Below are 72089 nucleotides of genomic sequence, written 5' to 3' on the forward strand. Positions count from 1 at the left end.
GCCTTAGGCAGAGTTTTCAGACATTATTCTTTCCAAGCCTGTGGTCTATCTATCTATCTATCTATCTATCTATCTATCTATCTATCTATCTATCTATCTATCTACACTGTAGAATTAATGCAGTTTGATGCCACTTTGATTGCCATGGCTCTATGGTATGGAATTATGGAAGTTGTAGTTTTGGTAGGTCTTTAGCTTGTGCCTGACTAACCCACAATTCCTTTGATTCCATAGCATTGAGCCATGGCAGTTAAAGGGGTGACAAAATGCATTAATTCTGAAGAAGAGGTGCAGCCTTGGACATCCTTGGCACTCCCTCCTGCCGGTTTCCTCTCCAAGTGCATCCCACGCCAAGCCCTGCTGAGCTTCCCCAAACAAGATCAGGTCTACCAAGTATTATAATGGTCACTATAAATCCAATAATGGCAGACTCCAAACCGTAGCCATTATATGAGTGGGAAGCAATGGCTCAGGAATGTACGGTGCTGCCTTGATACTGAGTCAGACTTTTGGTCCATTTAGCCCATTACTTCTCCCCAGTGTTGAAAACTGGGACAAACGTGGTCCCAGGGTGGGGTCAGAATGGGGACAATTATTAATACTAAGGAATGCATAGGTTAGCGGTAGCTATAGTCGTTTGCTTTTGCTAGCAGTTGGATCTACACTGTAGGATTAAACCAGTTTGGTGCCACTTTAATTGCCAAACTGGTTAATTCTTAGGAATTGTATTTTTACAAGGTCTTTAGCTTTCTTTGCCCAAGAGTGCTGGTGCCTCACCAAACAACAACTCCCATGACTATAACACTGAGCCCTAGAAGTGGTATCAAACTGCATCAATTCCACAGTATAGATGCACCTATGTTTCCTATCCCCTCTGCTTTGTTGCTATTGTGTGCCTTCAAATAATTTCCGCTTTATTGTGAACCCAAATGATAGGGTTTTCTTGGCAGAATTCGATCAGAGGAAGCTTGCCTTTAGCTTCTTTGAGGCTGAGAGAATGTGACTTGTTGCCTCATTGGCTTCTTCTGGATCTATACTGCCATATATGAGGGTTGAATGAAAAATAATGCCTCCACCTTCGTAGCTCCTCAAGAGATGGCACTCCCAGTCTGTGGCAGGTCCTGGCTTGTTCAGTAGACTCTCCTCTACAGTTAGTTCCATTTGGTGGGAAGCCTTAGCATTGAACGGTTGTGTTGTTAACATGTGAAATATGGAACCCTGCGCAGACAGTTGGTCAATGCGACTTAAACAACGTGCACTCACTTAATTCTTGACAGAAGAAGGTGTCACCCCAAATGAGACTCATCAGAGAATGCAAGCTGTTTATGGAGATTGTGTTGATGTGAGTACTGTGTGTCGTTGGGCGAGTAAGTTTAAAGATGTTGTGGTGGGAACATCTGACTTGCGTGACAAACAAAGAGTTGGACGTCCTGTGACATCAACCACTGAATTTCACAAGCAAAAGGTTGACAGATTGATTCAGGATGATCGTTGTATCACACAGAGAGAAATTTCAAGCATAATTGGCATTTCAAAAGAACGCGTGGGTCAATTATTGCTTTGCTTGGCTATCGGAAGATCTGTGCACGATGGGTCCTGTGAGACGCTGGTTGCGGAAACAGAGTGTTGACTTCTTCCGTGACGGCTTCAGAAAACTTGTTCATTGTTGGCTGAAATGTATCCAATTGTCTGGCGATGATGTGGAAAAGTGAATAGTGGTAGTTAAAGAGCACATGCTAAGGATTATTTCTGCGTTTGATTTATTAATCATTCAACCCTCGCAATGCAATTTGTAATTGCATTATAGGATTCTACGTGGCATTATATAGCACTGTACTGCCCCCTGATGGCATAAAACTGCTCATGCAAGTACAGTAGAATTAGTCCTCATGAAGCAAGTTTGGAGGGAAGGAAGGCAAGGCCAGGAAGTAGCCATTAACACATTCCTCCATTGTCTTGCATTATTGATCTGGGGATGGATTTATTTACAAACAGGTGGAGCTAAATGGGAGGTGCAGGAAATGCCTTTGTTTTTGCAAACAAACATACAAAGGAAATTGCAAGATGTGGCAAATGCTGCTTAACACATTCCTTACTTACATCCATCCTTTCCAGTAGATCCCATAGAAGAAAAGATTGTGCCCCATAATATATATTTTAGTTGCAGATGGGAATACAATACAACTGCTTTATCTTAACACTTTCCCATATTTTGCATGGATTTGCGAATCTCTTTGTAATAGCAAACCCTATTGAAAGGAAAGATTTCTGACCCAGTAATGCCACAGATTTGCACTGGAGGACCTAGAAAATGTGCTGTCGAAGGCTTTCATGGCCAGGATCACAGGGTTGTTGTTTGTTTTTCGGGCTGTATGGCCATGTTCCAGAAGCATTCTCTCCTGACATTCCGCCCTTCATGGTTTCCTCCTTTCTGTTGAAGTTGTCCACATTCCTGTGGATTTCAGTGGCTTCTCTGTGTTGTCTGACATGATAGTTGTTGGAGTGGTTGAGCATTTCAGTGTTCTCAAATAATATACCATGAAAATGAAAAAAATCTGGCTACCAGTATTAAAAAAAAAAACACCAACTCCAAAATCAGAACAGTAAATAAGAATCAGCACTCTGAAAACAGAAGAATTTTCATGAATCAATCAGGAGCAGCTAATGACTCTGAACAAATGATTCCCCTAGCCCAGGATGTGAGGCTGGGAAGGCCATTTAATGCTAACAAATTACAATTACAACATTCACATTGGTGTCCAACAGACAAGAGTTCTTTCCCCCCACCCAGGAAATTCCAGAGATATATAAACCTTCCTTGATTAGTTTCTCCACACACCTCACAACCTCTGAGGATGCCTGCCATAGATGTGGGCGAAACGTCAGGAGAGAATACTTCTGGAACATGGCCATACAGCCCGGAAAAGATACAACAACCCTTTATCTTAATACTTTCCCAGATTTTGCATGGATTTGCAAATCTGTTTGTAATAACAAACCCTACTGAAATGAGGGACCCCTGTCCCAGGAATGCCATAGATTTGCACTGGAGGACCTAGAAAATACCTTGAGATGGCATATTTGGTCAAACGTGGATAAACGAAACCATGGAACCCATAGATACAGGAGTTATGCTGTATTTCAAAATCGAAATTGGAGAAATGGGGGCCAAGAAAGAGTTCGGATCTCTCTTTCCCTTCCCGGCTTCTTTCCAAACCACAAGTGAAGACTCCAAATGAAATGAGGGCAAATAACCATTCATGCCTTTGCAGCCTGGGAAACCAGTTCGCTGCTTTTGTTTGATTGGATCCCGAGTCTGAATCCAATTGTCTTCATTTCAGTGGCCAGAGAAGCCGCTGTTGGTATTTTTGAGTGGCAATGGCTGGGCGAATATTGGTTAAGTATCCCTTTCTCCTTCTAAGCGCTTTGACAATCCCAAAGGCAGACTCCAAGGAACCATCTAATTTCTTAAAAAGAGGGCAAAGGCACACATGGCTTTCAGCCTGGGAAACCCAATGGCTTCTTTTGTCTCATTCATATCCAGAGAGGCCTCTAAGCATTCTTGAGCGGTGACACATTGCATTGGCAGCTGACCACAAGCGGAATGAATCACTTCCAGAAGTTGCCAACAGGATTTGGGAGAAGGCAACGAGCCCACAATAAAGCCGAGCCAAGCCCAAGCCGGCACTTTATTTGCCATTGCAGAAAGAGCTTGGGAAAACAGGTTTCTTTTCAAACCGCAGGGGCCAGAATCCTTAACCAGAATAACATTTGGAGAGCCTGGGCATTGTAGTCCAAGAAAAAGGAAACACAGAGTGCCATCCCACCTTTTGAGCTGCTTTTAAAATGTCCTGGCTTTTGCCTCTTCCTCCTATTTACCCACTTTTCCCCACTTTTTTTCTCTGCAAACTGAGAAATACAATCATCCCTCCACAGTTGCGATTTTGACTTCTGTAGATTTGATTATTCATGGGTTTGGTTAAACTGTTCTCTCTAAGGGGCCGGGCTGTGGTGCAGCTGGCTAGTAACCAGCTGATATAAATCACTACTGACCGAGAGGTCATGAGTTCGAAGCCCGGGTCGGGTTAAGCCTCCGACCATTAATAGCCCCGGCTTGCTGTTGACCTATGCAGCCCTGAAAGACAGTTGCACCTGTCAATTAGGGAAATTTAGGGACGCTTTATGCGGGAGGCTAATTTACAACACCATAAAACTGCCAGCAAAACACGAGGAAAGGAATGAGGAAGTACAGCCACTACTGAATGGTGAAGCAACAGCTCCCCCTGTGGCCAGTATCGTGAAGCTGGAAAAATGTTAAAAATGCCTCTGAGTCTGTCTAATGTATGTTGTTTGTCTGCTGGCATTGAATGTTTGCCATATATGTGTTCATTGTAATCCGCCCTGAGTCCCCTTCGGGGTGAGAAGAAAGGGCGGAATATAAATACTGTAAATAAATAAATAAATAAATAATAAGGATCTCTAGGAGTTTGCTTGGCCATACATGTCCGGGTTTTACAACATTTCTACCCTGCTTTTCTCACCCGAGGGGACTCAAGGCTGCTTACAAAACTGGCAAAATTAAATGCCGATAATACAAACCACAGTAATAAAATAAAACATAAACATTTAAACACCTAAATATAATCAAATAAAAACAGTATACAAAATTTAAAACATAATATTGCTTAAGTCCGTATTTTAAAATATGTGGATATGTGGTGTCATTTCCATTGTTTTTTGAAATTAAAGTGTCAGTTTGTGAACAGTAGGATACATTATTTTAAAAAAATCCAATATCAACATTTTTATAAAAAAATATTTGAATTCAGTTCACATTACAGTAGAGTCTCACTTATCCAAGCTAAACGGGCCGGCAGAAGCTTGGATAAGCGAATATCTTGGAAAATAAGGAGGGATTAAGGAAAAGCCTATTAAACATCAAATTAGGTGATGATTTTACAAATTAAGCACCAAAACATCATGTTTATACATCAATTTTGACAGAAAAAGTAGTTCAATACACAGTAATGTTATGCTGTAATTACTGTATTTACGAATTTAGCACCAAAATATCATGATATATTGAAAACATTGACTACAAAAATGGCTTGGATAATCCAGAAACTTGGATAAGCGAGGCTTGGATAAGTGAGACTCTACTGTATTTTAAAAAAATATCCAAGATCAACATTTTTATAAAAATATTTGAATTCTGTTCACATTATTTTTAAAAAAATCCAAGATCAACATTTTTATAAAAATATTTGACACACAATAAAACAAATTAAGCAGCGGGATAACAAAGTTTCAGACTCGACAGAGAAAAGTCCTACACACCAGAGCCTCCCCAATAAGTACGATAATCTGACTGAGGCATCAAAAGAAAATTTGTAAATCATTTTTGGGCCATTACTATTGCTCTCCAATAACTGTATGATCTGAGCACTGTACATTTTCATAACACATTATAGTATATTATTTATTATTTTCATGATAGACGTTATATACTCAAGAAAAGCCACAGCACCGTACAGCTGAATACCTTCACATTTTTACTGGTCCTTACATTATCATTTCAGGCCATGTGTCTCTGAATGGTCAATGCTAAAGACCATGTTTGGATTTCATAGATCCTAGAGTTGGAATAAACCCCAAAACCTATCCAACTCCATTCTGCATGCATTAAGGAAGACACAACCCAAGCCCCCCCAAACATATGGCCATCCAGTCTCACAACCTCTGAGGATGCCTGCCATAGATGGGGGTGAAACGTCAGGAGATAATGCTTCTGGAACATAGAAAACTCACAGCAACCCAGATCCATAGTTTCAAGATTTTTGATCATTGTAGTCACCCTTCCAGTGTGTCAATATCATTCTTGAATTGTGGCACCCAGAACTGGACACAATGCTATTTCAAATGAGGTCAGACCAAAGCACAATAGGATAGGACTATTACGTCCCCTGATCTAGACCCTAAACTCTTATTGATGCAGCCTAGAATCACATTGGCCTTTTTAGCTGCAGCATCACACTGTTGACTCATACCCAGTTTATAATCTACCAAGATCCTTAGCTTCCTGTCAAGCCAGGGATGTATCTACACTGATTTACATTACAAGCCTTTGGTGAGTTTTGGCCAGCTCTGGGTTGTGTTGGGCAACCAGTCAGATTTTATCTCTCTTTCAAGCTGCCTTCTGCAATAGTAGTTGGCTCCGTTGCAAACATCTGCTCACATAGTATCAATGCCCAAGGCAGGCTGGTGATGTAATTAAGGTAGGGTGCCAAGTAAACATCCCGAGAACAACAACACCCAGGCCATTCCAAATGATGGAATATAGGGAGTGGTAGCCCAATAGTAATGGACAGGTGTCAAAGCACCTTCCTGCTAGTTTGCCACAACATTCTCACTTTGAGTGCATCTTGTTGCAAATTGTGGATGATATAGATAGAAGCTCTTACTTGTGACCGTGAGCCCAGAGTCACCCTGCAGAATGATGCACCACTCAGCTTTGCAGAACAAATAACAAAGGAACTTTTACTAAATCCAAGAGATCGACAGAACAACGGTATTTACAATAGTCCCTCTGATTGCTTACAGAAATCAGCAGTCATAAGCAGTCTTTTCTTCGTCCATATATTTGCTTCAGTGAAGATCAGCAACAAACAAGGCCTCAGAAATAGTCAGGCCTTTCTGAGTACAGAGCCATCTTCTTTCCAGCCATTACTCAGTAGACTCACGCACACACACGCTCAGAGAAACCTGTTCAAACTGGTTCTCCAGCAGCAGGACAGCAACAGTTGCAAACTAATTCTCAAGGTCCTTGCAAACTCAGCCGATCGGCTTCATGCATTTGATTTCCCATTTAACACATCTGCATTATACAGTTACACCAGTTTGGTCCCACTTTTCACCCTGAAATGTAGTTTGGGAAAGTGCTAAGGGATCCCCAGCTAGAGAGCAACGCGGTTGTCATGAAGGGGAAAATTCAAACTTCAATACACAATAAATCTCATGGCATGGTGGGGCATGATAGCTATTAAAAGCCCTTTGAAATTCTAAATTGGGTTTGGAAACCCATGCGCCCCTTTGTAGGAGAAGAGAACGAAGTTTCCCAGTATCATCAATTTGGGAGATAAGTTTAGTCCCTGGATCAATGCCTGCAAGCAAAATTCTCGAGTAGAGTCCCAAAAGATAAAGATAGAATAGATGCTAAATTACTGTATATACTCGAGTATAAGCCTAGTTTTTCAGCCCTTTTTTTAAAACTGAAAAAGCCCCTCTTGGCTTATACTCCTGGGTCCTGGTTGGCTTATATTTGGGTCAGCTTATACTCGAGAATATATGGTACATTTATTATTTTTCTCTATTATTATTGGTATTATTACATTTATTATTTTTCTCTATTATTGTTGCTACTATTACATTTATTTTACTCTATTTTTTATTATTATTAAAACATTTATTATTTCACTCTGATATTATTATTACAGTAGAGTCTCACTTATCCAAGCTAAACGGGCCAGCAGAAGCTTGGATAAGCGAATATCTTGGATAATAAGGAGGGATTAAGGAAAAGCCTATTAAACATCAAATCAGGTTATGATTTTACAAATTAAGCACCAAAACATCATGTTTTACAACAAATTTGACAGAAAAAGCAGTTCAATACGCAGTAATGTTATGTTGTAATTACTGTATTTACGAATTTAGCATCAAAATATCACAATATATTGAAAACATTGACTACAAAAATGGCTTGGAAAATCCAGAGGCTTGGATAAGCGAGGCTTGGATTAGTGAGACTCTACTGTATTACATTTATTATTTTACTCCATTTATTATTACATGTATTATTTTCCTGTATTTATTATTATTTTTATTACATGTATTATTTTACTGTATTATTATTAAAAGGAGACATAAGCACATTTACATTGAAAAAGATGAGAATAATTATTTAATCAGAGTTGGACAGTCTTATCTTAAATGTGAGCTTGATGTAAATATTCAAAAACATTTAACCTAATGATGCCTCAATTAATGTAATTTTATTGGTATCTATTTTTATTTCTAAAATTTACCACTCTCGGCTTATACTTGAGTCAATGTTTTCCCAAGTTTTCTGGTGGTAAAATTAGGTGCCTTGGCTTATATTTGGGTTGGCTTATACTCGAATATATACGGTACATGGCTTTAGTTGTAGAGAATGAACAGCCAGAAAAATCAAATCCCCTTTAAGGTGGTATAAGCTCAAAATAATCATGCAGTCTGGAACACATCACAGAATCATTGAATTGGAAGGGGAGTCCAAAGGTCATCTAGTTCAAACTGCTGAAAGATGACCATCAGCTGTAGCTGATACAGTATATAGCAACACTCTGGAATTAATGAAATTTAACACACCTTGAACTTCCATGGCTCAATGCTATGGAACCCTGGAAATTGTAGTTTTACAAGGTCATTTTCTTTTGTGAAAGGGTGATGGTGGAAATGTGCTTTTTTCCCTGCACAGCGTTGGCTCAGGTGAAAGCAATTCCATGGGAAATCCATAAGCATGAATGCAAAATCCATAAGCACTGCAAAATATCAATGCTGCAATGCTCGTATGCTCCATCTAATGCCCATGCATGAATGTTCATATCTTTACAGTATCCGCGCTGATGTGCTTCACCTGCGACAATGCAGAATCCAACTGGGACTGCCTGAGCATGAAGTCGTGCGCGGACACCGACAAATACTGCATGACAAAATATTTCAGTGGAGGAGTCGGTGAGTGGCTTTGCAACTTGACTACTTTAATGTGAGGACTGCAGTATTCCAGATTAGTTTCCATGACTGGTGTTTTTGCAGGTGAAACGGAGACGAAGTAGCTCATTCTGTTCATTGTGAGGATATCACAATCCTGGCAAGAGTGAGGACAAAACGGGATACATCTACGCTGCAGAATTAATTCAACTTGACACTGCTTCATCTGCCACACGTCAATGCTATGGAATTGTTTAGTATTGAACCTCAGTGTTGTCAAATAAAATTATTGTATTGCTTTGATTCTAAAATGCACCCCTCCCAATATAAATATCTCTAAAAATTGGATGCATTTTAGAATCTTGTGTATTTTTGGAGCCCCGGTGGTGAAGTGGGTTAAAGCGCTGAGCTGCTGAAGTTGCAGACCGAAAGGTGTCAGGTTCAAATCCTGGGAGCGGAGTGAGCACCCGCTGTTGCTCCAGCTTCTGCCAACCTAGCAGTTCGAAAACATGCCAATGTGAGTAGATCAATAGATACCGCTCCGGCGGGAACGGCGCTCCATGCAGTCATGCCAGTCACATGATCTTGGAGGTGTCTATGGACAATGCCGGCTCTTTGGCTTAGAAATGGCGATGAGCACCAACCCCCAGAGTCAGACACGACTAGACTTAATGTCAGGGGAAACCTTTAACTTTACCTTTATGTATTTTGTCATCGGTGGTACTGAAATTAGTATGTATTTTACAATCAGTGGTGCCTTAGCATTGAAGAAATACAATAATTCTACACCATAGATGCATCCCTTCAGTAGGGTAAATGAGTAATACTATATAACCATATGAAGAGTTGTACTATACTCCTATTGACCTTTTTAGCTGCTGCATGACACCATTAGCTCATGTTCAGCTAGTAAGACTCCTAGATCCCTTTCCTATTGACTGATTCCAAGCCAGGCGTCGCCCATCTTATATCCGTGCCTTTCATTTTGATTGCAAAAGTGTAATAGAGGACATGTTGAAATTAATTTTGTTAGTTTTGGCTCGGCTCTGTCGCACCGCAGGATAGCTTCACCTTGCTGAACACACCAAGCTATACACAGGTTGAAGTCTTTTGTAGTTTATTACGAAATAGGAAATAAATAGTTATTGAAAGCAAAAGTAAAGATCCAAAAGATAGTTGCAAAACCAAGGCTATAAAGAATAATCCAAGAAAATCTTAGGCATGAAACAAGGTTCCAATAATACATGACATAGTCCCATGAAGCAAGAGCTACTTCTAACTCAAACGAGATGTTGCTTTTGACAAAGGTTTCTCTCTCAGCACACCCTTTAATATTCTCTGCACAGCATGAATGCATTTCTATGCCCTCTTACCTCTTTCTCTTTTTTTGTTTGCTAATCTGATACCCCTGCAAATCCGAAATTCCAAACGGTCAGCTCAATCTAGAAATGCTGTTTGGTCAAGGCCAGACAGCTCATTAACAGCAGCCTCTGTCTGCATGCTATCTAGCTGGGAGCTATCCTCCCTTTGCACCTGGCTAGCTTCAGTATCATCTCCGCCATTCCCTGCCGTGGGAATGCCTCCCTGCTCCTCATCTCTCACAATAGGGACAATCTGAACCTGAATCCCATAATTCCCATCCGAGTCATCTTGAACCTGAATCCCATAGTTCCCATCCGAGTCACCTTGAACTTGAATCCCACAATCCCCATCAGAGTCACTCTGAGAATTCAGCTGAGTCACAACAGGCTCTCTAATCTTTTAAGGTCATTTTGGATTCTGAGCCTGTCATCTGGACAGGGACAGCTGAACCAGTAAGCGAAGTACGCAAATGCGGAAGGCGCCAATCCCCTGGGGGCGCTATTGAGGCACCCAGTTCAGTGCCCAGAGAGAGAGAGAGAGAGAGGTGGGCAAACAAAAGTTCTAGGAAACAGCAACGTGCCCCGGGTTTCCCTAGGCCGGGTCTTTGCCGGAGGGAGGAAACTCAAAATACGGTTTGCTTACACTTGAAAATGGCCTATTTATTTATTTATTTATTTTATTTACAGTATTTATATTCCACCCTTCCCACCCCAAAGGGGACTCAGGGCGGATCACATTACACATAGAAGGAAAAAATTCAATGCCTTAACATAGAACAGAGACAGAGACAAACGCAGGCTCCGAGCTGGCCTCGAACTCATGACCTCTTGGTCAGAGTGATTTGTTGCAGCTGGCAGCTGGCTGCTCACCAGCCTGCACCACAGCCCAGCCTAGGGCCAGCCCTGCCTCTGGATTATTAGCCATCCCTCCCCATTTGGTGCCATTTGATAAGCGTGCCTTCTATTCCATCATCCAAGACCTTAATAACATGCCTTCTCTTTCTCTTTGCAGGTAACAGTCACAAGCAGTCCATCAGCAAGGGCTGCTCGGCCACTTGCCCCCAGGGTGGCATCGACTTGGGCGTCATGGCCTTCTCCATGAAATGCTGCGAGTCCTCCTTGTGCAACACGAGCGGTGCCATCAGCGTCAAAAGCAGCACTCTGATGCTGGCCGTGGGCACCTTGGCCAGTTTATTCTACATCTTCGGAGCCAGGCTGTGAGGCGAGAGGCGGGCACTGTTGTTATCAAGAGCCATCTCCACACAAAACTCTCCGTTCAGGGCAATCCTCTGCTTGTTTCCAAGGGCTCTGTGCCACCTTTGCTAGCAACCTTTGGTCACAGTGGTTCCTGTCCTCCTTGGAAACTTGCTCAGGGCCCAGCATTTTGAGCAGCGCAGTTTGGTGATGTTCTGAACAATGCAAATGGTTACGCTTTTTTCATGTACTTTGTGTTCCCAAACGTAATAAAACAATTCGACCAGTAAATGTTGTCTTGAGAGCTATCTTCTCATGTTCCAGTGATATCAGTTAACTCTGTTATATAAATCCCAGGACTCTTCCACACAGCTGTATAAAATCCATATTGAACTGGATTACATGGCAGTGTGGACTCAGATAACCCAGTTCAAAGCAGATATTGTGGATTATCTGGCAGCCTTGATATTCTGGGTTATATGGCTGTGTGGAAGGGCCCTTAATGATGTAGACCTCAGCTACAGTGCCACATAATGCAGCATTGAACTACAATATATGGTCAATATAGACGATCATAATGCAGTTCAAACTTCCTGTTCACTTTCCTTCCTGTTCACTTTCTTTCCTATCCCTGGGATTTTCTTAGCAACTTTTGTTCAGAATGGATTCGAACCTGGGACATTTCAGTCAGCAATTTCAGTAGCTCAGTGCTTTAACATGCTGCACCACCATCCCTTATATACAATGGTAAAATGGATATTTCCAAGTCATGGTTGGTGGAATCTGTGGGTGCAGAAACTGGATATGGAGGGCCTGCTATACTTGACTACCATATCTCCAAGATCTGTCATTTGCTCCTGAAAAGGCATGGTTTAGTTGACCAAAAGTTAAATAGCAATGAAACAAAAAATTATCATTCCTCCCCTCCGATATTCAGAGAATGGGTTTATACGCTGCTTAACATCACTTGTGGTTTCATACTCTCTTTCCATTTTTGCAAACAAAACATTAATGCTAAATTTGTTACGGTTGTCATTTGCCGCAAGCCAGTTTTGACTCTATGAAGGAGAGCTCTCCAAGATCCCTAGCTATCCAACTTCATGAGAACCACCACTCCTCTGAATGTTCCTCCAGCAACAGCAAGGGTGTCTCTCTGGGCAGCTAAACCAGGCCAGGCAATCCCAACTGGATGCCCCCCATGAGGGTCTTCTTTCCTCCAAGAACCAAGAATGGGCAACTTGGAAATCCCTAAATAGACTGAGAAGCGGAGTGGGCAGATCAATAGACAACCTGGCAAGATGGCACTACCTGGAGGAATCCTCCACCTTGTGTGACTGTGGAGCTGAACAAACAACTCCTCATATGTATGCTTGCCCACAATGTCCTGCCTCATGCACGGAGGAGGGGTTGTTTAAAGCTACAATGCGGTCGCTGTTGTCCGCTTTTGGTCTAAAACTATTTAGCTGCTTGTGATTCCCTTATTTTATCACTTTTAAACTTATTCATCATGCAATGCTTTTGACACGAAATAAATAAATACATAAACAATCCAGAACCTTGTTCAGGTCTTGCAAAGTTGTCTTAACCATGGCACATCCTTCCACTTCTTCTACTGATTTCCACTGGACCAAACTTTATCATATCACGACTCACATAATAATTCCAAAGTATGAAATATTCAATAAATTGTATCTATTTTTCATAAAATTCTGTGCTACTTGTATCATTTAACTGTGTACTGTATCTATATCTTATACAAAATGTATAAGCTGTTCATGAAATGTATATCAAGATGTAGCCCAGAGACAATCAACTCTCCAATATCTGGCAGAGAAAATCCCCTGAGAACAGGAAGGCTGGGCAAACCCCCCTGGCCATTTCCCAAGCCAGGTAGTCATCAGGTCCATTCACCAATCCTCAGCCATTATCTCCTGAAGGGAATCCCATCTGGAAGTAATAATGTCAGTGGAACCTGCAGCCAATCAGGGTGCGGATACAGACCTGCTCCCCTCTTCAGCCTATCAGGGGAGAGAACAGGAGTTTTGAATAGCTGTCAAACTGTATAAGACATCTTGTTTTTTCTGTATATTTATGCTTGTACATATTGAAGCAAATTGCACTTGCATCCTTTTTGGCCAAATCATAACTAACCTCTGTGGCTTGTCTTCAACCTGGTGAACTGTTCTTCTGTCCTGGTCTTTTAAATTTAGCATATGCTGACTGAGCATGGATCCTCTTATCTGCAGTTCTAGCTAAATTCACTACACTCGGACAAGGTAATTTTGTGCAAGAAATGAAAAACCTCCTTTGAATAAAACTTGCCAAGAAAACATTATGTGATAGGTTTGACCTATGTTGGGAAGAACTTAGGCAATCAAGAAATCATAAAGCAGATTCTAACATTTAGAAGATTCAGGTAAGCTCTTGGGAGACTACAAGTCCCAGAATCCCCAGCACAGCCATGTTGGCTATAAGAGCTGATATTAGTTGGCCAGGTTCAATAGATTTGGGATGCATTTACATTGTGGAATTAAAGCAGTTTGTCACCACCTGAACTGCCATGTATAAGTTCTTTAGTCATCTCTGTCAGAGTGCTGGTGACTCACCAAGCAACAGTGCCCTGGAATGTATAACATCGACCTATTACAGTTAAAGTGGTGTCAAACTGCATTAATCCACAGTGTAGGTGAACACTGTGGTTCTCAGACTTTCATCCTGGACCTATTGTTGAACTTCAACTCCAAAATCCCTGGCTGTTGGCCTGTTGGATGTATGATTCTGGGAGTTGAAGTCCTAAACATTGGTAGGACTAAAGGCTGAGAACCACTGTTTTGAACAGCTCCTTACTGGGAGAAAAGTGGAATGTAAATATTCAAAGTGTTGTTATTTGTCATCCATCCACTTTGGCTTAATGCAGCCCTATGAATGGGATCCAAAATGCCTCCATTGCCCTGCTCAGGCCTTGCAAAGTCAGGATGGTTTCCTTTCTTCAGTCGACCATAAGACCACATCCCATTTTCCAACAGCCTCCCACTTTCCTCTGCATTGCCATATATCTCAGTGAGTCACGTCATCTCACAATACGGCCACTTTTTAGTCATTTTAACCTTTAGGGAGAGGCATGATTTGAACTCAAGCCCATTCATGTGTTTTTTTGGCACTGCATAGGAGATATCCTCCAGCACCAACATTTCAAGGGAGGTGATTTCCCTCTAGTTCGCTTTCTTTCCTATCGTTAAGTTTTTCTTGGCAACTTTTGTTCATAATGGGTTTGCTCTTGACCCTTTCTGAGGCTGAGAGAGTGTGACTTTCCCAAGGTTGCCTAGCAGGTTTTAATGGAATATGCTTCTCCAGAGTCTCCTTCTTTGGAGGTTTGGAAACAGAGACTGGGTGGCTATCTGTTGGGAAAGCTTTGATGTTCCTATGTGACCGAGATTGATTTGGATGGCCCTTTGGGGTCCCTTGCTTTCCTCTGAAACACAGACTTCAGTATGAAAAACTTTCCAAATACCATTCACAAACATGCTTGTAAATAATAATGAGTTGAAACTCATTTTGGCCATTAGTGATGTTTCAGTTGCCAAAGGTCATCAAAGAAAAGTATAACGAAGACGATGGGAAGACAGAGCGGTTAATTACACTTAGTTCAACAATTATTTTCTTGGTGTCTTAGCTTTTAGGCTGTTCCTGGGGTTATTTTGGGGCAATGATTCAGAAAATTGCATTGGATAAAACACATCAGCTCTAGTTTCTTACCCTATCATGGTTTTCTATGGGCGAGCAGATAGTGACTGGTAGATGTCATATGTTCTGTATCTTGAAACCAAGAGCTGATTGGGGAAAGTTGGAGTCATTTTTGGAATCAGCAGGTCCAATACACCCAGAAACTAACATTTGAGGCACCAAAATGTGTTGGGCAGTGCATTAAATGGTGGAAACCTGACCTCTAGTGGCTATTGTTTCATTTGCATCCTATGCTAGAATGGAGTTAAAGATAAAAGTGAAGAAGGTCTTTCCTTGACATTAAATCCAGTTGTGTCGGACTCTGGGGGTTGGTGCTCATCTCCATTTCTGAGCTGAAGAGCCAGCGTTGTCCATAGACACCTCCAAGGTTATGTGGCCAGCATGACTGCATGGAGTGCCGTTACCTTCTCCCCCGAGCGATATCTATTGATCTACTCACATTTGCATTTTTTGAACTGCTAGGTCGGTAGAAGCGGGGGCTAACAGTGGGAGCTCACCCACTCCTCATATTCGAACTGCCAACCTTTTGGTCAGCAAGTTCAGCAGCTCAGCAGTTTAACTTGCTGTGCCACTGGGTTAAATTCCTGAGCAAGGCATAAAGACCTACAAAAGACCCAAATGGAGTTAGCAAGGCATAAAAACCTACAAAGGACACAAGCTCACTTTTTGAGTGGGTCAGTTTTACGTGATGATAGTTGTACCCGGCCACATGTTGCTGTGGCCTAGTCTGTTTAAATGGGAAAGAAAGGATAGAGAAAGAGGTGGTTTCAGATATATGTGATTTCACAATGCTTGTGAGTTGGCAAGATTTGTGGTTATTCCACTGTCTGAGCATATATAGAGGTTGTCTGTTTTGGTGACTCTGGAACATGCAACATATAGAATCTTGGAGTCCTTGTGGACAACAAGTTAAACATGAGCCTACAATGTGATGCAGCACCAAAAAAAGCCAATGGGATTCTGTCCTGCATCAATAGGGGTATAGCATCTAGATCCAGGGAAGTCCTGCTCCCCTCTATTCTGCCTTGGTCAGACCACACCTGGAATACTGCATCCAATTCTGGGCACCGTAATTGAAGGGAGATGTTGACAAGCTGGAAAGCGTCCAGAGGAGGGCAACTAAAATGATCAAGGGTCTGGAGAACAAACCCTATGAGGAGCGGCTTAAAGAACTTGGTATGTTTAGCCTACAGAAGAGAAGGCTGAGAGGAGACATGATAGCCATATACAAATACGTGATAGGGAGGAGGGAGCAAGCTTGTTTTCTGCTGCCCTGCAGACTAGGACGTGGAACAATGGCTTCAAACTACAGGAAAGGAGATTCCACCTGAACATCAGGAAGAACTTCCTCACAGTGAGAAGGGCTGTTTGACAGTGGAACTCTCTGCCCCAGACTGTGGTGGAGGCTCCTTCTTTGGAGGCTTTTAAGCAGAGGCTGGATGGCCATCTGTCGGGGGTGCTTTGAACACGATTTCCTGCTTCTTGGCAGGAGGTTGGACTGGATGGCCCACGAGGTCTCTTCCAACTCTACTATTCTATGATTCTATGATTTCTTAAACAGTTGTTGTAGCACAGCAGCTGTTGCTTGTTTGTCCAGCAGATGGAGCTGTTTGTGAACCTAAGCATGGTTTAACCTGTTTCAGGTGTGACAAGTGTGTAAATAGTAGGTATGTGAATACCCTAAAGCACTCGCCAGTTCAAAGGCTACGTTGTGTCCAAATTTCGAAGCAATCAGTGAAGTAGTTTGGGAGATTTGAGGCCCCACAAACAGCATCTTTCATCATTGAAGAGCCAAGGATGCTGGGATTTCAGTCCAATAACATGTCTTGGCATTGGCAGACTCCACCAGAGATGCTGGGTTTTGCACTCCAATATCTGCAGAATCCCTCAGCATTGAGGCCACTGAAGATGCTGGGATCTGCAGTCATAAATATCCTCAGCATCTGTCAGCATTGAAGAGCCCCTGAGGATGCTGGGATATGCAGTCCAACATCCTCAGCATTCCTCCACACTGAGGTGCCAAGGATGCTGGGATTTCAGTCCAATAACATCCTTTGGCATTAATAGACTCACCGGGAATGATGGAATCTGGATGCTAGGATCTGCAGTCATAAATATCCTCGGCATCTCTTAGCATTGAGGAGCCACTGAGGATGCTGGGATGTGCAGTCATAAATATCCTCAGCATTGAGGAGCCAGGTTATGCTGGGATTTGCAGTCCAATAACATCCCTTGGCATTGTGAAACTTCACCAGGAATGATGTGATTTGAAGTCCAATTTCCTCAGCATGTTTAAGCACTGAGGAGGCTGAAATCTGTAGTCATAAGTATTCTCATCATTGAGGAGCAAGGATGCTGGGATTTGCAGTTGAATAACATTCATTGGCATTGTCAGATTCCACCAGGGCATTGAGGAGCCACTGAGGATGCTGGGATCTGCAGTCCAACATCCTCAGCATCTCTTAGCATTGAGGAGCCACTGAGAATGCTGGGATCTGCAGTCCAGTAACATCCCTTAACAGACTCCACCAGGGATGTTGTGATTTGCTGTCCAAAATCCTCAGTATCTTTCAGAATTGAGGGGCCACTGAGCATGCTGGAATCTGCAGTCATAAATATTCTCAGCATCTCTCATGATTGGGGAGTGAGGATGCTGGGATTTGCAGTCCAATAACATCCCTTGGCATTGGCAGACTCCACCAGGGATGCAATGATTTACAGTTCAATATCCCCAGCATCTCTCAGCATTGAAGAACCACTAAAGATGGGGATCTGTAGTCTTAAGTATTTTCAGTATCTTTTAGCATTGAGGAGCCCCTGAGGATACTGAAATCTGCAGTAATAAGTATTTGCAGCATTTCTTAGCATTGAGGGACCCCTGAAGATGCTGGGATATGCAGTCCAATACCCCACCCCCCGCATTGACAGACTCCACCAGGATGTTGGGATCTGCAGTCATAAATATTCTCAGCATTTCTTAGCATTGAGGAGTGAGGATACTGGAGTTTGCAGTCCAATAACATCCCTTGGCATCATCAGACTCTACCAGGGATGCTGGGATCTACAGTCTTAAATATCCTTGGCTCCCCTTAGCATTGAGGAGCCACTGAGGATGCTGGGCTCTGCAGTCATAAATATCCTCAGCATCTCTCAGCATTGAGGAGCCACTGAGGATACTGGAATCTGCAGCCATAAATATTCTCAACATTCCTCAGCATTGAAGAGCCAGGTTATGCTGGGATTTGGAGTCCAAAAACATCCCTCAGCATTGATAGAATCCACCAGGGATGCTGGAATCTGCAGTCATATAGATCCTCAGCATATTTCAGCATTGAGGAGCCACTGCGGATTCTGTGATCTGTAGTCATTAATATTCTCAGCATCTCTCAGCATTGAGGAGCCACTGAGGATGCTTGGATCTGCAGTCCAACATCCTCAGCATTCCTCAGCACTGAGGAGCCAGGAATGCTGGGATCTGCAGTCCAGGAACATCCCTCTGCATTAACAGACTCCACCAGGGATGCTGTGATTTGCAGTCCAATATCCGCAGCATCTCTTAGCATTGAGGAGCCACTGAGGATGTTGGGATCTGCAGTCATAAATATCCTCGGCATCTCTTACCATTAAGGAGCAAGGATGCTGGGATATGCAGCCCAATAACATCCCTTGGCATCAGCAGATTCCACCAGGGATGTTGTGATTTGCAGTCCAATATCCTCAGCATTGAGGAGCCACTAAGAACGCTGGGATCTGCAGTCATAAATATTCTCAGCATCTCTCAGCATTTTTTTTTTATTGAAAGGTTTGCAAATAGTGTAACATACAGGACAGATTAAAAACGAGGATTACCAGTGAGGATAACAGTGTGGGGGGAAGAAAGAAAGAGAAAAGAAAAAAAAAGGAGTTCAAAAAGGGAAAGTAGTACACAAAAAGGCACAAAAGGATAGTCGGGGTTGGGGAAGGGAGGGAAGGGAAGGGGCTGTTACAGTACAAAACTTCCGTTCTTTCCTCTTATTTCGGCACTGTGTTTTTAGTTTTCAGTTAACTTTCTTTCATTGTCCCGGTTCGTTTCTACTTATACCTTTGTTGAAAATACATGTCCACTTTTTCCCAGTTTGTCTTCTTTATTGGTTTTCCTCTGATTTCTTTCAAATACCAAGTGAGTTTGTCCATATTCTTTATTTCGTCTATCTTCTCCATCCACTGCTCTAACTTTGGCATCTGTTCAGACTTCCATTGCTTTGCTAAAGTTATTCTGGCCGCTGTTGAGATATATGTAAAAAGTTTATCATCGTTTGTGCTCAAACCTATTGAGATATCCACAATGCCTAATAAATATAATTCAGGCTTCATAAGGAATTTTTTATCCAGTATTTTTTGAGACTCTTCATGAATTGTTCTCCAAAATTTTTGAACTTTTTCACAGGACCACCATTGGTGGTAGAAAGATCCTTCATGTATTTTACATTTCCAACATCTGTTCCCATAATTTTTGTACATCATTGCCAATTTTTTAGGAGTCATATACCACCTGTGAAAATATTTTAACCAATTCTCCTTTAGGTCCCAAACATATGTATATTTTAATTTCTTATTCCAAATTAGTTCCCATTCATCAAGTTTTATTGGACGACCAATATTCCTTGCCCGGTTAATCATACATTGCTTAACAGATTCAGTTTCAGTAGACCATTCCAGTAAAATATCATAGATCTTCGATATCTCCTTCCTTCTAATTTGTAATATTCTGTCCCATGTTTCTTCCTTTTCACAAAATCCCTTATGACTGTCCTTTTTAAATTGTTCTTTTAGTTGTGCATACTGAAACCAAGTTAAGTTCCTAAATTTAACTCTCAATTCTTCCATATTTTTCATTATGTACAGTAGAGTCTCACTTATCCAACACTCGCTTATCCAACGTTCTGGATTATCCAACGCATTTTTGTAATCAATGTTTTCAATATATCGTGATATTTTGGTGCTAAATTCATAAATACAGTCATTACTACATAGCATTACTGCATATTGAACTACTTTTTCTGCCAAATTTGTTGTCTAACATGATGTTTTGGTGCTTCATTTGTAAAATCATAACCTAATTTGATGTTTAATACGCTTTTCCTTAATGCCTCCTTATTATCCAACATATTCGCTTATCCAACATTTTGCCGGCCCGTTCATGTTGGATAAGTGAGACTCTACTGTATATGCCTTCAGATTTTTTTAATATGTCCTTGTATCTTGGCCAGATTTTCCAGCCTAATATGTATCTTTGACTCGCTTCCAATGGTGAAACCCACAAAGGTGTTTTGTTGTAGCAAAATTTTTTGTATCTTTCCCAAATTTTTATCAATGAGGCCCTAATGAAATGGTTGCCGAAGTTTTTTTCTACCAATCTCTTATCTTGCCATAAATAAGCGTGCCAGCCCCTACGAAGGTCAAATCCTTCCAGTGTTAAGATATTTTCGTCTGTCAAATTTATCCAATCTTTAACCCATTTTAGGGCGCACGCTTCATAATATAGTTTTAAGTTCGGCATACCAAACCCCCCTCTGTTGTTCGCATCTGTCAGCACTGTGTATCTCTAATCCTTGGTCTTTTGTTTTTCCATATAAATTTTGATATGTCTCTATTCCATTCATTAAAAATTTTTATGTTCCTGATAATTGGTAAATTTTGGAATAAGTAAAGTAGTTTTGGCAAAACATTCATTTTGATAATTGCTATTCGACCTAATAAAGAGATGTTCATAAACTTCCACCGGTCCAGGTCCTTTTGAATTGCCCTCCATTTTACTTGATAATTGTTCTTTAATAATTGAGAATTCTTCGCTGTTAACATAATGCCCAGGTATTTAAGTTTCGATGTTACATTTATGCCTGTAATCTCTTGAAGTTTTTCTTGGTTTTGCTTGGTGATGTTTTTAGTCAAGATTTTTGTTTTTAATTTATTTATTTTAAGTCCTGCAAGTTTTCCAAATTCTTCTATTTTGGTAATCCAATTATTTATTTGATGTTTTGGTTCTTCAATTATACAAATTATATCATCAGCAAAGGCACGAATTTTGTACTCCTGGCCTCTTATTTTTGTTCCTTTTAACCCATGATCTTTACGAATGTTGATAATTAGAGTATTCAATGCAAAGATGAAAATAAGTGGTGACAGGGGGCAACCCTGTCTTGTCCCCTTTTCTATCTTGAAAGGCCTTGTCTGTTGTCCATTGATCAGTAGGCTCGCCTCCTGTTTGTTGTAAATTGCTTCAATGGCGTTCGAAAATTGATATCCTATATCTACTTCTTTCAGCAATAATTTAAAAAAGGTCCAATTTAAATTATCAAACGCTTTTTCCGCGTCTATGGCAAACAAGGCTAGTTCTTTCTCATGATGGCATTCATAATATTCAATAATATCAACTATACATCTTAAATTTTCACTGATATTTCTACCCGGTAAAAAACCTTTTTGTTCTGGGCCAATCCAATTTTGTAAAAATTCTTTAAATCTATTCGCGAGTATTGTTGTAAATATTTTATAGTCTGAATTTAGTAGGGAAATTGGTCTAAAATTTCTCAAATCAGTTGAGGCTCCATTTTCTTTTGGGATAGCAACTATATCTGCTTGAGACCAAGAGTCCGGGATCTCTCCCTCTGCTAACACCTTGTTCATAATTTTATGTAGGTACGGTATAGACTCCTCCTGTAATGCCTTGTAAAAGCACACTGGGAAACCATCTGGTCCAGGTGCCTTGTTTGGTTTCATTGTTTTTAGCACTTTTTAAATTTCTTCTATTGTTATCTCTTTATTTAAACTTTCTCTCTGTTGTTCTGTTATTTTGGGCAGTTGCAATTCACCTAAGTATTGGGATATTTTATCTGGATTTATCTCCTCTTTTTTGTACAGCTCAGCAAAAAATTCTCTGAATGCCCCTAGGATTTCCTCGTCCGTTACATATAGTTTCCCATCTCTGATTATCTTAGATATGTGTTGTTGCTGTTTATTTTTTCTTAGTTTTCTTGCAAGCCAGGTTCCCGGTTTATTCGCGTTTTCAAAATTGTATTGTTTTATATATTTTAATTGTTTTGCCATATCCTCTAATTCCTTCGTTGTTTTCTTATTTTTCCAAAACTTTAGTTCTTTTGTTATTTCCATATTTGACGGATGCTTTTTCAATTGGTCTTCCAATCCCCCTATTTCTTTCATAATGTCTTCTAGTTCTTTATTCTTCTTTCTATTTTTCTCCGCTTTTTGTTGGATCAAATATCCTCTTAGTACGGCTTTAAAAGCATCCCACATTGTTTGTTCTTTTATATCTGGTGTATTGTTCAGTTCGAAAAACTCTTTCACTAATTTCTTATTCTTATTTATATCTGCCTCCAGTTTTAGTAAATTTTCATCCATTCTCCATTTGTAGCTATGTCTTCTTTTATTGATATTAATGATGAGGGGACAGTGGTCTGATTTATCTCGAGGTTGTATTTTTATCTCTTCTATTCTGGTGCATAATGAATTTGAAAGCCAAATCATGTCGATTCTTGCCCAAGTTTTATGTCTGTCCGAATAAAATGTATAGTCACGTTTGTTTTGGTTATGGTAGCGCCAGGCATCATGTAGGTCGAATTCCTCTTTCAATCTTATAAAGTTATTTGGGAGTAGTCTCGCTTTTTCGTAATTCCTGCTCTTAATTTTCTTACTAGTGTCTAAATCGGAATTCAGGATTCCATTAAAATCTCCTAAAAGAATCAAATGGTCGAATTTAACCTCTGAAATATGTTTCCTCAGTTCCCTTATAAATTTTGTTTTGGGGCCATTCGGGGCGTATATATTACAAACAAGAATAGTCTGATGGTCAATTTCAATTTTTACTGCTATATATCTGCCCTCTATATCTTTGAACTGGAGTGTAGATGGAATTTTTTCCTTGATATATAATACCACGCCCCTCTTTTTAGTTGAGTCGCATGATATGAATTCTCTTCCAATTTTCCTATTTACCAGGTGTATGCTATGTTTAGCTGCAATGTGGGTCTCTTGTAGAGCCGTAATGTCAAAATTCTTTTTCCCCAATTGGGACATTAAATTTCTTCTTTTCTCAGCATTGAGGAGCTACTGAAGATGCTGGTATCTGCAGTTTTAAATATCCTCAGCATCTCTCAGCATTGAGAAGCAAGGATGCTGGGATTTGCAGTCCGGTAACATCCCTCAGCGTTGGCAGACTCCAACAGGGATGCTGGGATTTGCAGTCCAATATCCTCAGCATTACTCAGCATTGAGGAGCCACTGAGGATGCTGGGATCTGTAGTCATAAATATTCTCAGCATCCCTCATGATTGAGGAGCCACTAAGAACGCTGGGATCTGCAGTCTTAAACATCCTCAGCATCTCTCGGCATTGAGGAGTGAGAATGCTAGGATTTGCAGTCCAATAGCATCCGTCAGCATTGGCAGACTCCACCAGGGATGCTAGAATCTGCAGTCATATAGATCCTCAGCATATTTCAGGATTGAGAAGCCACTGAGGATGCTGGGCTCTGCAGTCATAAATATTCTCAGCATCTCTCAGCCTTGAGGAGCCACTGAGGATGCTGAAATCTGCAGCCATAAGTATTCTCAGCATTTCTTAGCATTGAGGAGCCACTGAAGATGCTGAAATCTGTAGTCATAAGTATTAGTATTTTTTGAGGAGTGAGGATGCTGGGATTTGCAGTCCAATAGCATCCCTTGGCATCAGCAGATTCCACCAGGGATGCTGGGATTTGCAGTCCAATATCCTCAGCATCTCTCAGCATTGGTGATGCTGGGATCTGTAGTCATAAATATCCTCAGCATATTTCAGCATTGAGGAGCCAAGGATGCTGGGCTTTGCAGTCCAACACAATCTGTTTAGTGTCGCAATGGGTGCTGATTCTCCAAAAGGAGAGGCCAGAAAAGGAAACCCAGGATGAGCATTTCCTCCCTTTTGCTGACAACATTGAAGAGCGAATGGGCAGAAGAGGCGCAGAACACGAGCAGTCGCCTTGGCTCCATTTGGGTTTCGTTTCTCCGAGCCAAACTCGGAGAAACGAAAGAGAAAAGAGGAACCCAAGTACCCACCCATCCAGGCGAGGCAAGGAGGGCTTTTCCCCCCTTCTTGTGTCTCTTCCAGCCTTGGATTCGAGGAGCAAAGCACGTGGTGGGCGGATGCCCATCCTCCTTCTTTCCTTCCCTCCTTCTCCCAACCCACGCCGATTTATTTCCCAAAAAGACGCGGGATCGAACCGCAGCAGAAGGACAGAGAGGAGGAAAGAGGCGAAGGAACAACAGCCAGGATGAAGGCGGCTTTGGCGCTCTTGCTGGCCAGTTGTCTCTGCGTGGAAAGAGGTCAGTCCGGCCTTGGATGGACATCCCATTGTCTGGGGAGGAGCCAACCTGGGTCTTCTAAGGGTTTTGGACTTCAATTCCCACCATTCCTGGCAGCCTCAGGCCCCTTCGCTTAAGCGGCCGAGGGGGAAAAGGAAGGGGCCTGAGGCTGCCAGGAATGGTGGGAGTCGAAGTCCAAAACCCTTAGAAGACCCGAGTTGGCCCATTTCCTTGCTCTTTCCACCCACCCGAATGCAAAACTTGCTTTGTCCCCTGAGATCTTGTTAGGCGCAATCCATCTCCATTGCTAAACTGACTCTAGTTTGGAGACTTAATGGCCCTCTTTTGATTCTATCACGATCTAAGGGTGACTAATTGATGGACTGGGGGTGTTTTTCCTCGTGTTCAATCCGGTTTAGACCTTGGAGAGGAAACCCGACAAAGTTCGGATTCTTTGTGCTGGGCTGCTTTAGAGCCACTCTGCTGAAACAATAGGCTTTTTGTATTGCCGGAAGGCTTTCCATGGGTTGCTGTCTGGCCATGTTCCAGAAGCATTCTCTCCTGACGTTTCACCCACATCAGTGGAAGGCATCCTCAGAGGTTGTGACAACACCAAAAAGACTATTAGGTTGCTGTGATTCTTTCAGGCTGTATGGCCATGTTCCAAAAGCAACCCAATAGGCTTTTAGTGTTGTCGAAGGCCTTCATGTTGCAAGTTTTCTGGGCTGTATGGCCATGTTCCAGAAGCTTTCTCTCCCAACGTTTTGCCCACATCTGTGGCAGGCATCCTCAGAGGTTGTGACAACACCAAAAGCTTATTGGGTTGCGGTGATTCTTTCAGGCTGTATGGCCATGTTCCAAAAGCAACACAATAGGCTTTTTGTGTTGTCGAAGAGTCTCATGCTGCGAGTTTTCAGGGCTGTGTGGCCATGTTCCAGAAGCATTTTCTCCTGACGTTTCACCCACATCTGTGGAAGGCATCCTCAGAGGTTGTGACAACACCAAAAGCTTATTGGGTTGCGGTGATTCTTTCAGGCTGTATGGCCATGTTCCAAAAGCAACACAATAGGCTTTTTGTGTTGTCGAAGAGTCTCATGCTGCGAGTTTTCAGGGCTGTGTGGCCATGTTCCAGAAGCTTTCTCTCCCAACGTTTTGCCCACATCTGTGGCAGGCATCCTCAGAGGTTGTGACAACACCAAAAGCTTATTGGGTTGCGGTGATTCTTTCAGGCTGTATGGCCATGCTCCAAAAGCAACCCAATAGGCTTTTGTGTTATTGAAGGCCTTCATGCTGCGAGTTTTCCAGGCTGTGTGGCCATGTTCCAGAAGCATTTTCTCCTGACGTTTCACCCACATCTGTGGCAGGCATCCTCAGAGGTTGTGACAACACTAAAAAGCCTATTGGGTTGCTGTGACTATTTCAGGCTTTATGGCCATGTTCCCAAAGCAACCCAATAAGCTTTTTGTGTTGTGGAAGGCCTTCATGCTGCGAGTTTTCCAGGCTGTATGGCCATGTTCCAGAAGCATTCTCTCCTGATGTTTCACCCACATCTGTGGCAGGCATCCTCAGAGGTTGTGACCACACAAAAATGCCTATTGGGTTGCTGTGATTCTTTCAGGCTGTATGGCCATGTTCCGAAAATGACCCAATATGCTTTTTGTGTTGTCAAAGGCCTTCATGCTGTGAGTTTTCCGGGCTGTATGGCCATGTTTCAGAAGCATTCTCTCCTGACGTTTCACTCACATCTGTGGAAGGCATCCTCAGAGGTTGTGACAACACAAAACAGCCTATTGAGGTTGCTGTGACTATTTCAGGCTTTATGGCCATGTTCCCAAAGCAACTCAATATGCTTTTTGTGTTGTCAAACGCCTTCATGCTGTGAATTTTCCAGGCTGTATGGTCATGTTCCAGAAGCATTCTCTCCTGACGTTTCACCTACATCCTCAGAGGTTTTGAGGTTTGTTGGAAACTAAGCAAGTGAGGTTTATATATCTGTGGAATGTCCAGGGTGGGAGAAAGAACTTTTGTCTGTTGGAGGCAGGTGTGAATGTTTCAACTGGCCGCCTTGATTAGCATTAAATAGCCTTTCAACTTCAAGGTCTGGCTGCTTCCTTCCTGGAGGAATCTTTTCTTGGGAGGTGTTAGCTGGCCCTGATTTATTCATGTCTGGAATGCCTCTGCGTATTGTTCTTTATTTACTGTCCTGTTTTTAGATTTTTTTTAAATACTGGGAGCCAGATTTTGTTCATTTCATGGTTTTCTCCTTTCTGTTGAAATTATCTACATGCTTGTGGATTTCAGTGGCTTCTCTGTGTAGTCTGACAAGATAGTTCTTAGAGTGGTCCAGCATTTCTGTATTCTCAAATAATATGTTGTGTCGAGGTTGGTTCATCAAATGCTCTGCTATGGCTGACTTCTACATCATGGGATCCACTGACCGCAAAGGGAAGTTGATGAAAAACACAACCAACAAACAATCTACAGACCCATTAAGGATTTATTTATTTATTTATTTATTTACAGTATTTATATTCCGCCCTTCTCACCCCGAAGGGGACTCAGGGCGGATTACAATGAACACATATATGGCAAACATTCAATGCCAATAGACAAACAACATTCAGTTTTAGACAGACACAGAGGCATTTTTTAACATCTTTCCAGCTTCACGATTTCCGGCCACAGGGGGAGTTGTTGCTTCACCGTCCATTGATGGCTGTTCTTCCTCTTCTTTTCCTCGTGAGCAGTTTTATGGTGTTGTAGATTAGTTAAATTAGCCTCCCGCATAAAGCGTCCCTAAATTTTCCCTACTTGACAGATGCAACTGTCTTTCGGGGCTGCTAGGTCAACAGCAAGCCGGGGCTATTTTTATTTTTTTTTTATGGTCGGAGGCTTAACCCGACCCGGGCTTCGAACTCATGACCTCTCGGTCAGTAGTGATTTATAGCAGCTGGTTACTAGCCAGCTGCGCCACAGCCCGGCCCCCATATTAAGGATATGCAATAATTGCTACATTCAGCAAAGGACAAGAGCAGTGGTTCTCAATCTCGGGTCCCCAGATGTTTTTGGCTTACAACTCCCAGAAATCCCAGCCAGTTTACCAGCAAGAGGGATCCTCTCACCTCTTCAGGAGTCTACCATATACCACGCAGCTGTGGACAAGTCTATGAGGGGACCCCCATATGCAACAGTATTGCCCAGACACAAATCAAGGAACATGAAAGGCATTGTAGACTGACTCAACCAGAGAAGTCAGCCATAGCAGAGCCCTTGAGGAACCAACCTGGACACAGCATATTATTTGAGAACACAGAAATGCTAGACCATTTTAACAATCACCATGTCAGATTGCACAGAGACGCCATTGAAATCCACAAGCATGTGAAGAATTTCAACAGAAAGGAGGAAACCATGAAAATGAACAAAATAAGGCTACCATTATTAAAAAACTGCAAACTCAGGACAGTAAATAAAGAACAGCACACTGAAAACAGGGGAATTCCAGACAGGAAACAATCAGGGTCTGCTGACACCTCCCAACAAAGGATTTCCCCAGGCAGGAATCAGCCAGGCCTTGAATCTGCAAGGCTTTCAGATTCACAACTTCTGAGGATGCCTTCCACAGATGTGGGCGAAACGTCAGGAGAGAATGCTTCTGGAACATGGCCATACACCCCAGAAAAGTCACAGCAACCCAAACCCAACAAATTTAGATTCTTTGTGTTGGTCTGCATTACAGTCACTTTGCGGAAACAATAGGCTTTGCCCAGGTGTTGACGTCATTGTTGGAACAATGGATTCAACAGGTCCAGTCGAGTTAGGACTAACCAGCATGAGGTAAAGCAATTCAGTGCAAAAGAAAGAAAGGCTGGCATCTCAGAAGGGGGTGGGATAGGTATTTTTGATTGGCAGCTAAATTTGGGGTGGGGTGCCATTGTGCGTTTTCACTCTGCAGGCTTGCACATGCATGTACACACACACACTTATGCTGTATGTAGAATCGTAGATTTGGAAGAGACCCAAAGGCCATCCGGTCCCAACCCCCTTCTGCTAGACAGGAAGACACAAAGCACTCCCAACAGATGGCCATCCAGCTGTTGCTTAAACAGACAGAGACTCTGCTGGACTCAAAGGAAGTATGTTCCCTTACAGTTCATATAATCAAGACATTATTCCTTATGTTTTGTTGGAATCCCTTTTCCTGCATTTTGAATCAATTGCTCCATTGTGTCTTAGCCTCCAGAGCAGAATTAAAACAAGCTAACACTCTTCTCAATGTGATATCCTTTCCAATATTTAATTATTACTTTCATGTCGCTTTCTTTCAAACATCTCTAAGCTAAACACCTCTTGTTCCCAAAGCCACTCCTCATAGGGATTCATAGTTTCCAAACCTTTTTTACTTTTGGTTGCCTTGTCCTGGTTTTTATTGTGGTCAGGTGCTTATGTTTATTTAATTAATTTCATTTTGTGGTTTAATTTATATTGATCTCATTTTGTACTGTTGGATTTATGTGGTTGCTTTTTTAATCAATGGCATTGAATGTTTGCCTTTCTTTCTTGTCTGGAAGCCACCCTGAGTCCCCTCCGGGAGATAGGGTGGCCTGTAAATAAACTGTTATTATTATTATTATTATTATTATTTTATTATGACACAGCAAACAAGATAGATATGCTGGATTTCATATCGCAAAACCACAAGTCGAACACTTCCCAAGTGTCTAGGACTGTGTGATGTATTTTTGGATGATGCGCTCAGATCCCAGTAAGGTGGCCTTTTGCAGTTGGCAGATCGTAATTTTGTCAATGCCTATTGTTTCCAAATGCCGGCTGAGATCTTTTGGCACGGCACCCAGTGTGCCCATCACCACTGGGACCACCTGCACTGGTTTCTGCCAAAGTCTTTGAAGTTCAATCTTGAGGTCCTGATAGCGGCTGAGTTTTTCCTGTTGTTTTTCGTCAATGCGACTGTCACCTGGGATGGCGACATTAATGATCTAAACCTTTTTCTTTTCCACAACTGTGATGTCTGGTGTGTTGTGTTCCAGAACTTTGTCAGTCTGGATTCGGAAGTCCCACAGTATCTTTGCGTGTTCATTCTCCAATACTTTTGCAGGTTTGTGATCCCACCAGTTCTTTACTGCTGGGAGGTGGTACTTGAGGCATAAGTTCCAATGGATCATTTGGGCCACATGGTTGTGCCTCTGTTTGTAGTCAGTCTGTGCGATTTTCTTACAGCAGCTGAGGATATGATCCATGGTTTCGTCAGCTTCCTTGCAGAGTCTGCATTTTGGGTCATCAGCTGATTTTTCAATCTTGGCCTTAATTGCATTTGTTCTGATGGCTTGCTCCTGGGCTGCAAGGATCAGGCCTTCTGTCTCCTTCTTCAGTGTCCTATTTGTTATTGTTGTTGTTGTTGTTGTTGTTATTATTATTATTACATGTTTAATATCTTTCTTGAATTGCTTTGCCAGGAACTGGACGCTGGGTTATTCCAAATGAGATCTGGCCCAAGTGGAAGAGAACGGTTCTATGACTTCCCTCAATGTAGGCATTAGACTCCTGCTGATGCAGTCTAGATGCATCATGATGTTGTCTCAGATTCAGCTTGTAGTTTGCTAAAGCCTCCAGATTAGTGTTCTCAATCTTTGGGTCCCCAGATGTTTTGGCCTTCAACTCCCAGAAATCCTAACAGCTGGTCAACTAGCTGGGATTTCTGAGAGTTGTAGGCCAAAATACCTAGGGACCCACAGGTTGGGAACCACTGCTCTAGATCCCTTTCACATTGACCGTTTTCAAGCCAGATCTCACCCATCCTATATGTGTCCATTTCCCTGCAGTGTAGTGTCCTATATTTCTCTCTCCTGGGATTATTTATTTATTTTATTTATTTACAGTATTTATATTCCGCCCTTCTTTCTCACCCCAAAGGGGACTCAGGGCGGATCACATTGTATACATATAAGGCAAACATTCAATGCCCATAAACACATCGAACAAAGACAGAGACAGACGCAGAGGCAATTTAACCTTCTCCTGAGGGGATGTTCAATTCTGGCCACAGGGGGGAGCAGCTGCTTCATCATCCACTCTGACGGCACTTCCTCATTCCAACGTCGTAAATTAGTTAAATTTGCCTCCCCACTTTATAAGTGGTACCTTATTTCCTACTTGATAGATGCAACTATCTTTCGGGTTGCTAGGTCAGCAATGAGCAGGGGCTATTTTTTTAATTAACGGGTGCTCACCCTGCCACGGGCTAGCCTCGAACTCATGACCTCATGTTCAGAGTGATTTATTGCAGCTGGCTGCTCACCAGCCTGCGCCACAGCCCGGTTCTTAGTTTGGACCCAGCTCTCTCGTCATCCAGGGTTGTTTTGGATTCATATTTCTTTTCCACATGGCAATGCCCATTGTTTTTGTCTGCCTTAACTGGCGCCACAGGCTGCAGCACATGCTCCGTTTGTGGCCGATCTGTGTTGTGCCCAAGGTCTGGAAAGGAAGGCTGATAAGCCAAGATAAAGACAAGTGGGAGTGTGAAAATAGCTTCCCTCCTCCCTTTGTTGCTGTGGGTTTGGGGCCCAATTGGCCTTGAGAGGGCCTTTCCCCCAAAATGGAAAGCGAGGCTTGGTTTTGATGCCTGATGAAAATGCTTGTGGGATGGTATCCAAAGCTGTATTGAAGGGAACAAGCGACACTTGATCTAATTTGATTAATAAATAGCAATAGGTTGATCAGGAAAATAACTTTAGCCTTAGAAAATCAATTGGAGATAGCTTTAGTGTCTTTCAAAATATGTAACACAAATGGCAGTTGAAAGAAGAGGAAGCAGCAGCAGGCAATAAACAGACCATCACTTCCTTAGAGGTGCAAAAGGAATCAATTGGGGGGGGGGTGTCTGGGAATGTCAAGCCATAACATTATTTATAATTTATATATATAAAAGGATAATGAAATTTTGGCCTAGGACAAAACTACACATCCCAGAAACACTAAACTTGGCAGCACAACCTCTCATCCATGCCTCTACGTTCATACAACAAAAAGAAAAGAAAAATAAAGTCCTAACTAGAGGGAAAGGAATAATTGTTTTTATCCAGTTGCTGCCAGTTAGAAGGCTAAGATCAGCCCACTTGGTCTCCTAGCAACCCACTCAGCCCAGGGGACAGGCAGAGTTAGGCCTCACTTAGGCCTCTTCCACACTGCCTATAAAATACAGATTATCAGATTTGAACTGGATTATATGGCAGTGTAGACTCCAGGCCCATCCACACAGCCATATAACCCATTTATAATCTTATATTATCTGCTTTGAACTGGATTATCTTGAGTCCACACTGCCATGTAATCCACTTCAGGGTGGATTTTATACAGGTGTAGAAGGGGCCTCATATAATCCACTCCTAAACAGATCATATGAGGTTATAAATATAATATGAAATAATTACTGTGGTAGAATAATACAGAACAATATAATCTCTAAAACCAGGACAGTAAATAAATAAAGAGCAACACACTGAAAACAGGGAAATTGGGAATTCCAGAAAGGAAACAATCAGGGCCAGCTAACACCTCCAAACAAAGGATTCCCCCAGGCAGGAAGCAGCCAGGCTCTGAAGCTGCAAGGCCATTACATGCTAATCAAGGTGCCTAATTGCAGCATTCATACCTGCCATACCGAGACTATTACCGTAATTGCTACTCAAACTGGCCGACCAAGGATCCTGCAGGGGAGAAAGCGGCCAGGCTTTGAGGCTGCAAGGCTATTAACTGCTATTCAACCTGGCCAACAAAGGATTCCCAGAAGCCACAGCAACGCGTGGCTGGGCACAGCTAGTAATTTATAAATATGTAATATATTGTATATACATATAATATTGATAATAATATTATAATGGAACACAATATTATACTACTAATAATGCAATATAATAATATTAATTATATATTATATATTAATTGTAATATTACTAATAATATTACCATATAATGATATAGTACAATACAGTAATTTAATGTTTATATTGTGCTATGCTAATAATATATTGGATGTTTATTTGATTTGTAAGCTGCTCTGATTCCACTTTGGGGTGAGAAGAGCGGGATATAAATGTAGTAAATAAATAAATACATAAATAAATAACCTGGGCAATAAAGTCCCAACCAACAACCGCCTTAGATGTAAGGGTTGGAAATGTCATTTTGATGTAGTCTGATTTTGATTGATTGTGCCACACTGAGGCTTCAAAAGACCCGGATGGTATATTGATAATATCCGAATGGTTGTAACCGGACATTTGTCTTGGACTGTTTTGATAAACATTTGATTCAAAGTGCCATGCATGCGGAAAAGACCAGATGAAAGGACAAATAGGGCGTGAGAACAGCAAAACATACAATTAAAACATAAGTATCAATTAAAAACAGATTATACATACCATGGTTAAAATAGCATAACTATAAAAACATAAGTAATTAATAATCATCCGTGAGCCTTTAAAATTCTTTAAAAGGTCCCATCCTAGAGCATAATGGGTACTTTTGTACTATATGTAGTATGTGACAAAACAAAATAATTTTGGACCTTGAAACAAAGTTTACAGTCAGAATACAGCTAGACTTCCACATGAACAAACAAAAACAAGGATATCAAGTTGTTACATTATATGATTATGTAGCAGCAAGCTTCCTTTGTGGACAAAAAAGCCAAGTATGAATAAACATAATAATAATAATACAGTAGAGTCTCACTTACTCAACACTCACTTATCCAACGTTCTGGATTATCCAATGCATTTTTGTAGTCAATGATTTCAAAACATCGTGATATTTTGGTGCTAAATTCATAAATACAGTAATTACTACATAGCATTACTGTGTATTGAACTACTTTTTCTGTCAAATTTGTTGTCTAACATGATGTTTTGGTGCTTAATTTGTAAAATCATAACCTAATTTGATGTTTAATAGGCTTTTCCTTAATCCCTCCTTATTATCCAAGATATTCACTTATCCAACGCTCTGCTGGCCCGTTTATGTTGGATAAGTGAGACTGTACTGTAATAATAATAATGATGATAATGATAATAATAATGGGTGTTGGACAGAAGATGTCAGCAAAAACGTTGTACCTAGTTGAGAATGCATTCCCTTTAATTCCCATGAGGTCTTCCCTACTCCTGAATTAATAAAAGTTTATCTCACAACCTCTGAGGATGCCTGCCATAGATGTGGGCAAAACGTCAGGAGAGAATGCTTCTGGAACATGGCCAGACAGCCTGGAAAACACACATCAACCCAGTGATTCCGACCATGAAAGCCTTTGACAACACATTAATTAGGATTGTAGTTGTATGCCTTCAAGTCATTTCAGAGACTTATTGCAGAGTTTTGTCAACATTTATTCAAAGGAATTTGCCTTTGAATAAAGTTTGCAAGATCCTAGAGCTGGTGTTTAGCAAGGGAATGGTTTTTGGCTGTAACTTGTTGCAAAAGGGTTGCATCTACATTGTAGAATTAATGGAGTTTGACATTGCTTTAACTACTAGGGCTCAATGCTTTGAAATCAAGGGAGTTTTACAAGGTCTTTGGTCTTCTCTACCAAAGAGTGTTGAAGGACTACTCCCAGGTTTCCATAGCACTGACAATTAAAAGAGTCTCAAACTGCATTCCCCAGTGTAGATGCACCCAAAGACCAGGTAGGGCTGGTTAAAGCAGAGGCAGAATCCTCCAGATTGCATTTTCTAGCATCCTCGGCTGGCAGAGGAACTGTGGGATTTGTAGTCTCCACAGAGCTGTCATAGCTGGCCAGAATTGTATGTATTGTACACACAGTGTCTGGCAAAGAGAGAAATGGGCTTGTTTCGACCTGCAAGTAGTTCTTTCAGCTGCAGTTTTTTTCTTCTGCTGAGTAGCCTTTGTTGTCTTTGCTGCCTTGGGTTCCGGAAATGGTGGAAATGTTTTCTCTGCAATCCATTATCCTGTCTCTAGGTTCTTACTCCCTGATGCCCGTTTGTCTTCCGAAGTGGCTGAGAGGTGGTTTGCAGCTGTTTCCAATCATACAGGCCAAGGGAGCGCTAAAGCATGGCTGCGGGTTTTTCTTTGTGTTTGCTCCCACCAAAAAATGCCAGATCTCGTTTTCTATTGAACCTTCATATTAAATTGAGAAAAACTAACTCTGAATATTCGTTACCTATTATCGTATATACTCGAGTATAAGCCGACCCGAATATAAGCCGAGGCACCCAATTTTATCACAAAAAACTGGGATAACTTATTGACTCGAGTATAAGCCGAGGGTGGGAAATGCAACAGTTATGGGTACATTTCAAAATATGGGTACAAATCAAAAATAGATACCAATAAAATTTCATTAATCGAGGCATCAATAGGTTAAATGTTTTTGAATATTTACCGTATTTCAAAGAAAAGCAATAAACTAGCTCTATAAGTGGAAAAGTAGGGGCAACAAAAACTATGGTATCAACAATAAAATAATAATAATAATAATAATAATAATAATAATAATAATAATAATAATAAAAACTTCATTTGGATCCCACCCTATCTCCCCAGGGGGACTCAGGCCGGTTTCCAACATAGTAACAGGCAAACATTCAATGCTTATATAAACAATGCAGAGCTAGATATAGATCTATAATTATAGATACTAATTTCACATATGCATTTTCCCCTGAAACCTTTGCAAATCCCTGTGTGTGTGTGTGCATTTCCCCTACAATATTTGCAAGCCATATCTATCTATCTATCTATCTATCTATCTATCTATCTATCTATATTTGTGTGTTCATTTTCCCCCTGTAATATTTGCAAGCCCTATATAGGTAGGTAAGAATATATTCATATCTATCCAGACATCTCTCTTTATATAGATATTTGCAGAGACTTGCAAACATGAGGGTAAATTCATATATAAAAATAATGTATATGTATGGCTACAGATACACAGGTACATGGATCTATATGTATAAAGAATTTGCAAAGACCTGCAAACATATGAGGGGAAATTCATATATCAAATTAATGTATATAGATAGATACACATATAAAGTTACATAGAGATTGCAAAAGCTTGCAAGGGGTTATCTGTAGGAGAGTTTAACAAATATTTCAGGGGAAAATGCTTTCACAAGATTAATGAATATATATTTTTCTTCTTCCTGACTTGCAAGGGTGTCTCTCTTTTCAAAACATTCCCTTGATTAAGAGAGAGGGAGGCTTTGCAAAAGAAAACATACTGATAAGGGAGAAGAGAGAAATAGATCACATATTGCAAGCAATAGCCTGCAGGCTCGGTTGCCAACCTTGACCTTGACCCAATTATAAGCCCGGAGAGGCTTTTCCAGCTCATAAATAAGGGCTGAAAACCTCGGCTTATATACAGTATATCAATTCATGGGGTTGCCATAAGTCAATGGGCAACTTGGGGTGCATCTCCACTGTAGAATGAAAGCAGTTTGACTCCACTTTAACTATGGAATTGTGAGAGTTGTAGTTTGGTGAGGCACCAGCCCTCTTTGGCAGAGAACGTGATTAAAACCTTGTAAAACTACAACTCCCAGGATTCCAAAGCATTGAGCCATGGCAGTTAAAATGATATCTAACTGCATGGGTTCTACAGTGCAGACATTCCCTTTGCAAGAACCATTTAGGCTCATCCCTGGCCAGTCATCTTTGCAAACTCAACCTGGATTTATTATATTCAAGCGTTTTAGAGCCTTGTTTGATTTGAATAGGTGCCATGGTTTTAGATGGCATTGAAACCTTTAACTGATTCGCATTGTCCTGTTGGAACATGTCAAATTCCTCAGTTGGCTTCAACTGTGTTCTTGCTTTTTATATATATATTGCTAAATAAGATAACATTTTTATATTATGTTGCCTGTGATTATTAATGGCCTAAATACCTTCAAGGCAACAGATGGCATCTGATCTTGAGGGCTAAGCCAGGTCAGTTCTGGTCAGTCCTTTAGTGGGAGGCCACAAACAAATACCATCTGCTGTAGGATCTCTTTCACCAGAAGGAACTGGAATAATATATTTTGTGAATGCCTAGGAAATTGGGTTGACATATGTACACAGGCAACTTGAAGATATAAACACAATACTTCACCTTGATCTCTTCCAAATGCTGTGAGCTAGAACTTCAGGGAAAAACAAACCTTTATGGACTGTCACTCCTGATGTCTCCCAGACAGCATGCTGAGAATGGAAGTCCAAAAAGAAGAGCCTTTACACAGCCATATAAAATCCAGATTATCTGCTTTGAACTGGATTATATGACAGTGTAGACCAGGCACGGGCAAACTTTGGCCCTCCAGGTGTTTTGGACTTCAACTCCCACAATTCCTAACAGCCGGTAGGCTGTTAGGAATTGTGGGAGTTGAAGTCCAAAACACCTGGAGGGCCCAAGTTTGCCCTTGCCTGGTGTAGACCCATATAATAGAGTTCATAGCAGATAACGTGGATTATCTTCTTGGATAATCTGGATTATATGACATTGCAGAAGGGACCTGAGTCTTCCTTACCTGAGAAAACCCTAAGAAATTTATTGGATCATCATAGGTCAGCAGGCATCTTTAAGGCACATACGTAGTATCCATTGTAACATTTTTTCTGCATTCCTTTCAAAACTGCAAATCCATCAAAACATATTCAAAGTTGAAGTTAAATCACTATATAATTATGTGATTTGGGAGTATCTTTAGGGCTGGGTGGATGTAGCATTTTCCTTGCTCAAACAGGGCGTATAGTTTCATAGAATCATAGAATCCTAGAGTTGGAGGAGACCTGGTGGGCCATCCAGTCCAACCCAATTCTGCCCAAAAGCAGGAAATCGCATTCAAAGCACCCCGACAGATGGCCATCCAGCCTCTGCTTAAAAGCCTCCAAAGAAGGAGCTTCCACCACACTCTGGGGCAGAGAGTTCCACTGCTGAACAGTCCTTCTCACAGTGAGGAAGTTCTTCCTAATGTTCAGGTGGAATCTTCTTTCCTGTAGTTTGAAGCCATTGTTCCATGTCCTAGTCTGCGGGGCAGCAGAAAACAAGCTTGCTCCCTCCTCCCTATGACTTCCCTTCACGTATTTCTACATGGCCATCATGTCTCCTCTCAGCCTTCTCTTTTGCAGGCTAAACATGCCCAGCTCTTTAAGCCGCTCCTCATAGGGCTTGTTCTCCAGACCCTTGATCGTTTTAGTCACCTTCCTCTGGACACTTTCCAGCTTGTCAACATCTCCCTTAAATTGTGGTGCCCAGAATTGCACCACTCTCCAGACAGATAGCCACCCAGCCTGTTTTGGGACACCTTCCATTTTGTCTCTTTTTTTCTTTAATTATGATATCCGGAACCAGACACAGGGTTATTCCAGGTGAGGCCTGACCAAAACAGAAGAGAGTGCTGCTATGACTTCCCTCGATTTAGACTGTATTCCACAGCCTTGAGCCGTGGTGGTTAAACTGATGCCAAATTGCATTAATTCTAGATGTACCTAAGGACTACAGAATTAATGCGATGCACTATAGAATCCTGGGACTTGTGAAACTACAATTCCTAGGGGTCTGTTGCATGGACCCATGGCAGGACTAGTGGTATCAAAACTGCAATATAGATGCATTATAAATTAATTGAGGGCAGACGACTTTTGCACTTTGAGCTCAAGAGACTGATCTGTTATCTGTAAAATCCAGGTATCAGGAAACAGGCTCAGACTAAGCCTAATGGAAGGAGAATGGTAGGGCCTCTTGATGGATGAGCTGAAGCTGAAAGTATGGTGTTTGTCTGTAACTGTGCCTTAAAAAGAACTGATGCATGTAACATACATTGAGAGAGTCAAAGGTTTATCTCTGTGAAGTAGAACTGACTGTGCATTTAGCTTGCCTGCATATATAAAAAAGAATTCATATTGTTCCGGGCTCTGACTTTTGGAACAGATTTCCTAGCGCTATAGTTGTGCATCATAATTTTGTCCAAGTTGATATGCTTTTTCTCCTGTCTGCAATATGGAAAAAGTCATCCTGGGATATATGTAGCACTGAAGAGTTCCCAATTGTCACCACTATTGTGTGTTTTGGGTTGCTTCATGTTTTATTTGGAGGCTCTTTGCCAAGAAGCTCAAAGGGAGATTAGTTCGGGGAAACAGAAACTTAAAAGAGGCACTCTGTGTTTTGGAGAAACAGAAACTTGGAAAGGTTCAAGGCAAAAGAAAGAAAAGAAAAGAAAAGAAAGGCTTGTAATATTTCATTTTAAATTAGGCTGGAAGTAGGTAAAAGTGGCATTCGGACTTGGAAAACCCAGGAAAAGATGTTCTATTGCAGAAAGAATGAAAGAAAAGTAGATTGTTGGATAGCTTAAACTGGCAGAATCCTAGATACTGTGTTGTCGAAGGCTTTCATGGCCCGAATCACTGGGTTGCTGTGTGTTTTTGGGACTATATGGCCCTGTTCCAGAAGCATTCTCTCCTGACATTTCACCCACATCTATGGCAAGCAGCCTCAGAGATTGTGAGGTCTGTTGTAAACTAGGCAAGCGTTGAATAGCCTTGCAGCTATTTCCTGACAGGAAACAATCAGGGTCAGCTAAAACCTCCCAACAAAGGATCCCCTTCAGGCAGAAAGCAGTTAGGCTTTGAAACTGCAAGGCTATTCAATGCTAATCAAGCTGGCCAATTGCAATATTCACACTTGCCTCAAGCAGACAATAGTTCTTTCTCCCACAGATATATATAAACTCGACTTCCCCAATTTCCAACAGACCTCACAACCTCTGAGGATGCCTGCCATAGATGTGGGCGAAATGTCAGGAGAGAATGCTTCTGGATCATGGCCATATAGCTCGGAAATCTCACATCAACCCAGTGATTCCGACCATGAAAGCCTTTGAGAACACATTAATTAGGATGGTAATTGTATGCCTTCAAGTCATTTCAGAGACTATCACAAGAGTTTTGTCAACATTTATTCAAAGGGATTTGCCTGTCTTCATCTGAAGCTGAGAAACTGACTTGGCTGAAGCCTTTGTTCCTTCCTTCCTTCCTCCCAGAATGTGAGTGAGACATGTGTGCAAATAGCAGAGGATGGGAAAAAACTTTAGTGGGCCAGATGTGGCCCGTGGGCCATAGTTCGAGGGCCCCTGGTGTAGATGCTCCTTGGAGCAGCAACTATGTGAGCAGAAACTTAGAGCAGAAACATTCAGCCTGAAACTGAAAATATTCTCCTTAAGGTCACATGAAAATTGATTTTAAAGTTCATCCTGCCATGAAATGAAATGTCAGTTTAAAAAGCAAATAGAAAGTCATGTAGGAAATACATCATTTGTTCCATATCTGTGTGTCACTGAGTAATGAGCTGAACCTCGGATTGGTTGTCTAGGCTTGTAGTGGAGTGAGGGTTCGAACCTGAGGCTTTGGATGCATCTATACTGTAGAATGAGTGGAGTTTGACACCTCTTTAATTGCCATCTATTTATTTATTTACAGTATTTATATTCTGCCCTTCTCACTCCAAAGGGGACTCAGGGCGGATTACAATGAACATATATATAGCAAACATTCAATGCCATCAGACAAACAACATACAGTATAGACACACAGAGGCAATTTAACCTTTTTCAGCTTCCGGCTTCATGAGGGTATGCTCAATTCCGGCCACAGGGGAGCTGCCACTTGACTGTCCACTTGTGACACTGAGTCCTTGATGGAGTACTTCCTCATTCCTTTCTGCACGTTGCTGGAAGTTTTTATGATGTTATAAATTAGTTAAATTAGCCTCCCCGTGTAAAGCGGTACCTGTTGTGACTCAGCCTTTGTGTGACTCTGATAAGGATTCTGGGATGCAAGTACATGATGATGGGATTCAGGTTCAGGATGAGTTTCAAGATGACTCTGATGGGAATGATTGGATTCAAGTGCAGAGTGTTCCTGCTGTGGGAGATGAGGAGCAGGGAGGCTTTCCCACAGGAAGAAATGATGTTGTTAATGATGATAGTTTTCAGGTGCAAGAAGCAGGAAGGGAGAGCAGCTCCCAGCTGCAGCCTGATAACACTAACGAGCCCTGTGGCCTTGACTATGAGGATGAGGCCGCTTCTGTAGATCTCATTTGGAATTTCTGGGGTTGCGCAGAAGTCTCAGAATAGCAAATAAGAGGGAGGGCAAAGGGCAAAGAAATGCCTTCATGTTATGTTATTAAAACTACTGAGAGGGAAATCTTTGTCACAGCAATTTCCTCGCTTGTATCAAGAACCAAGTCTGCTCTCCTGTATTATCTTGTAGCCTGGATGTATTCTCGTTTCTGGGACTTTGGCTTCTTTTGAAAGGACCTTGTTTCATGCCTAATGTTTCTATTGATTTGTTTCTTACAGCCTTGTTTTTGTAACTGTCTTTTGGAACAGAACTTTTACCTTTTATGAACTATCTTTTTCATATTTCCTAATAAACTACAAAAGACTGCAATCTGTGTGCAGCCTGGTGTCTTTAGCAAGGTGAAGCTAACCTGAGATGGGACAGTACCTAAATTTTCTGCTTGACAGATGCAACTGTCTTTCGAGCTGCTTAGGTCAACAGTGAGCTAGGCTATTAAATGGTCGGGAGCTCAGTCCTACCCTGGCTTCGATCTCATGACTTCTCGGTCAGTAGTGATTTATTGCACCTGGCTACTAAGCAGCTGTGCCACAGCCTGGCTCAGTGCTATGAAATCATAGGAGTTGTAAGGTGGTGAGGCACCAGTTCTCTTCAACAGAGAAGGCTAAAGACCTTATACAATTACAACTCCCACAATTCCAGAGCATTGACTCATGGAAGTTAAAGTGGTGCCTGTTAGGGGGCTAAGAACGTCTAAGGTTCTTTCAGGCAGGGGGAATCTTTTTTCCCACTGCTGCCACCACTTTGTAAAGGAGCTAATAACAACTGCCACCAATTTGTAAAGATGCAGCCACCAAAGACTCAGAGAGGAGACCTTTTACTTTTATTGTTCTTTCTTCTTCTTCACTTAAGATGGTAGTGTAACTTAGTTTCTAATATATGCAATAGAGTCTTAGATGTTGGAGAAACAATAACAAGTTTATTTAGGCACAGAGCTTAGTGGTTTCAATTCTCACTTAGAGGCACTTTCATTAACAGTTACAATATTAGAATAAGATGTGTCAAACTCCCTAAAGTGTCACCTCTTTAACTTAAAGTAGACAGAACTTCACCCTCTGCCACTTTTAAACCGTAGTCACCCCTGTGATATACAATCACAGATTCTGTGTTCCTTACTAGGACACAGACTACATAAAATAAGTCACCAAACTTATTTTAATCCGACTCAAAATAAACAATTGAGTCTCCCTTGATCCCCTTAACCTAGGATCAATCTTCCCTGTGCCTCATCAGAGCACAGACTGAAACCTTTTTAAAACTCTGCACTTCTTCAAAAAAATGGCAGTTGGCTCCGCCTACTTCTCCATGGCAACCAGCTTCTGAGTGCAGAGAAGCAATAACTGCAATACTCACCCTTTTAAAACACAAACACACAATTAAACATAACATCTGTAAACCAAAAATTCATACTTCATTAATTCTATAGTGTAGATACACCCTTTGTATTTTCTGGAAACCTCAGATCATTTTAGGTCCTAGGAAGGCTTTTTTATTTTTTGAAAAAGGAGTGCAACAGATAGTCATCAGCTGAGAGGACATAGCTATATCTGATAAGCTTCATAGTCCACCCCATCTAGAGAACAAAGGAGGACTTCTCCGTGGCCGGAAGAAGAACAGCTGAGAATCGGTCAGTTTAAAGGCTCAGTCCATTGCAGAGACATCCCTTGGGAGGGTGCAAAACTGTGGGAAGTGATGACGTGGGTATGGATTAATTTAAGCATCAGTTCCGTGGAGGTAAAGGTACAAGACTCAAAAGACAAAGGTTGACAATCCCAAATGACAAGGGGCTTGGCTGCCTGTTCAGAAGACTTATGTATTCATATTTGTTTAGCCTTCTCTTCCATGTGAATGATCAGCCTCGGGCCTTGTCTAAACAGGAAAACACCTTAAGCTCATTTTGCTGACGGATTCTCTGTCTCACACAAAGGGTTTGACTTTATCTGGCTTGAGCGATTGCTATAAATATCTTTGTTAATTATATAGCGATCTCTGTTCCCAGGAGCTTAGGCAAACAGGGGCATGGGGACAGTAGGTGCCTTCAGGATATATTTGATACAAGTTTATACATTTAGAAACTGATACAGTAAACAAGCAATACACGTTATGGAAAAAGTATCAATTTTATACATTTATAAAAGCGTTTGTTTTTGATAGAGTTCGGGATACAGTTGCTGCTAGGTCCTATAGCGGCTTGGATATTACAAATCTTTGAAACAGCAGAACATATTTTAAAAAGAAAGAAAATTTATTTTTTGCTTGAATTCTTATTCTTAAACATTTGCGGTGGGGCGTCTCATGGCTTCACAACAACGACTAGCTTTCATGTACATCGTTGCCTAATTTAAGAAAAAAAGTGACTATATTTATGCCTTATTTGAAGGAAAGAACTTCTCAGTTCATTATGTTGTGCATGAAAATTGCTGCTAAGTGATTCTCAGTTTCTGGAACTTCACAAGGACAAAGGAAATGACAATGCAGAAGTCACTTATGAGTTTGACTGCAGGTAATTTCTGCAAGGTTAGATCCTCAGAATTTGATTACTTCTCTGAGGGTATACACTGAGAATAAACTATCCACACTGCAGCATTATAGCAGTTTAAAGGAGGGCTTTGTCTGGTCTTCCTGCCTGAAGTGGGTTGGGCTGGGTTCCCTTTGAGGGTCTCTGGAGTCTTCTCTGTAGGTTTTTAAACAAGATGCTGAATGGCCGTCTATTGGGAGGGCTTCGACTAGTCTTGTCTGGCTGAAGGGGGTGGGAGTATGCTGCCTTTTGGGACAGTCTCTGCCAAGCCATAGTTTCTTCTCCTTTGACCCAATTGCTTCCTTTTTAAGTGTTTTTCGGAAAGTTCACAACAAAGAAGTACTGAAATCAGAGATGGGAAATGCATGTGTCAGTAGAAGTTACTTCTCAAAAAGGCTTGATTATTTATTTATGTATTTACAGTATTTATATTCCGCCCTTCTTTCTCACCCCGAAGGGGACTCAGGGCGGATCACAATGAACATATACATGGCAAACATTCAGTGCCATCAGACAAACAACATACAGTATAGACACACACAGAGGCAACTTAACATTTCCAGCTTCATGAGGGTATGCCTGATTCCGGCCACAGGGGGAGCTGTTGCTTCATCATCTACGAGTGACACCGAGTGCTGTATTTCCTCATTCCTTTCCACGTGCTGCTGGCAGTTTTATGGTGTTGTAAATTAGTTAAATTAGCCTCCCGCATAAAGCGTACCTAAATTTCCTAGTTGACAGATGCAACTGTCTTTCGGGCTTCTTAGGTAAACAGCAAGCTGGGCTATTTAATGGTTGGGGGATTAATCCGACCCGGCCTTTGAACGCATGACCTCTTGGTTAGTAGTGATTTATTGCAGCTGGTTACTAGCCAGCTGCGCCACAGCCCAGCTCAATAAGAACAGGGCCAGTCTCACGCAAGATTGATTTGCAACCCCACAACCCACTCTAGGAGTTTCATGTGATAATATCCCAAATTTCCCAGTGCTTTGAAAGAGGCTTCTCCCAGAGATCTCAACACTGGGGCAGGTTCCCAAGATAAAGGACATTCAGGTGTCCTGGATGCAGGCCCTATGGAGCATGAACTGGGAATTCCTTTCAATGACTTTGCCATTCACCCAGACATTATTTCAAAATGTCTTCCAGCTTTCTCCCTGGTGTGCTGGGCTTGCGATGGAGCGGAGTCCAACTGGGGCTGCTGGAGGTGGCAGTTTTGTTCCAGCGATGACAACTACTGTGCTACGACGTACATCGGAGGAGGGATCGGTAAGTGCCCTTTATGGCTAAAACTCCGTATTTGCGGTTTTGACGATAATTCACAGTTCAGATTCTCCCAGCATGACTAAATAGCCCAGGGCTTTCCAAACATTTCACGTTGTTGACATACTTTTTGAGACATGCATCCTTTTGCAACACAGTAATTCAGTACATAAGTAAGTAAATTTATTTTTATTCCCTGCCTCCATTTCCCCGCAGGGACTCGGGGCGGCTAATATGGGGTCAAGCCCAGATAATCACTTTAAAACAGAATAAACACATACATAAAACACATCATCAATTAATAATATTAAAACAAAATTAAAAACACAGTAAATGTGTACTATAAACATAGCAAGTTTCATGCCAATAGTTCTAACAGTGAGGGAGAAATGTTACAGATTGATGATGATAGATGGAAGCTCTTACGTGTGTCCGAGATCCAGAGTCACCCGCAGAATAATAACATGCCACTCAGGTTTGCAGAACAAAAATAGAGGAACTTTACTGATTCAAAGAGATCAAAAACTAATATTTACAGTGGTCCCTCTGATCACAGTCATAAACAGTCAAAAAATCAAATCTGCCTCAGAGAAGAATACAGACCTGGTTCTTCACCCTCTTTTCTCAGCAGCAAACAGGCCTCAAAATAACAAGGCCTCTCTGAGTACACTGCTCTTTTTACCAGCAGTACTTAGCACTGAAAAATTTGTCCAAACTTGTCCTGCAGCAGCAGAACAGAAACAGTATCAAATCAATCCCCAGGTCTTTGCAGGCTCAGCCAAGTGGCTTCATGCACTTCATTTTCCAGTTAACACACACACAAAACAGTGCCTTTGCAAACCATGACAAGAAAACAGCTCCTGAAATTTCCCCATTGGCACAATTAATTACTTAGAATCATAGAATTACAGAGTTGGAAGAGACCTTGTGGGCCATCCAGTCCAACCCCCCTGCCAAAAAGCAATTGAAATAGGAGAATGCACTACCATATAGGCCCCAACTCCCTAATTTTGTATGAAGGTTGAATGAAAAGTAATGCCTCCACCTTCATAACTCCTCAGCAGATGGCAGTCATGGTCTGCGGCAGGTCCTGGCTTGTTCAGTAGACTCTCCTCTACAGTTCCATCTGGCGGGAAGCCTTAGCATTGAACGGTTGTGTTGTTAAACTGCAAAGTATGGAACCCTGTGCAGACAGTCGGTCAATGCGACTTAAGCAATGTGCAGTCATTGGAGATTCCCAAAGGAGATTCATCCGAGAATGCAAGCTGTTTATGCTGATTGTGTTGATGTGAGTCCTGTGCATTGTTGGGCGAGTAAGTTTAAAGATGTTGAGGTGGGAGCATCTGACTTGCATGACAAACAAAGAGTTGGACGTCCTGTGACTGCAACCACCGAGTTTCACAAGCAAAAGGTTGACAGATTGATTCAGGACGATCGTCATATCGCTTAGAGAGAAATTTCAAGCATAATCGGCATTTCACAAGAACATGTGGGTCACATTATGACTTTGCTTGGGTGTCGGAAGATCTGTGTATGATGGGTACCCAGGATGCTGATGCCAGAAATGAAAGCGCACAGACTTGACATTTGCCAGGAACTCCTCTCGCATTATGAGAATGAAGGTGACGCCTTTTTCCTTTGGGGTGACACCTTCTGCTGTCAAGAATTCAATGACTGCACGTTGCTTAAATCGCATTGACCAACTGTCTGCACTGGGTTCCATACTTCACACTTTAACAACACAACCGTTCAATGGTAAGGCTTCCCGTCTGCGCAGGGTTCCATACTTCACATTTTAACAACACAACCGTTCAATGCTAAGGCTTCCCGTCTGCGCAGGGTTCCATACTTCACACTTTAACAACACAACCGTTCAATGCTGAGGCTTCCCATCTGCGCAGGGTTCCATGCTTCGCCCTTTAACAACACAACTGTTCAATGCTAAGGCTTCCCCTTCTGCGCAGGTTTCCATACTTCACACTTTAACAACACAACTGTTCAATGCTAAGGCTTCCTCGTCTGCACAGGGTTCCATACTTCACACTTTAACAACACAACCGTTCAATGCTAAGGCTTCCCGTCTTTGCAGGGTTCCATGCTTCGCCCTTTAACAACACAACTGTTCAATGCTAAGGCTTCCTCGTCTGCACAGGGTTCCATACTTCACACTTTAACAACACAACCGTTCAATGCTAAGGCTTCCCGTCTTTGCAGGGTTCCATACTTTGCACTTTAACAACACAACTGTTCAATGCTAAGGCTTCCTGCCACATGGAACTAACTGTAGAGGAGAGTCTACTGAACAAGCCAGGACCTGCTGTAGACCAGGACTGCCATCTGTTGAGTTACGAAGGTGGAGGCATGACTTTTCATTCAACCCACGTAATGAGTATTGAAACTTTTTTTCATTGATTGCACAGGCCTATTAGCTATCCCTGAAGGGACCCACTCCAGCTGATATTTTCTGAATTGTCCCCTGCTTTCCTTCCCGTAACAGGTCAATATTCGTCCCAGTCCATCAGCAAAGGCTGCGTCCCGGTTTGCCCGCAAGCAGGGATCAACATCGGCATCGCTGCCGCCTCCGTCAAGTGCTGTTCGTCGTTCTTGTGCAACATCAGCGGAGCTTCCAGTGTCCAAGCCAACCACTTGGTCTTGGCCGCCGGCATCCTGGCCAGTTTTCTCTATCTCTTTGGACAGAGGCTGTGACTGCAAAGCGCCCGGGTTCAGGAGACCTAGGATCTTGGCTGGCATTGCACCGAGGAGACCCCAAATGTTGCAGAAGTCTCATATATTCCTCATGGCATTATAATCCTCTTATCACTTTTAATCACATAGTGGGGGAAGCATAGTGTAGTATGTTTGTGGCCCAACACTGCCCTCCTCAAGCAGGAGGTGTTTCCGCAGGCTTTTAAAAAGGGATCCTGTGCCAAATTCAACCCAAACCGCCCACCCGCAGCAACTCCATATTCTGATTTTTTTTGGAATTGAAATTGTCTCAGAGGCCTTAAAAGTGTTTTGCTTTGCGGAACATTGGGAGAGAAAGCCTTCACTGGGGTTCAAATATAATATCCACAATGATTTTTTTGAAGGTGAAACCCTTCTTTTGTTGTCTGTTACATTTTATGACCCAAAGATGCATGCAGAATGTTGTGGCGTCACAATCTTGTTCTGCACTTTTTGAATATGAATAAAGGATGTATTGATTCTTAACCGGTTTCTGTTTCTTTTTATTATTGGCCGAAGCACCAAGTCATGTGAAGTTTCCAGAATATATATATATATATATATATATATATATATATATATATATATAAAATTGTATTAAATTTTCAAAAATGTAATTTAAAATACTACTAACTGAAAAATAATAGGAACACAGATACTGAAATATATATATATATAAACTCCAAATACCCTGTTTCCCCTAAAATAAGACATCCCTAGAAAATAAGACCTAGTAGAGGTTTTGCTGAATTGCTAAATATAAGGCCTCCCCCGAAAGTAAGACCTAGCACAGTTTTTGTTTGGAAGCATGCCCGGCGCCCACCAAACAAAACACCATAGCATGCAGGATTGGTAAATGTACATACCAGTTGTATATGGAAATAATGCTAGTAACAAGAAATCCTTGACAGAAGTCACAGTTTGTATGGTTTAGTTATGTTGGTTTGTGATGACAACTACTGTACAGTATAGAATAAATGTTCATTTTTTTTGTTCAACAATAAATGTGAATTCTTCTTCATGGAAAAATAAGACATCCCCTGAAAATAAGACCTAGCGCATCTTTGGGAGTAAAAAATAATATAAGACACTGTCTTATTTTCGGGGAAACACGGTACAAAAATCACCCTGTAATATTCCAGGACCTGCCGCGGACCAGGACTGCCATCTGTTGAGGAGTTATGAAGGTGGAGGCATTACTTTTCATTCAACCCTCGTAGGTTGGTGGGTGTACTGGGGATGGGGAGCGATGAATCTGTCCGGGTTTTAGTCTAAGCTCTAAAGGATTTGAGCCCAGAATGGGATTAGCAGCACCTTGGATGGCTTTTAAAGTTCCATATCTACATTCCGAAATGGATTGATTGTGCCTCTGGGCCAACAACAAGACAATGGTTTGAACCCACTATTCCCAGTGTTCTGATTCCAGTGCAACAATGACCGCTGAGTCCTGTTCCAGAACAGTCACTGGACTCTGAGCCTGATGGAAATGGGGCTCTTCAAAGAAGGCAATTGGGGTGAAGGTGAAATGAAGCACCTGGTAAGAGGTAAGTGGGCTAGAATAGAAGAGTGGGTGTAGAAAAGGCATGGGCAAAGTGTTGCCGAAGGCTTTCATGGCCGGGATCACAGGGTTGTTGTATGTATTTCGGGCTGTGTGGCCATATTCCAGAAGTATTCTCTCCTGACGTTTCGCCCACATCTATGGCAGGCATCCTCAGAGGTTGTGAGGTATGGATAAACTAAGTAAGGAAAGGAAAGAATATATATCTGTGTAGAGTCCAGGGTGTGGCAAGAGTCCTTTGTCACTGGGAAGCCAGCATTAATGTTTCAGTTAATCACCCTAATTAGCATTGGAAAGGTTTTTGTCTCTTGCCTGGGGGCATCCTTTGTTAGTCATTAGCTATGCTCTGCCCTCAGAGTGTTGGTTCCCATCCACTGATCCCCAGATGGCGTAGTGGACTAAGTGACTTGAAGGTTGGGTTGCTGACCTGAAAGCTGCCAGGTTCGAATCCCACCCGGGGAGAGTGTGGACGAGCTCCCTCTTTCAGCTCCAGCTCCATGCGGGGACATGAGAGAAGCCTCCCACAAGGATGGTAAAAACATCAAAACATCCGGGCGTCCCCTGGGCAACGTCCTTGCAGACGGCCAGTTCTCTCACTCCAGAAGCAACTCAAGTTGCTCCTGACACGAAAAAAAAAAATCCACTGTTTTGATTTTAGAGTTTTTTAATACTGGTAGCCAGATTTTGTTCATTCTCATGGTTTCTTCCTTTCTGTTGAAGTTGTGCACATGCTTGTGGATTTCAATGGCTTCTCTGTGTAGTCTGACATGATAGTTGTTGGAATGGTCCAGCATTTCTGTGTTCTCAAATAATACTCTGTGTCCAGGCTGGTTCATCAAGGGCTCTGCTATGGCTGATTTCTCTGGTTCTCTGGCACTGCAGACTAATTCAACCAGTATAATAATGCTAATTAGGGTGATTAACTGAAACATTAATGCTGGCTTCCCAGTGACAAAGGACTCTTGCCACACCCTGGACTCTACACAGATATATATTCTTTCCTTTCCCTACTTAGTTTATCCATACCTCACAACCTCTGAGGATGCCTGCCATAGATGTGGGCGAAACGTCAGGAGAGAATACTTCTGGGACATGGCCACACAGCCCGAAAGACATACAACAACCCTGGCATGGGCAAACTTCAGCCCTTCAGGTGTTTTGGACTACAATTCCCACCATTCCTAACAGCCGGTAGGCTGTTAGGAATGGTGGGAGTTGTAGTCCAAAACACCTGTAGGGCCCAAGCTTGCCCATTCCTGGTATATAGGGATGGAGAAGTCTCCAGGATGTTCAGAAGTTAGGGAGAATCGGGGATTATTGACCACAGGATGAACTCCCAGGTGTAGACACGAGGTGGGGCTGTTGCTTTAATTAAAATTCCCTATACAGTATACAGTCCTGTACAATGGTTCCACCAAACACAAATGTTTTGGACTTCATTTCCCAGAATTCCTTCACTATTGGTCAAATTAATGGTGGTTTCTGGTAGTTGAAGTTCAAAACATCAGGAGGACTAAAGAAAATGGAGAAAAATAGTTTGTTGGGTTAAAATTCCTGGGTTATGCACTTTAATGTAGTTCGGCACAACTTTAACTGACATGTCGTGGGAGACATGGTGGCGTAATGGGTTCAACCTTTGTGTTGGCTGAACCACCGATATGAAGGTCGGCAGTTCGAATCTGTGAGACAGGGTGAGCTCCCATCTGTCAGACCTAGCTCCACTTGCGGGGACAAGAGAGAAGCCCCCCGCAGGATGGTAACACATCTGGACATCCCCTAGGCAACGTCTTTGAAGACAGCCAATTCTCTCACACCAGAAGCAACTTGCATTATGTTCTTGATTCGCTTCTGACACGATTTAAAAAACCCTGATATGTCTCTATGCGACGGAATCCTGGAAGTTGTAGTTTGGTTAGGCACATGCACCTCTTCAGTTCAGTTCAGTTCAGCAATTTATTACGGTCTATGACCAGAATATATGGAAATGGGCACAGATGCCCGAAAAGGAGAATCGCAGTTCCCATAAAAGTCAGATAAAAGAACAAGTTAAAAACATGCTATAACAAAAACAAATTAAAAGCAGATTATTAGCAGGGTCAGCTAATAGTAAATATCGGTCCACTAAGAGGCTCTGGAGGGGGATAGAGGGAGCATTTGCAGTATTTCAGTTATAACAGATTGCTCTGGCTACAGGCCCTGTGGGGTCAGTCATCGTCCGTCTGATGGAAATTGCTGCCGCACAGAACCTGGCGACACTATAGGTTATTGCAGAACAGGAGTCTGAGAGCAGCAGAGAGGTGTGGTATCTTTCAGTGCGTCCTGGATGTTTTAAAAGCCAAGGAGTGATGGAATTGATTCTAATATCTCTATAAAACATACACTGGAGGAGCACGTGCTCGATTGTTTTGATATGGCCAGACTCACAAGGGCATAGTCTCTCCGGAGCAGGCACCTCTTGCCAAACTCGGACTCTCAGGATTCCATTACGGCCATGTCTACTGATGTCAGAATTGGGCGCTTGCATGACCCAGAGCCTTATCACATTGGGATGTAATCCATTTATATCCCACTTTTTTTAGGATTGGATGCATACTGTATTGAGATGGGATGGATACTCTCCCCATCACACCTGATTATTACGATTACGATTCTTATGATTTGAAAAGACTGTGCTCTGACTCATCACACCTTGGAAGGCTGGCTCCTCCCAATCCATTTGAATGTCTCCTATGCCCCCCTTTTAATTTTATTTTTTAATATTGTGCAATGACATAGCCTGGAAGTTTTAAAACTACTAGCATATTGATTTTCTGATCACACACACAAAAAGCAGCACCTCGTATTAAATAAAAAACATGATTAGAATCCTGACTCCATTTCTGCGATGTCTTGCAGATTTTTTTGCTTCACTTTGTAGATTTTTTTAAAAAAATTTTATTTGATACATTCCAACAATTAACAAAATTTTTGCGATGCATGTCTTATTACAATATAAGGTAAAGGTAAAGGTTTCCCCTGACGTTAAGTCCAGTCGTGTCCGACTCTGGGGGTTGGTGCTCATCTCCATTTCTAAGCCGAAAAGCCGGTGTTGTCCATAGACATCTCCAGGTCATGTGGCCGGCATGACTGCATGGAGCGCTGTTACCTTCCCGCCAGAGCGGTACCTATTGATCTACTCACATTTGCATGTTTTCGAACTGCTAGGTTGGTAGCTGGGGCTAACAGCGGGTGCTCATTCCGCTCCCGGGATTTAAACCTGGGACCTTTCATACATAATACCAAAAGTAACTAATGCTTAAATGACATTTTAAACTATCCTTTGGAATGAATCCAACCTTGTCTTCATGGTGCCGGACCCATGTTCTGCCCTCTTCTTCCCCTGGGACACATATGCTGAGGGTGGTTTGACATTGTGGGTTTCTAGATTAAGTATTGCAATGATGATGATTTTATTTTATTTTATTTAAGGGAAGCTGGACCATCTCAAGATGGGCAGGTCCATCTCACACTGAGAGGGTTTCAAGAGTATGGCTACTCTCCCAGTCTTCTTGCTGACCATTGCCTTGGGTGCTGAGAGTGGTGAGTCTTTGGCCATTTTGGAAATAGTCTATCTTATGGGTGGACGGTCAGGAAGGACCACAAATTGGATGGAACATACAACAACATCTTACTCAGCAAGTGGCCCAGTTGGGTGGTGGGTCTCATGTTGACCTTGGCCATCAAATGTACACGTGGATTATGTTAGGGCTGAGTAAGCATGTGGTCTATGGGGTGGTGGTGTAAACAATTTCAGGTCCTCACAGTCCAAGATGAGCCATACCTAGGACTGTAATGGCAGGACAATCCCAGCACCAAAACTTGAGATCCAGGAAGGAGACTTTGTGATGTTAGAGGAAGGAGACGTTAATGTCAGAAGAGTTTTTGTTACAGGGTTTTGGATGCTATGATAGGTTGAACACCTACTACATTAAGCATTGTGATAGCATGATAAATTGAGTATCAAGCACAGTAGTAAAGTAAACCATTAGAACAAACTATGCCAAGTCAACAAATGAAGGAACACACATTGACTTCCAACCTAACAGACAGAAACAAGACAAAAGATACTGAAGTAAGAGGAAGGAACAAAATCTTATCTCTGAATCCTCCCTAAGTGTTCCAGGCACACTCAGGGTCACATCTTCACAGTTCATTAGAGGCTTGACTGATTAACCCTTTCAGTGTCAATACACACTCTGCGGATGTGATCAGGTTACATTCAAAAGCATTGCACAAAATTACATTTAAACATTCACATTACATTAATCTTACATTAACAACCCGCTCCTGAGAAAGTTGCAGAAAACAAAACTGGAAATGTCTAGGATTTTACTTTCAGCTTTATAAAGCTGTTGGCTGATCTGAGCAAAAGTACTGTATATACTCGAGTATAAGCCTAGTATTTCAGCCCTTTTTTAGGACTGAAAAAAACACCTCTTTGGCTTATACTGGGGTGAGGGTCCTGGTGGGCTTCAGGTCGGCTTACTAAAGTATATATGGTATATTTATTGGGTTGTTGTATGTCTTTCGGGCTGTGTGGCCATGTTCCAGAAGCATTCTCTCCTGACGTTTCGCCCACATCTATGGCAGGCATCCTCAGAGGTTGTGAGGTATGGAGAGAATGCTTCTGGAACATGGCCACACAGCCCGAAAGACATACAACAACCCTGTGATTCTGGCCATGAAAGCCTTCGACAACACGGTATATTTATTATTTTTCTCTATTATTATTGGTATTGTTACATTTATTATTTTACTTTATTAATTATTATTACTACATTTATTATTTTACTCTATTATTATCGTTACTTTTACATTTATTTTACTCTATTTATTATTACATTTATTATTTTACTGCATTTATTATTATTATTATTATTACATTTATTATTTCACTCTGTTATTATTAAAAGGATACATAAGCACTAGACATGTCCAAAAAATTGTTTTGAATCGTATATCGGATTTATTTCGGATTGTTCTCGCTTTTTGATACGCATTCCGAGACATTGTCTCACAGCGCAACCAGCAATGTAATTCGAACCATTGTTGGCCCATTCTCTAATTGTCTCTTAATGTTTCGTTAATTCCCCCCCCCCCCCCCCCCAAAATTTGTTTCAATATATGGTCTACAAACGGGGACAAGCAAGCCTCTTGAGGGAGAGAGAGGGTGAAGGGGCCCAGTCTGGCTGTTCCCATAGAGGGGTTTGGAGAAATAGTTAGGGTTTTGTTGCGGGTTCTTTCTCTTAGCAAAGGAATTTCTAGTTTTCAAAGTATCTTTGCACTCCTTGCCAGGGCATTGCTTGGCATGGTGGTCATTGGTCCATTTCTAATTTAAGGCATTGGGTTGAAGCTTATGGGATTACATAGCCAGAGACACCATTGATTTCCAGTGTCCTTGCTTACAAATATAGCAAGGGAATTTCTAGTTTTCAAAGTATCTTTGCACAACTTGCAAGGGCATTGCAAATTTGATGAGGATCGCTCAAGAAACGAGGGCGGGAGAGCCCTGTAAAAGGCCCCCCCCCCTCGGGTTCCTGTTTTTTGGTGATTGCACATGCGCTCCCGCCATTTTAGAAACATTTAGAATCATTATGAATTTTTGGAAATATCCAAATTTTTGGGTGAAAAATCGGAAATACTTTCTATATCGAAGCGCCAGCACCCCCTACTTTAGAAACAAGAACTGAAACATTTTTTTCATCGATCGGACATGCCTAATAAGCACATTTACATCGAAGAAGATGAAAATAATGATTTAATCAGAGTGGAACAGTCATATCTTAAATTACAGTTTGATGTAAAGATTCAAAAACATTTAAACTACTGAGGCCTCAATTAATGTAATTTTATTGGTATCTTGGCTTATACTGGAGTCAATGTTTTCCCAGGTTTTTTTGTGGTAAAATTAGGTGCTTTGGCTTATATTTGGGTCGGCTTATACTCAAATATATATGGTAAACCATGAAAGAAACAATTGCTGACAAATGAGTCAACGCGAAGGTAAACTCATCTGATTCCTTTGCAGTGCTTTCCTTGGAATGCTTCTCCTGCAACGTCAGCAAGTACATCGGTTGCACCGTGGTTGTAAATTGCACAACAACGGAAGCGTATTGCATGATGCGCACAGGTGACTGAGTTGGGGGCTTCGTGGCAGGGCAGGCAGGTGGGAATCTGAACCCCCAGTTTGGAAAAGAGGGAGAGGCTGTGCTGCTTCCTATCAAATGAAGACTCTGCTTCTTGCTGTCCTTTCAGAAATTGGTTGAATCACAGAATCATGAAGTTGGGAATGGACACAAAGAACCTTGTAGTTTGGGTAGGAGGGGCAATGTGTGGCCTTCCTAAGGTTGTTTGGGGGTCCCTACCCCTAAAATTCGGATGAATTGAAAAAAAAAATCCACCCAAATATCTCAAATGAGGCATTAGTGGAAATCTGCTTTGTTTTCAACATTTTCAGGTATGGGTTGTGTTTTGTTTTGAAAATCTAGATTTGGTCCAAACGTCAACGTCTGTTTGGTTTCCTCTTCTAAGAGAACATCCAGCTTGGGTTTAAAATCCTACCAATGTGGCAAAAGTACTAGAGGTTCTCAAAGACTGGAGCCTGGGAAAGTTTCCTTTCTGGACAACAATACAGTAGAGTCTCACTTATCCAACACTCACTTATCCAACGTTCTGGATTATCCAATGCATTTTTGTAGTCAATATTTTCAATGCATTGTGATATTTTGGTGCTAAATTCGTAAATACAGTAATTACTACATAGCATTAATGTGTAATGAACTACTTTTTCTGTCAAATTTGTTGTAAAACATGATGTTTTGGTGCTTAATTTGTAAAATCATAACCTATATTGATGTTTAATAGGCTTTTTCTTAATCTCTCCTTATTATCCAACATATTTGCTTATCCAACGTTCTGCCGGCCCGTTTATGTTGGATAAGTGAGACTCTACTGTACCTAGAATCCTAGTCAGTTGTAGAGGGAAGGAGAGTCTGGGATCTGTAGTCCAGAAAAGATACAGAGATGTTGAGAGATGATTGAAGAGCCAACACTGACATTGGTTCCATCAACTATTTGGAGATTGAAGTTTGAGCTGGAAAGTCTGGGCTTGCTGTTGGATAAGACGCATCCAGGGCACAGTTCCAATAGCAATACTAGCTGGGGGATTTTGGGAGATGTAGCTCCCCAACCCCGAGCCATTATTACATGCTTGGCCAAGACGATGTTTGGCTTTTAACCTTCTTTTCTCTTCCCATTCCCTGCTCTCTGTTTCCACTTCTTCTTATGTTTAGCTACAACCACGGACGGTTTCATCATCGAGCAAGGATGCGTGGAGGTCTGCCCCGTTGCCGTAACCACTTGGCCAGTGCTCTACACTTACATTTGCTGTCAGGAAAACTACTGCAACAGTGCTGCCAGCACAAGAAAGTCCATCTCTCTCTTCACCATAGTCATTTTCACCAAAGCATATGCTGTCCTGGAGCTCTAGCCAAAGAGGAACAAAGAGCTCAAGCTTCTACCAAAGCAGTAAACGATGAGGTTTTCTCTGTGCCGGCTTTCTCTTCCTCTGTGGTCCCCAGGACAAGCTTGTCTCCTACCATTTTTCATTTCTGGGTTGTCTAATGATTTTTCCTCCATGGTTGGAATGTATTATAGATGGGCACCCAAGATGAATGGCCACTGACTTTGCCTTCATTTTATGACTGTTTGTAGCCATGGCTGTCTCAAGTGGCTTGCATGGGTTAAGCCAATGGATTCTGCAATGGGAAATTGTTCACCAACGAACCATAGTTTATAGAGCATCTAGGGCAGAGACCCCATGGTACCAAAGAAGGCAACAATTGAATGGAAACTCTACAGAGTGGGTTGTCCTTGGGTTGACCGAAGCCACCAATATGTCCCCAATTGTCGGTCAGCTACATTTGTAGTCTCTGCAGTGTTCTCTCCCACTTCTGCTCCAAATATATGAAATGCCTTCTGCTTTGGGTCTGATCTTCCCAGAAGGCCTACTTTAGGAAGAATGACTTCTCAAGGCAATCCTTTGACCTGGGTGTGTGCAGATCTGAAGAACAAATGACGAGGGTCATTTAAACAGATAGCCAACCAAGACCTTTGCAAATAAATATTCATTATTTTTTATTAAACAAGGTAATAATATGAATGAAAATGTGTAATCAATATGTATATATGCTATAATAAATCTACCAAAAAGACGGTTCAGTTCGCTATTGATTGACTTATTGTCCCTCCTTTCTCCAATATGGAACCTACTTCAGCTCAAGATCAGGGTTAAAAGAAAATGCAAATCAAGCAATGACTAATGCAAATGTTTTAAAAGACCAGTTGATCCTATCAAAAGCATTCAACATCTATACTTCAGGTTTCATCACTATCTCACTGTAATAGTGAAGCATGGAGGAGTAACTGATAAAGGAGTTTATAGGCTTGTGCATTTTGGATAAATCCTGATCCGTTTCTGCTGGCCACATACCAATAGATCTCCATATCCTTTTCCCCATGCCTCCCAAAAATGTGTGGGTAGTCGGGTAGCTGTTTTCGGTCTGTAGCCGATAAATACGACTAGATCCACCCATTAGCAACAATGGGTGACTTGTGAGGTGTCGCACCTCAGGATAGCTTCACCTTGCTAAATACACCAGGCTGTACAACAGGTTGAAGTCTTTTGTAGTTTATTAGGAAATAGGAAATAAATAGTTCTTTAAAAGCAAAAGTAAGTTCCAAAAGATAGTTGCAAAACAAGGCTTTAAAGGATAATCCAAGAAACATAAAGCATAAAACAAGGCTCCATTGATGCATGGCAAAGTCCCATGAACATGAACACATCAGGCTGCAAGATAATCCAGGAAAGCAAGAGCTTGCTTCATGACTTGAGCGAGAAGTTGCTTTGACAAAGATTTCTCTCTCAGCACACTATTTTAATACCCTTTGCATAGCATAAAAGCATTTCTTTGGCCTCTGACCTCCCTCTTGTTTGCTATTCTAGCACTCCTGAGAATCCTGAATTCCAAACAGCCAGCTCAATCTAAAGATTCCATTTTATCAAGGCCGGCCAGCTCGTTAGTGTTATCATCTGTCTGCATGCTATCAGTCTGAGAGCTGTCCTCCCTTCCTGGGGCAATTTGCACCTGGCTACCTTCAGTATCATCAACACCATTCCCTGCCAAGGGAAGGCCTCCCTGTTCCTCATCTTCCACAGCAGGAACACTCTGAACCTGAATCCCATAATTCCCATCACAGTCATTTTGAAACTGAATGCCATCATCTTGAACCTGAATCCCATAATCCCCATCAGAGTCACTCTGAGGCTCCAGCTGCGTCACAACACGAGGTTCCCCTTTCTATTCCTGGAACTCTTTCCTTTTTCCCTTCAAGGGAGACTGGGTTTCAGCAACGGGGTTGTTGCACCCCAGGGCAGCAGGAGCACTGAAAACCAGACAGAGACCAATAAACATATAATATCTTTATTAAAACAATTATAAATCCAGGAATGAATAGGTGGAAAGATTGAGCAGATAATAGTCCCTTATGAAAAGGTATGAATTAGTCCAAACAATTGAAGGGAAATGTCCAGTATTATTGTCCAAAGTCCAGAAACTGAAACACGCTCAAAACTGTTGGAAAGTTCTTGAGCGGGGAAAAAACAAGGAAGCTAGACTGAAATAATGTGATGTCTCATGGGCCATGTAGTCCCCTTCCTAGTACTATTGTGGCAGACGAAGAGGAAAACTTGGGTTTCCCACCGTTTCAGCCAGAATTGGAGCCCTTGCACCTGCAGGATGTTTGCCCTCCAGAAGTCAGCCAAACAAGCCTTGGGCAGAATTCTCCCCCGTTCTCTCGTAAGGATAATTATAATCGAGATAGAGGCGCTAGGGAGGCGAATCGCCGAAGCGCCAGAATCGCTGCCAGACAATTAGCTAATTAAGCCTGTTTCCCTTGGGAAATCTTAAGGAGTCATGCATCTGGAGACAGTATGGGTTTGTGATGAACCATGGGCCTTGTAGTCCTGCTCATGACATTGTGATGCCTGATGAAGAAGAAAACTTGGGTTTTTTACCTTCCCAGTCAGAACTGGATTCTTCCCAGACAGATTCTTCCCAGCCAGATCTGGGAACCTTGCACCTGCAAGAGGGTTATGTTCCAGAAGTATGTCAAACAAACACTGAGGCTACATCTCCTGTGTTTTCTCGCCATGAGTTTTGTAAACAACAGAGAGGTTTGGAAGCGGCCTCGCGCAGGAGTGCTAGAATAATTGCTAAGAATTTAGCCAATTAAGCCTGCTTTCCATGAGAATCTTTAAGGAGTCAAACATCTGGTCTCAGAGATTAGCTTTCGTTTCTGGTTCCCAGAGAACTGCTCTCGGCGGGAAAGTTAGACTCTATATAGGTGTTTTACCCGCGGAGTAACTTTGCGGAGTCAATTCGTCAGCCTCCGGAGCGAGTGGTGTCTGGACAGCGCGCTCCGATCCAAGCCTCGTTCCTGTTCAAGCCTTGTTCTTGTTTTCAAGCCTTCGCTCCTGTTTCCCAGCCTTGTTTACCTACGGACCTTGCCTCGCCTTTCAGGACTAAACCTTGCCTTGTTTCACGGATTTTACCAAGTAATTCCACGGATCTTGTTCTTGTTCCTTGTTACCTTGTGCCACGATTCAAGTCTTGTTTTCAAGTATCAAGTTAATTCCTAGCCTTGCTCAAGTTCATGGACTAAAGGACCTTGTCATCTCCCCTCACTTTGCCTGGCAAAGTGAGTGTTTCGGTTATTGGATTACAACTTTGGACCTTAATATTTCATATTGGACATTGTTTCTTTGGACTAATTTTGACCTTTCCTGAAAGGTCTGCTTCTGGACTAACTTTTACATTTGCTTTTATTAACTTTATATATTTCCTTAATAAAGATATTAGATAGAATCTGGCCTCTGCGTATGGTTATTGGTGCTCTGTAGCCTGGGTCGTGACAGTTTGACTCCGCCACCCTAAGCACCAATTAACCTCGGCCAGAATGTCTACCGGAGCCGGACCTGGACCGGGCGGCCAGCCGATTACCTACACCATCGACAAGGATGAGGTGGACCGAATCCGTGACAAGCTCAATGCACAGGATGGGGAAATAAAGGGTTTGAAGGAACGCGGAATCCGTCTTCCGGCCATGGCGTTGCCAACCAAGTTTACTGGAGAAGCTTCTAAGGTTCATGTTTTCCGTCGCCAATGTCAAGCTTATCTAGAGGCCCGTGCTGCCGAGTTTCCCCAAGAAGACATCAAGGTGGCGTGGGTTTACAGTCTTCTAGACGGGCCAGCGGCCAACTGGGCGACGGCACTGTTCGACCAAGCCTCTCCACACCTAAGATCAGCGCAACGCTTCTTGGACCACCTTAAGGAGACTTGGGGAATCGAGGACAATTTGGAGGCAGCCGGTCACAAACTCCGCCGCCTCTTCCAAGGAGACAGACCCATGTCTCAGTACATAGCCGAGTTCCGAGTGCTGGCCCACAACACCGGCTGGAACGATGTTGCCCTCAGAGGACAATTTCGGGAGGGTCTCAACATTGAAATGCTGGAGGAAATCTCCAAGGTGGATCCTCCCCAAACGCTTGAAGCACTCATCGATCAATGTTTACGGGCTGAAGTCATGATTGCCAACAGGAAACAGTGAGTACGAGGCCAGAGCGGTAGAGCTGGGGCAAAACCCCCCGCTCCCGCCAGCGTTCAGCCGCGTCCAGTGTGGAGACCCCCACCACCATCCCCATACCCCAGAGGGAGCGAGGAGGTGCCGATGCAGTTGGGCAATGTGCGTCCCAGATTAGATGCTGCCGAGAAGGCCCGCCGCCAACGCCTAAATCTCTGTTGGTATTGCGGAAATGGGGGCCACTTCGCCAGAGAGTGCCCAGCCAAAGGGAAGGCCGCCGCCCGTCTTGCGGCGGCGTCCTCCACGGAGACGAAGGCGTCTGAGGCGGCTGGCACACAGCCGGCGGGGGAAGCCAACGACCGGGCGTAGAGAGGCTCGCCAACCCGGTCAAGAAACCCATTCAAGAGCCGCCAACCGGGGTCCTGTTCCTTCTAGTGGTCACCTTATGGTCAGCAAAAAAGGGACCCGTCATGATCCACGCCATGATAGACTCAGGAGCTACCAACAATTTCATTGATAGAGAGTATGCCGACTCTCTGGGATTACAATATCATGACTTCAAGAATGCCCGTGTGGTGCAAGCCATCGATGGCCGCCCTCTCAAGACGGGCCCCGTAAGCCAGTGGTCAGAACCCACCAGGATGTGGATAAGGGAACATATGGAAGAAATTTCCTTCTTTGTTACTGAGGTTCCCCATTTCCCTGTGATTTTGGGGATTCCATGGCTGACACTTCACGACCCAAGCATCTCCTGGTCCAACAGAGAACTGCAGTTTGCTTCAAAGTACTGCCAAAACCATTGCCTCGTAGCCAAGGTCTGCCATGCCACAGACACCGAGCCCATTATCACCTTGCCAAAGAAGTACTCCGAGTATTGGGATGTATTCAATGAAAAAGAAGCCGAAAAATTACCCCCACATAGACCTTATGACTGTGCCATTGACTTGGTGGAGGGGGCCCCGATCCCGCGAGGGCATCTCTACTCCCTGACTGAACCAGAGCAAGAAGCTCTCAGGGAATTCATAGAGACAAACCTTCGCAAGGGATTCATCAGACCCTCTCAATCCCCAGCCGCCTCCCCAGTGATGTTTGTGAAGAAGAAGTCAGGGGAATTACGCTTGGTGGTGGACTATAGAGCATTGAACAATATCACTAAGCGGAACAGCTATCCCCTGCCCTTAATCTCGGATCTACTAGACCGACTTCGAGGAGCCAAGGTCTACACCAAGCTGGACCTACGGGGGGCTTATAATCTAGTTCGCATCAGAGAAGGGGACGAGTGGAAGACCGCCTTCCAGACTAAATTCGGATTATTCGAGTCCCGAGTTATGAATTATGGTTTATGCGGAGCTCCCGCAACGTTCCAGCATTTTGTCAATGACATTTTTCAGGACTATCTAGATCGGTTCTTGATCATCTACCTGGACGATTTTTTGGTGTTTTCTAGATCACAATCAGAACATGAGAACCACGTTAAAATGGTGTTACAACGATTGCGGGATCATGGACTTTATGCCAAGCTGGAAAAATGCGCTTTTGATCTACAAGAGGTAGATTTCCTGGGGTACCGCATCTCGCCTCTAGGGCTCTCCATGGACCCGACAAAAGTTTCAGCAGTATTGGAATGGCGGGCGCCAACCAACAAGAAAGAGGTGCAGCGATTCTTGGGGTTCGCGAACTATTACCGCAAGTTCATTCCAGATTTTGCCCGCTGGTCTGACCCAATCACCAGCTGCATCCGTGGAAAACAGCCCTTCCGCTGGACTGATCAAGCAGAGAAAGGGTTCCAGCAACTAAAGAAATTATTCACATCCCAGCCAATCCTTCAGCATCCAGATCCTGAAACCCTTTTTGTGGTGCAAGCGGACGCCTCTGATGTGGCAATTGGGGCTGTGCTCCTACAACCGGTGGGAGATCACCTTCATCCTTGTGCCTATTATTCTCGTCAACTAACCGCACCAGAGAGGAACTATACCATTTGGGAAAAAGAACTATTAGCCATAAAGGCAGCTTTTGAAACTTGGAGACATTGGCTAGAAGGGGCCAAATTTCCCATTGAAGTCCACACTGATCATCGGAATCTAGAACATCTAAGAACTGCCCGCAAGCTAAATCAGAGGCAGCAACGTTGGGCTTTATTCTTTGAACGTTTCAACTTCCAGATTCATTATGTGACCCCAGCCCAAACCAAGCAAGCAGACGCCCTGTCACGTAAACCGGAATACGCTGCAGGACGCAAGGAGACCTTTGAATCCCAACTACTACAACCCGAGAACTTTGCCACGCTCACAGTGGGGAACACCAAATCCACTCCCATTGATTCAACTCCCTCTACTCCAGGACCCATCTGTGCTCAAGAAATCAGGGCTAGTCAGCAAGCAGATGCCTGGGCGCAGGACCAACTTCGTCAAGGTCTGCATTTTCCCTTTTCGCTTAAAGATGGACTGCTTTGCTATAGAAATCATGTTTATATCCCACCCGGACCGGGCAGGGAAAAAGCACTTCGTCTGTGTCATGACTGCAAACCAGCAGGGCATTTCGGACTATTTAAAACCATGCATCTGATCCTAAGAGATTTCTGGTGGCCCAAGATCCGCAAAGATGTGGAAAAATATGTCAACACCTGCCCAGTATGCCAGCGCTCCAAGATAAGAAGGGAGAAGCCCTCAGGGCTTCTACACCCCCTTCCTACCCCATCTCGCCCATGGGAAATAATTTCTGCGGATTTTATCACTGACTTACCACCTTCCTGTGGATTCACCACGATCCTAGTGGTGGTGGACCTTTTCACCAAGTTAGCCCATTTCATTCCCTGTGAAGGCCTTCCCACGGCCCAAGAGACTGCAGATTTATTCCTCCAACATGTTTTCAGACTACATGGATTGCCCAAGAGTTTGGTCACAGACCGTGGATCCCAATTCACCTCTCGTTTCTGGAAGGCACTACAAAAACTATTGGGCATAGACTCTCGTTTATCTTCAGCTCATCATCCCCAAACGGATGGGCAAACGGAGCGCACCAATGCCACTTTGGAACAGTACCTTCGCTGTTATGTAAACTACCAACAGGACAATTGGGCTTCTCTGTTACCACTGTCGGAGTTTGCCTACAACAATGGAGTCCAGGCTTCTACAAAAGAAACGCCGTTCTTTGCAAACTACGGCTTCCATCCACGTTTCTTTCCCCCTGTCATTGAAACTTCAGAAGTTCCTGCAGCAGAAGATTGGCTGCAGGAACTCACAGCGGTGCAACAACTTTTGCTCCAGCAACTGGAACAAGCCAAGGAGGACTATAAACGTCACGCGGACAAACATCGCCAGCCGGGCCCCGAAATCAAGGTAGGAGATCGGGTTTTTCTGTCCACTCGCTTTTTGCCCTCCCATCGCCCTTGCCGGAAGTTAGATGCCCGTTTCATTGGTCCCTATCCAGTGGTGGCGCAATTAAACCCCGTGACTTTCAAACTCCAACTTCCGCGTTCAATACGCATTCACCCAGTGTTTCACCGCTCCCTGCTCCTTCCGGCGGATGGTGTGCGGCCAGATGTAGACCGGCCGGCCCCCGTCCCTATTTTGGTGGATGGGGAGGACGAGTTCGAGGTTCAGGACATTTTGGATTCTCGCTTTCACCGCCGCCGCCTGCAATATCTCATTGACTGGGTGGGTTTTGGCCCTGAGGAACGCTCTTGGGAAGACGCCTCCACAGTCCATGCTCCTGATCTAACCCGTCGCTTTCATCAGACCTATCCCGCCAAGCTGCGACCTCGCGCCTCGGGGAGAGAGTCCCAGTTTGGGAGGGGGCTTGAGGAGGGGGATAGTGTGATGAACCATGGGCCTTGTAGTCCTGCTCATGACATTGTGATGCCTGATGAAGAAGAAAACTTGGGTTTTTTACCTTCCCAGTCAGAACTGGATTCTTCCCAGACAGATTCTTCCCAGCCAGATCTGGGAACCTTGCACCTGCAAGAGGGTTATGTTCCAGAAGTATGTCAAACAAACACTGAGGCTACATCTCCTGTGTTTTCTCGCCATGAGTTTTGTAAACAACAGAGAGGTTTGGAAGCGGCCTCGCGCAGGAGTGCTAGAATAATTGCTAAGAATTTAGCCAATTAAGCCTGCTTTCCATGAGAATCTTTAAGGAGTCAAACATCTGGTCTCAGAGATTAGCTTTCGTTTCTGGTTCCCAGAGAACTGCTCTCGGCGGGAAAGTTAGACTCTATATAGGTGTTTTACCCGCGGAGTAACTTTGCGGAGTCAATTCGTCAGCCTCCGGAGCGAGTGGTGTCTGGACAGCGCGCTCCGATCCAAGCCTCGTTCCTGTTCAAGCCTTGTTCTTGTTTTCAAGCCTTCGCTCCTGTTTCCCAGCCTTGTTTACCTACGGACCTTGCCTCGCCTTTCAGGACTAAACCTTGCCTTGTTTCACGGATTTTACCAAGTAATTCCACGGATCTTGTTCTTGTTCCTTGTTACCTTGTGCCACGATTCAAGTCTTGTTTTCAAGTATCAAGTTAATTCCTAGCCTTGCTCAAGTTCATGGACTAAAGGACCTTGTCATCTCCCCTCACTTTGCCTGGCAAAGTGAGTGTTTCGGTTATTGGATTACAACTTTGGACCTTAATATTTCATATTGGACATTGTTTCTTTGGACTAATTTTGACCTTTCCTGAAAGGTCTGCTTCTGGACTAACTTTTACATTTGCTTTTATTAACTTTATATATTTCCTTAATAAAGATATTAGATAGAATCTGGCCTCTGCGTATGGTTATTGGTGCTCTGTAGCCTGGGTCGTGACAGGGTTTCACTTCTTGTTCCCCAGGGAAAGTGTTCCTTGGCGGGAAAACAAGATCCTATATAGGTGTTTACCCGCAAGGAGATCCTTGCGGAGTCAATTTGTCAGCTTCAGGAGTGAGATCGTGTGTGGACTACATTACTCCAGTTCCTTGTTTCCAGGACCTTGCCACGGACCTTGTTCTAGTTCCAAGCCTGCCTTGTTCCCCGGACCTCGCCTCGGACCTCGTTCTTGCTTCTTGCTTCTTGTTGCCACGTATCAAGTCTTGTTTGCCAAGAATCTAGTTTGTTTTCCAGCCTTGTTGTCAAGCTCTATTGGACTAAAGGACCCTGTCATTTCCCCACACTTGCTCGGCAAGTGTGTGTTTCGGTTATTGGATTATAACTTTGGACTCTAATATCTCATATTGGACATTGATTTCCTGGACTATAATTGACCTTTCCTGAAAGGTCTACTTCTGAACTTTATTCTTCACTTGTTTTTATTGACTTTATATATTCCTTTAATAAAGATATTAGATAGAATCTGGTCTCTGCGCATGGTTATTGGTGCTCTGCAGCCTGGGTCCTGACAAATAACAAGGTCCAAAGTCACTAAAAAGTCTTTGATATCCAGGCAGGAACATGATGAAACTGAGGCAAAACTTGGTTCAGGAGCTAGGCAAGGAAGTAGACTTAATCCGGGTCTACTCGGGAGTTGCAGCTCGGCTTGGCCTCCAGGATCTGGAAACTTGGCTTGGAAGAAACAGGAGCTAGAGTCGGTGAACCTTTCTCAGGAAATAGCAACGTTGACACCGCGAAGTGTCCACGGTGCAAAACACTTTTATGGAACTTAGATTTGATCACAAACAAGGAAAGCCAAACTCCCTAAAGGTTCCCAAGGGAAAACCTTTTATCCATTATCCCCTCGAGATGCCAAGCGGTTACTCCAGTGGAGTTCTTGTGTCTCAGATCTCTGGCAATGCAGAACTCCCTTCTGTTGAAGGACACATTCTCTGGTTCCGCCATGGGAGTAATATTTTCACTTTCTTTCCCAATTAAGGAATCATCCAAGCTATCTACAGCTGGCAGCTGTAATTGGAAAGAGCTCTGTGGACTAGGTAAAAAGTCAGAATAAGCTTCCTCCTGGTCATAGTTCATTTCTGGATCAGGTTCAGAAGCCAAAGGTGGCTGGGGTATGACAGGGGTTAAGAAAGCCCCCTATCAAGCCCATTATGGGAACTTCCCAGGATCCCATTCCTGTCATTTTAGGCATTGTTTGTCCTTATATCCTTCATTAAGACCTGGATTAAAAGCATCAGTTAAGATACCACTCTTTCTGCGATCCTTTCTCTTCTGTCTGTAGTGGAGTCTGGATTTAATGCTTCATTAAAGCTGTTTCTACTCTAGAAGTGTTGAGGCAGGTACACACACTCTCTCTCTCCCTGCAGCACACACAGCTTTCCAAGGCGTTTTAAGGAGGCCCAGGTAAGGAAGGGCGATGACCTGAAGCTATCTACCCTGGGCTTCCTTAAAAAAGCCCTCTTTTTTCTCTACTGTGGGCCCTGCCTGGAGTGACATGCTTCTCCTTCAGGTTTAATGCTTCCTTAAAGCTGTTTCTACTTTCTACTCTAGAAGAGAGGTAACTAGGTAGTAGTAGTTTTTATTATTTAATTATTATCTTTTAGAGGTATTTTCTGGAGGAGAGGAAGGGAAGGAGGAAAAGAAGCTAACATTCTCCAAGCCCCCAAATGCGCATGCGCGGAGCCTATCCACCTGTCCTATACGTCCCCAACTCCCAGTCAGTCCCACTAAATAAAAAAATCAAGAAATTTAAGGAAAATAAAGGAAAAACAAAAATATTCAACTGTAATGCCGAAAAGGGGAGAAGGAGCTATAATTGGTTGCCATGTGGTCTTGTTATGGATGGGAAACTGTGACAGCTGGGCCCTTGCCGTTACGGTCTTCCAAAAAAGCTGACGAAGCTGAAGGAAACATTTAAAACGGATCCATGCTCAAGCCTAGTAACTTGCCTAAGGCTCTGTAGCCTCCTTCCAGTAGATGTCTTAAAAGAAGGCTTGCAAAAGGGTTAGAAAGAGAATGGCATCAAGTTTGCATGCTTCTATTCAATGCAGATTGAATATTTCCATCCATTTATGTTAAATGGGCCAGTTCAAGCTTCTTCCAGACTCTGATGTTTTTAGGCCACAACCCTAAAGACCTTGGGACAGCCCTGAAGAGTTTTGCATGACCTGGCAACCACGGTTGCTTATAACTTGTCACTCAAGCATACACAGGATACGTTTTCCTATTTATTTATTTATTTATTTATTTCCAGAATTTATACCCCGCCCTTCTCACCCGGGGGGACTCAGGGCGGCTTACACAGTTGGCAACATTTAATGCCAAGAACATAATAATAAAACAAAAACAGTACATATAATCAATTAAAACTATAAAAATACATCATTAAAATACATTATAAAAATTAAAACATAAGTAAATTAGATCCATTTGTCTAAAAACCTCATGCTTCAGCCTTCAATCTGACCATGTCGACGTTATCATATTACTCGTTAAAAGCTTGTGCACACAACCATGTTTTCACAGCCTTTCTGAAACCCAGAAGAGTTGGGGCTTGTCGGATATTTGTGGGGAGGGTGTTCCACAGCTGGGGAGCCACCACCGAGAAGGCCCTGTCCCTCGTTCCCACCAGCCGCGCCTGCGAGGCAGGTGGGACCGAGAGCAGGGCCTCTCCAGATAATCTTAGGGATCTAGCTGGCTCATATGAGGAGATACGTTCGGATAAGTAAATTGGGCCAGAACCGTTTAGGGCTTTATAGGTCAAGACCAGCACTTTGAATTGGGCTCGGTAGCATATCGGCAGCCAGTGGAGCTGGCTTAGCAGGGGGGTGGTACGCTCCCTGTATGCCGGCCCAGTTATTAATCTGGCTGCCGCCCGTTGTACTAGTTGGAGCTTCCGGGCCGTCTTCAAAGGCAACCCCACGTAGAGAGCATTGCAGTAGTCCAAACGAGCTGTAACCAGAGCGTGGACCACCGTGGCCAAGTCAGACCTCCCAAGGAACGGGCGCAGCTGGCGCACAAGTCTCAGTTGCGCGAATGCTCCCCTGGCTACCGCCGAGACCTGGGGCTCCAGGCTCAGCGATGAGTCCAGGAGAACCCCCAGACTGCGAACCTGCGTCTTCAGGGGGAGTGTGACCCCGTCCAACACAGGTTGTAACCCTATTCCCTGTTCAGCCTTACGACTGACCAGGAGGACCTCTGTCTTGTCTGTTTAGAATTTAAGACAGAAATCATAACCAGAGGAGCTAAGGGGGAAAGGGGGAGATTATTTCTAATTGCTAACTTTGCTAAAGATGAGTAGAAACATTAATCCAACCTACTTGTTTCTATCCAAGATGTGGATCCAAGGCAGAGTGGAGATTGAGCCCTGGCACCAAATGCCAGAGATGGAAGGAAGAAGTAAATACATACTCCTCCTAAGGATCTTTGTGAATTGCTGTAACAAATCAAGCAACTCTTGGAAATGCTAGACATCTAAACTGCTGGGCCAGAGATCTGTGTTTAGCCCGTTCCTTGAGCTCATCAAAACCAGAGAATTTGTGCCCGCATCTCTTGCCTGGAGGTGACCCATAAAAACTGGAAAATCAGGATCAGGCCCTGAGATCTGTCAACCTTAGATTGAACCAATTGTTGAATGCTGACTCAATTCATAAGGGCATTTAATAGATAAAGCGCATCCAGTCTGGGTGGGGTCAAAAACAGGGTTCAGCCCAAAATATGCATTCATGGCTGTGTATTCAAGGCTATGCTCTCATTCTGAGATTCCTTCCCCATTGGGAACCAGAAAAAAATGATGTCAGGAGAAAGGTTTTTACTCTTTTTCCCTCCCCAAAGCCGTCTGTTTTCCATTTATTTTATATGTTATATTTATTGTTCTACAAAGCTGAAATTGCAAAATGTTACAGCAAAAGTGTGGAAAAGCAGGGTTATAAGAGTATGTGGAAGTGTGATAGCAGGACCATGAATTGCTAAGGTAAAGGTAAAGGTTTCCCCTGACGTTAAGTCCAGTCGTGTCCGACTCTGGGGGTTGGTGCTCATCTCCATTTCTACGTTGAAGAGCCGGCGTTGTCCATAGACATCTCCAAGGTCATGTGGTCAGCATGACTGCATGGAGCGCCGTTACCTTCCCGCTGGAGAGGTACCTATTGATCTACTCACATTTGCAGTAGTGAATTGCTAGTAGGCACAATTGTGTGATTGAAGAGAATTGCGGTATTGAAGGTCCTCAACCGGTATGTATCCACTATCAGTGAAAGCAGAACTGTAGTGGAATAGCAGGTCTGTACAATAAAGTGTACATATATTTGTATGTCAAGTGGTGGGCAACTGTGTTTGGAACTTGGTGCATAATAGGGTTGTGCACTGATCTGTTTTCTTCAGAACCTTTGTTTCCTTCAGCATCTTTGGGAGCACATGACGGGAAGGGCCCTCCCCGTACGAAAACCTGCCTGACATGAAAGCAAGTGGAAGCCGATCTCAGCTCCCCCTCTGCTTCTTGGGAGCATGTGTGCTCTTTGAACAGGTTTTCCCTGGGTGCCTAACTCTGATATTTTTAATCAAGGTCTTAACGAAGGTTATAAAAACAAACAATCCCAGAAAGAGTGGTATATTAACCCTGATGCTTTTAATCCAGTTGCAAATGAAAAATGTAAAGACAAAGGATCCCAGAAAGAGTGGTATCCTAACTCTGATGCTTTTAATCCAGGTCTTAATGAAGGATATAAAGACAAACAATCCCAGAAAGAGTGTTATCTTAACTCTGATGCTTTTAATCCAGTTACAAATGAAAGATATAAAGACAAAGGATCCCAGAAAGAGTGGTATCCTAACTCTGATACTTTTAATCCAGGTCTTAATGAAGGATATAAAGACAAACAATCCCAGAAAGAGTGGTATCTTAACTCTGATACTTTTAATCCAGGTCTTAATGAAGGATATAAAGACAAACAATCCCAGAAAGAGTGGTATCTTAACTCTGATGCTTTTAATCCAGTTACAAATGAAAGATATAAAGACAAAGGATCACAGAAAGAGTGGTATCCTAACTCTGATACTTTTAATCCAGGTCTTAATGAAGGATATAAGGACAAACAATCCCAGAAAGAGTGGTATCTTAACACTGATGCTTTTAATCTAGTTCCTAATGAAGGATAGTGGTATCTTAAACCCTCCCAGTTCCGACCTCCTCCTCTACCAACATGGAAAACTTTAGCAGCAGCAACAGCCGGGCTTCTAGCTGGTTTCCTCCTCTCCAAAGGGAAAGGATCCAGAAAGAGTGGTAACTCTGATGCTTTTCTAAATCCAGGTCTTAATGAAGGATATTGAAAGGGAGCCTGTGGGAGGTCCTTCCCATAATGGGCTGGATAGGGATGCTTTCTTTATTCCATTGTTGATATGCAGGCTTCCTTGAAGGGAAGAAAAAAAAGGCTCTCAGGGAAAAAGGGAGCCTCGTAAGTTCCCCATTGCCGCCAATGGACCGGATAGAAATGTTTTTTGAATGCTGAACAAAAACACCCATTTGGCAGCGTGCTGGAAAATGGATATGGGGGGCTTCCGGTATCAGGCAAGCAGAAATGGATAGCGATTCACCCAAAATGCACAAGCCTAATGCATAATGCTACCATGATATAATAAAGCCACAGAATCATAGAGTTTCAAGAGACCACAAAGGGCAAACCCCATTTAACCACACAGGAAAATGCAATCAAAACATTTCAAAGCAATATCAGCAAGGACTGTCCCTAAATCTCAGATTTTGGCTTGGAAACTATGGGATAGTCCAAATGGCTTAAATGCATCTCATTCTCAGCACATGCATTAAAAGAAAGCAACCGGGAACACATGGAGTTGCACCTCAGACTCAGGTCATAGGTATAAATTGTAAAGTTTTCATTTCGAGACAGTAGTGATCCACATACCAATCAAAGAGGCGGAAAATGCAGGAGTGTTTGGCGAAACCCCAAAGCCAAGAAAGAATAATAATCATGATAATAATAATAAAAAAACCTTAAAAAGAGAGTTCATAGTTCGGCCAGTTTCGGGTAAGATGCGAACCACCCTTCTTGTATCTCCATATTATTCAAGATGATTGAACAGGAGACAAGTGCTCAGCTTCACACCTTTGGTGACAGCAAAATGACACATCAGGCGGCGTTTCTCTGATATCCAGGAGACAATTGAATCTGTCATGCCATATTCAAGGTGGAGATATCAGCGTTTCGAAGAGTCATCGCGTCTTTGGACTTTCACCATGTGAAAAAGGGAGCCCTGTGAAAGAGCTCTTTATGTAGTTGGGATATTTCACACTATGGGCTGATATAGAAGTAGGAACCATGGAATCTTCCAGATATTTCACAACCACAGCTCTCAACGAATGTGGTCAGCACAACCAATGGTGATGAGCTGCAGTTGCAAGCAACATCTGGAAGACTACACGATTCCCTCTTCTAGCTTTCACCTTAATGCCAGTTTGACCCACACATCATCCAGACTAGAGAGCTATTGTGGTTTGACACTACTTTAACAATAAGAACTGTTCGGCAGTCAAATATACTGCTTAGGAGTTTGGTGGCTTCTCCTTCTTAACAAAGGCTGGATGGCCATCGGCTGGGAGTGATTTGATTGTATGTTTCTGTTCTAATGTCAGTTAGATAGTGATGATGTTCTTCCCAAGGTGTGGAACCTCATTTGGTTGAAACTGTGGTGGGCTCAGCAACCGATGCTATGCAATATATTTTGTTGAACCTACATAGCGTTCAGTTCCCTCACCATTTGTTGTATAGTTCAGTTTAAAACCCGTGGTGCACTCACCACCTGTTGATATTGATACCTCCAAAAGTGGTTATGTTGCGCCAGTCCCTGATTGGCTGGGAAACAACCCTGCTAGGATCCAGGTTCTTATTGGTTGTGGATTCCCTTTAAGGACATTGCTGTTTGGTGCTCTCCGATGGTGGGAAAAATAAACA

At 42.7% G+C, this 72089-nt stretch overlaps 3 protein-coding genes across 3 annotated transcripts in view; all 3 read left to right on the forward strand.

Annotated features, from left to right (window-relative positions):
* Positions 1–11594, forward strand: part of LOC100560590 (lymphocyte antigen 6E) — a 26724-nt gene extending 15130 nt beyond the window's left edge. The window contains exons 2-3 of the mRNA XM_003223921.4: positions 8653–8772; positions 11122–11594. Of these exons, the coding sequence (XP_003223969.1) occupies positions 8653–8772; positions 11122–11330 (329 nt within the window). The 3' untranslated portion in view covers positions 11331–11594. The remainder of the gene's footprint in view (positions 1–8652; positions 8773–11121) is intronic.
* Positions 11595–24137: 12543 nt separating this feature from the next.
* On the forward strand, positions 24138–47525 carry LOC100560392 (lymphocyte antigen 6E). Its single transcript, XM_003223920.4, has 3 exons — positions 24138–24403; positions 44202–44321; positions 46813–47525. The coding sequence occupies exons 1-3, from the start codon at positions 24352–24354 to the stop codon at positions 47019–47021; spliced, it is 381 nt and encodes a 126-aa protein (XP_003223968.1). The 5' UTR covers positions 24138–24351; the 3' UTR covers positions 47022–47525.
* Positions 47526–47615: 90 nt separating this feature from the next.
* On the forward strand, positions 47616–56854 carry LOC107983160 (lymphocyte antigen 6E). The gene is made up of 4 exons (XM_062979942.1): positions 47616–48583; positions 52066–52176; positions 54665–54766; positions 55929–56854. The coding sequence occupies exons 2-4, from the start codon at positions 52125–52127 to the stop codon at positions 56123–56125; spliced, it is 351 nt and encodes a 116-aa protein (XP_062836012.1). The 5' UTR covers positions 47616–48583; positions 52066–52124; the 3' UTR covers positions 56126–56854.
* Positions 56855–72089: the final 15235 nt, after the last annotated feature.

The sequence above is a fragment of the Anolis carolinensis genome, chromosome 4 (genome assembly GCF_035594765.1).
Source record: "Anolis carolinensis isolate JA03-04 chromosome 4, rAnoCar3.1.pri, whole genome shotgun sequence".
NCBI classification, from domain to species: Eukaryota; Metazoa; Chordata; class Lepidosauria; order Squamata; family Dactyloidae; genus Anolis; species Anolis carolinensis.

Coding starts and splice junctions, on each gene's coding strand:
- LOC107983160 (XM_062979942.1), top strand. CDS start 52,125: ATGGCTACTCTCCCAGTCTTCTTGCTGACCATTGCCTTGGGTGCTGAG. Junction 52,177..54,664: donor TGCCTTGGGTGCTGAGAGTG/GTGAGTCTTTGG, acceptor ATTCCTTTGCAG/TGCTTTCCTTGGAATGCTTC. Junction 54,767..55,928: donor GTATTGCATGATGCGCACAG/GTGACTGAGTTG, acceptor TCTTATGTTTAG/CTACAACCACGGACGGTTTC.
- LOC100560392 (XM_003223920.4), top strand. CDS start 24,352: ATGAAGGCGGCTTTGGCGCTCTTGCTGGCCAGTTGTCTCTGCGTGGAA. Junction 24,404..44,201: donor TTGTCTCTGCGTGGAAAGAG/GTCAGTCCGGCC, acceptor AATGTCTTCCAG/CTTTCTCCCTGGTGTGCTGG. Junction 44,322..46,812: donor GTACATCGGAGGAGGGATCG/GTAAGTGCCCTT, acceptor TTCCCGTAACAG/GTCAATATTCGTCCCAGTCC.